The sequence below is a fragment of the Monodon monoceros genome, unplaced genomic scaffold (genome assembly GCF_005190385.1).
Source record: "Monodon monoceros isolate NGI ecotype Baffin Bay Population unplaced genomic scaffold, NGI_Narwhal_1 Super_Scaffold_4, whole genome shotgun sequence".
In the NCBI taxonomy this organism is placed as follows: domain Eukaryota; kingdom Metazoa; phylum Chordata; class Mammalia; order Artiodactyla; family Monodontidae; genus Monodon; species Monodon monoceros.
This window is the reverse complement of record NW_021703781.1, coordinates 3833231-3905319: the sequence shown is the minus strand read 5'-3', so window position 1 is coordinate 3905319 and position 72089 is coordinate 3833231. Positions and strand designations below refer to the sequence as shown.

Genomic DNA, 72089 nt, shown 5'->3' with positions numbered 1-72089 from the left:
CTATATTCACTTGTTTAAGAAATATTTCCTGGTGGGAACGTAAATTGATACAGCCACTATGGGAACAGTGCGAAGGTTCCTTAAAAAACTAAAAACAGAACTACCATATGGCCCAGCAATCCCACTACTGGGCATATACCCTGAGAAAACCATAATTCAAAAAGACATATGCACCCCAGTGTTCATTGCAGCTCTATTTACAATAGTCAGGACATGGAAGCAACCTAAGTGCCCACTGACAGATGAATGGATAAAGAAGATGTGGCACATACATACAATGGAATATTACTCAACCGTAAAAAGAAACAAAATTGAATTATTTGTAGTGAGGTGGATGGACCTAGAGTCTGTCCTACAGAGTGAAGTAAGTCAGAAAGAGAAAAACAAATACCGTATGCTAACACATATATATGGAATCTAAAGAAAAAAAATGGTTTTGAAGAACCTAGGGGCAGGACAGGAATAAAGACGCAGACATAGAGAATGGACTTGAGGACATGGGGAGGGGGAAGGGTAAGCTGGGACGAAGTGAGAGAGTGGCATGGACATATATACACTACCAAACGTAAAATAGATGGCTAGTGGGAAGCAGCCGCATAGCACAGGGAGATCAGCTCGGTGCTTTGTGACCACCTAGAGGGGTGGGATAGGGAGGGTGGGAGGGAGGGAGACGCAAGAGTGGGGAGATATGGGGGTATATGTATACATATAGCTGATTCACTTTGTTATAAAACAGAAACTAACACACCATTGTAAAGCAATTATACTCTAATAAAGGTGTTAAAAAAAAAAAGAAAAAAGATAAAGCAAAAAAAAAAAAGAAATATTTCCTGAGAGCATCCAACATGCTGATGTTGTTTTAGGTTCTAGAGACACAACAGTAAATGAGAGGAACCAAACTATGACATTATATACACATCAATTTATTCCATAAATACTTATCAAATACCTACCATATGTCAAAAACTCTGCTAGTCGCTGGAGACACCAGAGTGCGCAAAACTCTGACCTCATCACGTTGACAGCTCAGCAGACTAATGAAAGGACAACAGTGATAATGTAAGAGTGCTCTGGAAACACCAAAGAGATAGATAATAGAGAGAAATGTACCTCTACCATCATCTGGTCAAAACATGAGTTAATCAATATACTTTGAAGTTACAAATATGAAACGATCTCTTTGCTTGTTTAGTCAAGTAGAGGATTCCACCACTTATCTGGCTACTTTTAGAACATAAACTTAGGTAAATAGTAATATCTATAGCATCTCCACCTGTATATCTTCATTTTTCTCCCTCTTCCGTTATAAATGAAATCACTTTTGTTCTCAATACTATTCACCTCCTTTTGTGAGAAAGCCCTGATACACTCATTGTTCAAGGCCCATTCTTCAAGATATTGGATTCCAAACAGCCTTGGGTCCTCATCAACACAGCTTACCATGAATTCTCCATAGGCAGCAAGGTCATGAACAGAGCAACATTCTTCTTGATTCAGCTTGGTTTGAAACTACTGGAAAGTCATCATCCCACTTTACACTCTCTTCAGGGACCCTCAGTCCCTGGCTACAATGATGGATCAGATCTGGGAAGTGAGTGAAAGCTTTGCAGAAAAGTGAATCCTTAAGCTGGCTCTTGAGGGATGTGTAGGAGTTCATCAGGCGGACAAGGTGTACTTTGGTAGCAGGAGAGGGAGGAGACTGAGGCCGGGGTTGGAGGGAAAGTAGGAAAGACAGTCCAGGCAGAGGTAAGAGGCTGCATGATGGCCAGAGCCACGTAACCACAGAGCAGGTTGGGGGAGACACGTGTCCCTGAGTTCTGGGAGTGAGAGAGACGTGGAGACATGCTCAAAGCAGCAGCAGCTGGTACTGAAGAAGCCCCTGCTGCTAAGGGAACATCTACCAAATTCTGGACCTCAGGGGAGTCACTGAGATTTTGAACCAAAGATTTTAAACAGGATAACATCATGTTTTAGGAAGGTTCACTGTATCACTAGAGCAGTATTAACATTTCGTTGCACGTGTATACGGCAGTTCATTGTTCTAGCTGTCCAGACCTGCTCTGTCTTCCCGTTGATTAATTTCCCTTTGGCAGTAACTTCTCCAACTCCCAACCCCGCTAAACCGGAGTGGCCTCTGTTTTCCTCTCAAGTGGTAAACACCTTTAAGGGAAGCCGGAACAAAAGAGCGAATTTCACTATTGAAAATAACTCTGAGGCTTAATGTTTTTGTAAGGCAAAGAGCCACCCACGTGATTTTTATCCATCTTATGAATTTTGATTTTTGCGGGGATGTGAACTAAAAAACAGTGAAGGCGTGTTTTCTGGTTTCAAAAGGAAATTATACATGTAAAATCAGTGCTTCTGCCCTAAACCACTGAGCAGACTTACTGTACTGCGTGCTTTTAGTGAATAGACATAATCTTTATCTTAAGTGGTATAACTTGAAGGATCTCTTTTGGATAAAGGTATTAGTCCAGATTGATAAATGAAATTGTTCAGTCTGTCTCACTCTGGTGGGTTTAGTTTCTAAGATACTGAAACTTAGGCTGGGTCATGCCTATTTACTACATTTGTTTTTCTTTCAAAAGCTCAGTGATTCCCAAATAAGTGGATCTTGGCAACTAATAATACGTGCCTTACTTATCCAGATTTCAGGCAATTTTAAATGATCTGATAAAAGATTTTGCAGACATCTGGGGAGATTGTGCTCAGCACTGACAAACAAGGGCCATTCTCATTTCAGAAGGAGCCCTCATGAGCCTGTGCCTAGTAGATGCTCATTGGTGCTCGCTGAGAGCACAGTTTGCCAGGAATCAGTATTTGGGTTGAGAGTCTTTAGGCTGGTGAAAGAATGTACTATAATTAGGTAATTAGAGAAAGGAAATACTGCAAAACAAGTCAAGGAAGTACCATACTGCCTCAGTTCTCAGCTAAAATTTGTCTTGATATACTATCGAGCATGAGAAGACTCCTACCCCAAAGTATTCCTAGACGATGAAATTCCATAGATAGCCCTGGTATACAAAGCACACTCTAAACATTTGGAATTTACCAACAGATTAACAAGAGCACCGACTGCCCTTCCCCTTTCCCTCCCTCTGTGCTTTCTTGGTCAATTCCATCCTTCTTTTCAAGTTCTTCCTCTGCATTCCTTTGAGGAGAGTGTTTCTCACTTGGCTTTCTTCTACTTCATCTTTTTCATCTTCTCTAACAGTGGCATCATTTGTGACAGCACCATGGTGGGTGTTATGGAATTCTAAGTGTCTCATTAAATAGTGCTTCTGGTATAAGAAAATCAAGTTTGAGACAAAGCCAGGCTTTTTGGTATTTTATTTTGATAAATATTCTGTATTAATCAAGCAATTGAGAAGCCAACATGATGCCAACTTTTATACTCAGCTCCAAGGGTGACTGAGGTAGTACCTTTAATATCACAGTGATAAAAATAAATTAAATTTAAATTATTGGAATAAATATAATACCCCAATAACTGAGTTTTTTCTAATATAAGAGGACTTTTTTTTTAAAAGAGGGAAAGTTATGTCACAAATCCATCTTTTACATGTAGCTGTTCAGTTTTCCTTGCACCATTTATTGAAGAGACTGTCTTTTCTCCATTATATATTCTTTACTCCTTTGTCATAGACTAATTGACCATAAGTGTGTGGGCTTATTTCTGGGCTTTCTATTCTGTTCTGTTGATCTATGTTTTTGTGCCAGTACCATGCTGTTTTGATTACTGTAGCTTTGTAGCATAATCTGAAATCAGGGCGTGTAATACCTCCAGCTCTGTTCTTTTTTCTCAAGATTGCTTTGGCAATTCAGGGTCTTTTGTGGGTCCATATACATTTTAGGATTACCTATTCTAGTTCTCTGAAAAATTTCATAGATATTTTTATAGGGATTGCATTAAATCTGTAGATTACTTTGGGCAGTATGAACATTTTAACAATATTAATTCTTCTAATCCATGAATACGGGATATCATTCCATTTCTTTGTATCATCTTCAATTTCCTTCATCGATGTTTTATAGTTTTCAGAATATAGGTCTTTCACCTCCTTGGTAAGTTTATTCATAGGGTTTTGTTTTGTTTTTGGTGTGATTTTAAACAGGATTGTTTTCTAGGTTTTGGATAGTTCATTATTAGTGTATGGAAAAGCAACAGATTTCTGTATATTAATCTTGTATCCTGAAACTTTGCTGAATTCATTTATTAGTTGTAATAGTTTTTTGGTGGGGACTTTAGGGTTTTATATATACATTGTCATGCCATCTGCAAATAGTGATGGTTTTACTTCTTCTCTTCCAATTTGGATGCCTTTTATTTCTTTTTCTTGCCTGATTTCTGTGGCTAGGACTTCCAAAACTATGTTGGATAAAAGTGGTGAGAGTGGGCATGCTTGCCTTATTCGTAATTTTAGAGGAAAGGTTTTCAGCTTTTCACCACTGAGTATGTCAGCAGTGGGTTTATCATAAATGGCCTTTATTATTTTGAGATATACCAACATATACCCTCTCTACCAACTTTGATGAGAGTTTTTATCATGAATGGATATTGAATTTTGTCAAATACACTTTTCTGCATCTACTGAGATGATCATGTGATTTTTATTCCTTCTTTTGTTAATGTGGGGTATCACATTGAGTGATTTGTGAATACTGAACTATCCTTGCATCCCTGGAATAAATCCCACTTGATCATGGTGTATGATACTTTTTATATTTTGTTGAATTCAGTTTGCTAATATTTTGTTGAGAAGTTTTGCATCTATATTCATCAGAGATATTGGCTTTTAATTTTCCTTTTCTGTATTGACCTTGTCTTGTTTTGATATCAGGTGGCCTCACAGAATGAAGTTGAGAGTGTTCCCAGCTCTTCAATTTTGGGGAATAGTTTGAGAAGGATAGCTATTAGCTTTTTTCTTCATATGTTTGGTAGAATTCCCCTATGAAACCATCAGGCTCTGGACTTTTGCTTGCTGGGATTTTTTTTTTTTTAATTACAAATTCAATTTCACTACTCGTGATAGGTCCATTCAGATTGTCTATTTCTTCCTGATTCAGTCTTGGAAGGTTGTAATGTTTCTAGAAATTTGTCCATTTCTTCTAGGTTGTCCAATTTGTTGGCATATAACTGTTTGGAGTAGTTTCTTAAGACTTTTTGCTTTTATGTGATATCAGTTGTTATTTCTCTTCTTTTACTTCTTATTTTATTTGGGTCCTTTCTCTTTTATTCTTGATGAGCCTGGCTAGATGTTTATCAGTCTTGTTTACTTTTTCAAAAAAGCCAGCTCTTGGTTTCACTGATCTTTTCTATTATATTTTTTGGTCTCTATTTTATTTATTTCCTCTCTGATATTTATCATTTCCTTCCTTCTGTTGATGTTGAGCTTTATTTATTTATTTTTTTCTAATTCCTTTGTTAGAAAGGAATTTCGTTAAGTTGTTTTTTGAAATTTTTCTTGTTTCTTGAGGTAGGTCTCTATTGCTATAAACTTCCCTTTTAGAACTGCTTTTGCTGCATCTTATAGATTTTGGAAAGTTGTGTTTCCATTTTCATCTGTCTTGAGGCATTTTCTGATTTCCTCTTTGATTTCTTCACTGACCCATTGTTTTTTCAGCAGCATGTTGTTTTGTGTCCATGTGTTTGTTTCCTATTTTTCTTTCTGTAACTGATTTCTAGTTTCATACCACTGTGGCTGGGGAAAAATGCTTGATACAGTTTCTATCCTCTTAAATTTGTCAAGAGTTATTTTGTGGCCCAGCATGTGATCTACCCTGGAGAATGTTCCATGTGCACTTGAAAAAATGTGTATTCTGTTGTTGCTTTTAGATGGAATGTCTCTCTCTCTATATATATATATACACACACACACATTTGGTCTAATGTGTTACTTAAGACCAAATTTTCCTTCTGAATTTTCTGTCTGGATGATCTGTCCATTGTAAATGGAAATTTCTAAGTACCTAGAGGTATCCAGTAATATAGAAATTTGTTTTAGTAGCAACAGTCTTGTGGATTATTGCTCTCATTAGCCTCTGCTAACTCTTTAAATTGCCTATGTTAAACACCATAGGCAATACAGACAAGAGTATAGAGACCAGGGTTATACTAATCAAGGACTCTGCACACTTGAAGGCTTTCAGGAGTTCTTACATCTTCTTTGAGGAAAAGAAGTCTTTTCCCATTTAAAAATATTATGTTCTCTCTCTCTCTTCCTTTCTGTATTTAAATTGGAGTAAATCTTCATTCTGAAACTATTTTGTGAATTCTATCCCATCACTTGAGCCAATTGGAGCCTAGGGAAAGATAAATCCCAACTTGACATTTCTTTGTGTGAGTGATCTTCTTGTATCTCTCAACCTTGCATATGATTATCTTCCCCAGCCTCCTCAATAGGCTCTTCATTGCCAGCAAAGACACAACCAGATTGTCTAACATTATGGGTAATAGCCTGATAAACACCCAGAGATGGTTCTTCCACAAATGACAGCACCCAATGAGGCTCTGGCAAGAGATATTTTTGGTGATGCTGTTTTAAGGAAATGCTAGGAAAATGCCTCCTGTGGTAACTTACTAGTATGAAAAAGATCAACAGAAAGCTTTCATACGTCATGGCAATTTTCAGATGACTAATTAGATTTTGAAATTTAAAGAAAAATAACCACTTTTGTTCATGCCTTTAACTACATGCTTAAAGCAATTTCAAAACGCCTTCAACTAAAGATCTAATTGTAGTTGTGCACAATTAGTCATCACTAGAGAACTTTTCCATTATTATTCTTTTCTCCAGGTAATTGATTTGAACTACTTGAGTTCGTATGCTTGAATAGTGTCGTGAATGGATAGAAGCTTGGGAAAATTTTTGGCCCAAGAGTCAAGGAGCAGGAAAGACTGGGAAATATACTGTTTGAGCAATTCAGTAAACAAAACAGTTGAGAAAGAATTCTGTGTTGGATATTATCTGTTGCAGCCAGCAGCATTCCCACTCCTTCCTATAGTCTCTCCTGTCTTATAGCAGCTGGATGCCTGGGAATTGTATTCTCTAGGCTTCTTGATAGGAAGGTTTTAAATATAATTTTACCAATGAGATTGACTCATGATAGCTTTAGGAATTAGAAGGGAGTTAGAACCCATTCCACTTTGTCCATCAGACGCTGTGGAAATACGGGTTCTGCGTAAGATCAGTGTCTTTGAGATACCTGATCAACACTGTCTCTTGGACATGGGCAGAGGCTTTCTGCAGATTTCTGACCGAAAGGTGACAGAAGCTATGCCCTGGCTGTAACCAAGCCTGCAATGGTGGACCTGAAAGATTGTGTAGATCCCCAACTTTTACTTCTCCTGTCCTTCCAACAGTTTTGTAAGAACCTAATTCCCTTAAATCCCTTTCTACTTGAAACACTTATAGTCGTTTATGTTCCTCCCTCATCCTGCAAGAGATCTTATTTAAATTATTTTCAAGGGTCAAATGTTAGCACCTCTTTTAAAGATTATTTATCATACATTATTGGGACTTCCCTGGTGGTGCGGTGGTTAAGAATCTGCCTGCCAATGCAGGGGACACGGGTTTGAGCCCTGGTCCGGGAAGATCCCACATGCTGTGGAGCAATTAAGCCCGTGTGCCACAACTACTGAGCCCACATGCCACAACTACTGAAGCGCACGTGCCTAGGGTCCGTGCTCCACAACAAGAGAAGCCACCGCAGTGAGAAGCCCATGCACCACAATGAAGAGTAGACCCCACTCACCGCAGCTAGAGAAAGCCTGCGTGCTGCAACGAAGACCCAACACAGCCAATAATAAATAAATTTATTTTAAAAATTAAAAAAAAGAATATTTGTCATACATTATTAAAAGACAATCTAAATTGTTTGGAAATAATTTCATGCTGTTTGCTCTTATAAACCAGACGTTTTACTTACAAAAATTAAGCCCTTTTCTATCATTTTACTTTAACTTTGTGGTTCATTACAGAATTAAATTCTCCAAGAATTCCTTCCTGACTGGTCGGATCCCTATTTGCTAAGGATGATTAAGTTTAAAGCAGTGATTCCCAAAAGGGGAAGGGAGATTTTGTCACCGCCCCCACTCTGCCCCACCCCACCAGGAGACACCTGGAGACATTTTTGGTTGTCAAATTGTGGGAGAGTGTGCTATTGGCATTTAACCGTACTGCTAAACATCCTACAATGCACAGGACGACCCCCAGCAAAGACTTATCAGACCCAGAATTTCAATTGTACTGAAGCTGAAAAATCCTAGTTTAAACAAAGGACAATTTCCTGCAATTTCACGCCTATTGATTCTAAGCTAGGACTCTTCCATTGATTTTTTACTGTACCCTGCAAATGACTCATTTCCTTCTTGCTTTGCATCGGATAAAACTCAGCACTTTGGCTCCCTCTGATTCCCACAAAGTCTGTTCCTTATCCACTTAGCCTTTCCTCTTGTGGAGACCTAGTTCCCACCAGGTATTCCATGGCCCGTGACTGCATGTTTCGTTGAGACATGCTTATTGGGCGTGGGCAGCTGTCGTGGTAATCCACGTGGACAAGACAGAAGGAGAACTTCTTCATTCATTTCTGTGTACAGGATCATGGAATTACAGGAGGGAATCCTAGAGAATGTCTAAACATACATTCCCCCTAGGTATGAGGAAACTGAAGCCCAGAGAGGGAAATGTACTCCCCCAGAGCTATCTATTTCAAGATTGCTAAAATTCTATCTGATAGCATTCGCAGGACTTATAAAAGCTCTCATCTATTCCAAGACAGAATGTTCCTCAATAGAAGACTTAACCAAAGACGGAAGAAATATTCTACTCAATGCCAAGTCCACTTGGGACCTCCCAAGATCATTTATGCTCCCAACACATCTCAACTCAGGATTAATCCAGCTTTGAGAGGGAGGTTCTCCATACTCTTTGGGTTAAAGACACCTCTCACCTCAGGACAGAATGATGGAGAACGTGTGTTAGTTCTGAAAGCTCACCATGCCCAATTCAGACCTTGCTGTTCCTTCTCCAAGGAAATCTGTAAGAACTCATTAGTTAACATTGCTCCTGCTTGAGTTTCAGTCTTCTTGACTATATATATATATATTTAATGGAAACAACTTAAACACCTAAGAGTGGGAAAGAGATAAAAATAAGTTTTTTGTTTGTTTGTTTTGTTTGCGGTACGCGGGCCTCTCACTGTTGTGGCCTCTCCCGTTGCGGAGCACAGGCTCCGGACGCGCAGGCTCAGCGGCCATGGCTCACGGGCCCAGCCGCTCTGCGGCATGTGGGATCTTCCCGGACCGGGACACGAACCCGTGTCCCCTGCATTGGCAGGTGGACTCTCAACCACTGTGCCACCAGGGAAGCCCCAAAATAAGTTTTACTATATCAATATGATGAGCAGATTCGCTGGCATGAAAAAAATTATTGCAGAAGAATATTTATTGGCATGGAGAAATATCCATAATATATGCAACGTAAAAGGAAAACAGATGTTCAAAGGACATGTAGTATGACCCCAAATTTGATCTCAAACAGTATGTATACTATGGGAAAAAAATACAGGAAGAAGATGAACCAAAAACACCAACAAGGAGTTATCTCTGAGTATTGTGATTACAGGTGAGGTTTTTCTGCCTCTGCACTTTTCAGAACTTTTCAAATTTCCTGAAAGGAAACTTTTGCAATTTTAAAGGAACCTTTTATTGGCCATGTTAGCACAGAAGAGGCCAAAAGAATAAGGACTGAAAAGGGATACAGACCTTTGCAATCCAGAGGTCACGGATTTCCTTCAAGGCTACAGTTTGTGTGGAGAGGGGAGAAGCCAGGTTTGTAAGGGATCCAAAAGCCAGCAATTAAGAAGTGGGAGAGCGACCACAGACCACAGATACCTAAGAGAGAAGTTGAAATGGGGAAAAGGAAGATGACTGCCAGAGATGGTGTTGGGGTCCAGTAAGATGACAAATTTTATTTTATCTTTCTAAGAGGCAACAAGATTCACTCATTTTTCTTTTCTTTTTCTTTCTTTTTCTTGTTTTTTAAGATAGAGAAGGATCCTTTATTAGTCAAGATTCTTCAGAGAAACAGAGCCAGCAGAATATATATGTATATATTCTATCTATCTATCTGTCTATCTATCTATCTATCCATCTATCTATCATCTATCATCTATTGAGAGAAACACCCAGGATAATGTTTGACCAAATATCTGGGCACTTTGTGACCCAATCAGGCTGATGCATATAACATTAACCATTGCAGACTCAACAGATAGAAAGAAACTAAATGTGAAAAGGAAGGACCTGACTGATGGAACAAAGTCCTGAGAGGGAAGGGGAATCACAGGGTGAGAAGTGAGGGTGAGACTGTTCAGAGGAGGTCTTCACAGAGATAAACAAGCACAGAGAGGCAAGCTAGGGCACCTTCAAGGAAAATAAGGAGTTTTCAAGCTTCAGAATGAAAAACGTCCTTATTATTATTTTTTAAAATAAATTTATTTATTTTTGGCCACATTGGGTCTTCGTTGCGCACGGGCTTTCTCTAGTTGAGGCAAGCGGGGGCTACTCTTTGTTGCGGTGTGCGGGCTTCTCATTGCGGTGGCTTCTCTTGCTGCAGAACACAGGCTCTAGGCACACGGGCTTCAGCAGTTGCAGCGTGCAGGCTCAGTAGTTGTGGCTCATGGGCTCTAGAGCGCAGGCTCAGTAGTTGTGGTGCACAGGCTTAGTTGCTCTGTGGCATGTGGGATCTTCCTGGACCAGATCTTCCCGGACCAGATCTTCCTGGACCAGGGCTCAGACCCGTGTCCCCTGCGTTGGCAGGTGGATTCTTAACCACTGCACCACCAGGGCAGTCCCAAAAAGTGTCCTTATTTTTAGGGATGTGAACTCACTAAATTCATATCTATTAAGTATGAAAGAAATGATTTTTTTAACGATTCATTTGCAAATCGGCTATCACCACCACAAAAATTAACTGTTACATTTCTGAACTGTATTCAGTCTCTGAAAATGCTAAAGAAGAAGAAATGAATTATCTGTTTCCTTGAGGCTGTCTTAGATTGTCGTTTTCATTAAATTTTATTTTAATTCAATGTATTTATCTAATTAAATATCATTTAAAGAAGCCTGAGTGTTCTGTTGAAATTCATCTCTAGAGCAGACCCAGAGTTCACAAATTATGACTCCAGCTTCGTGACTATTGCTACCACGGGGAAAGTTAATACCTACAAAGAATCTTCAAAGATGAGAAAATCCTTTATTTGGGCGGAGTAAATCTGAAGCATTCCTATGCAAGAGAGAAAGTTCATCAGCAAGATGATCTTATAGAATTCCATCAAATTATCCACATAGAATATAGCTGAGCATTTTGTGCCAAACCTGCAGAATCTCTTTAGCAATTCGTCTTACTATCTACTAGCCTATAAGTATCTAGAATCACTTTAAGACTCCTGCTGCAGCTAATGGGATATCCTGAGCATCTATTTTTCTGAAGAGAATAATTTTGTCACATTTGAACACTTGACCCAAGTTATAAACATAAGCGTAACTCACTCCTGCATGTGTATGTTGACTGTTTACTCTGTCCAGTTTGTTCTCTGTTCATCCCAGTGCATCAGATATAGCCTTGCAAATGTGCTTGCGGTTGCCAGAGTAAAACACACTCAAGCTGGCTTAAGTGAAAAGGGAACACATTGGATCACACAACTGAAAGTTCTTGCTGTAGGGCTAACTTCGGACGTGGATAGATTCAGACCTCCAACGACATAGGACTGTGTTATGTTGATACCTTGGCTCTGCTTCCACTGAGTGCAGAATTCTGTTTTCAGTGTCTAATGATGGTGGGACACCTACTACTCGAGATACGTGATTCAATCCTGCCTATGCTGGAGATACACATTTGGAGATTTGACCTAGCTTACAGCTCTGAAGCTCCTTGCTCGTCTCCCTCTTTGGAACAGATGTATAAAAAAAGATCACTTTATAAAGATCATCCTTGTATAGCACAGGGAGCTATAGTCAATGTCCTGTGACAAACCATAATGGAAAAGAATATGAAAAAATATATAATATAGATATAATAATATATATGTATAACTGAGTCACTTTGCTCTACAGAAGAAATTAACATAACGTTGTAAATCAACTGCACTTCAATAAAATAAAAAAAAGTGAAGATCATCTTCTTGTTTCTCTGTAACTGTTGCTGGAAAATCATTTTCCTCCCCTCTCCTCATCTTTCTAATACTTTCTCAAATCACATCCATTATTTTTCCTTTTTCTCCTAAGGGTATAAATTTGGCTGTAATTCTTCAAATAACCAAGCTAGGTTGGTGGTCCTTGTCTTGTGAAATAATATGTATATAGTACCATCTAGTGTCCAGAAAGCAGAAAGCCCAAAGCAAGCAAGGCAAACAGGATGCTTCAATTTCTGAAACAGCTGAGTTTGGGCAAAATACAGATTGGAGGAAAAATTATGACCAACTCCATTGATTTGACTCATGTTTATACCTCTAGAAATAATGACCTGTTCCAGAGAAAAAGGCCTGGTTTATTGAAAAATTCAATACTTATTAAACCAGAAAATGTAGAGATTTTTCTAGTTTTAGAGCTGTCCCACAACCAAGTCCCATGATCAAACTTACTTAAAAAAAATGTATTCTTGTAGGGTAATCTGTTTTTCTTTTTTCTTTTCTTTTATTTATTTTTGGCTGCATTGGGTCTTCGTTGCTGCGCGAGGGCTTTCTCTATTTGTGGTGAGCGGGGGCTACTCTTCTTTGCGGTGCCCGGGCTTCTCATTGCAGTGACTTCTCTTATTACGGAGCACGGGCTCCAGGTGTGCGGGCTTCCGTAGTTGTGGCACACGGGCTCAGTAGTTGTGGCTTACGGGCTTAGTTGCTCCGTGGCATGTGGGATCCTCCTGCACCAGGGCTCGAACCCACGTCCCCTGCATTGGCAGGTGGATTCTTAACCACTGCGCCACCAGGGAAGCCCTCTTTTTCAAATAACATGTTTTCCTACAGACTTATGTAATAACATTGGATATGTATTTCCTGTGGAAAACATTCCTTAATAGACTAAGTTAAAACTTCCTGGAGAGACAGTGCTCCAGAAGGAGAAAACTACCTCCTAGGTACATGTCCTCATGAGCGGTCTGTTTCTGGCTATCTCTACAGATGTGCCCTGGGGCTTTCTCCTGCTACTAAACAAACAGTGCCAGGATGAACTGACACCAGGAGGGAAATGACATTGCAGACACGGGTCCACACGCCACTGGTAAGGGAGTGGCAAGAGGCTAGATGGCCACTGAGGTTAGAAAATTAACCAGAATGTCTAAGATCAGATAATGGCAAAATATAATATTAGTTCCCTGTCCTCTGGTTTTAGGCATATGCAGAACCATGTCTGATTTGTGCCTTTATGCTGTATCTTCCTTCACACTGTAGCAAAGCACAGAAAGGAGGAAGAGTAATGAGTAGGGGCGTGCTCTAGGTCATGGTCATGCTCATTCCTTTGACTCCTTTGGTGCCCTTGGGATTTCCCAGGGAGGCGGAACTCAATAGGGCTGCTCCTTTGAATAAAATTGTTGAGCATCCACTTCCAGTTAGGAGGGAAAGAAGTGCTGATAGCTCTAGGGAATGGAGTAATTCTGAGACAATATTAGCCTAAAAAGTTTAGCTTTATGTTCTTAAAAAAGTTTTTAGTATTTAGTTCTTTAAAAGTTGTTATTGGGCTTCCCTGGTGGTGCAGTGGTTAAGAATCCACCTGCCAACGCAGGGGACGTGGGTTCGAGCCCTGGTCCAGGAGGATCCCACATGCCGTGGAGCAACTAAACCCGTGTGCCACAACTACTGAGCCTGCGTGCCACAATTACTGAGCCTGTGTGCCACAACTACTGAAGCCCGCGCACCAAGAGCCCATGCTCCGCAACAAGAGAAGCCACCACAATGAGAAGCCCACGCACCACAAAGAAGAGTAATCTTTGCTCGCCGCAACTAGAGAAAGCCCACGCACAGCAACGAAGACCCAACATAGCCAAACATAAATAAATTAAATAAATAAATTTAAAAAAATTGTTATGGATTAAGGGAAGATATTTGGGGAGTTTATGTTATCTTCCATTGCCTTGTAATCTTCTGGGTGTTTCTTATCTAGGTGAGCCATCCGTCCTCTTTCCATCACCTTCTGCATTTCTCACTCTTTCCCGGAGAGCCTTCTTCAGGTTTCTTCTCTTTGCCTTCCTCATCTGACCCATCCAGCATCTTTAACTATCACCAGAATTTGAATGACCACAGAATCTCTGTCCAACTCCAACCTCTGCCTCACATTTCACCTCCACCCGACTGCTGAATGTCTCTAGAATTTTCCATCACTCAGAACTGCAAACTTTGCCTCCCCGCCCCCGCCACCAAACCCTCATGTTATCTAAGCACCAATTTTCCTCTCAGTGTTTTATTTCTGATTGACCCACAGCTTCCCAATCGGATAACTCTTCTGTCCTAACTGACCTCTAGCTCTTTTTTGCCAGTTGTCCCTGATTTGGAGATTGTAATCTTCATTTCTTGGGCTTCCTTTCCTCATTATTCTTTCTGTAAGACCTGATAACATCAGTGCCTCTAGTCCCCTATTTTACACATCACCGTCATATTCAATATTTGGAAGCATTTTCCAGTCTGTTATGGAACAAATTGCGTTGCCGCCACCCCCCACCTAGATCTGTATGTTGGAGGCCATATGATCAGGCCCCCAAGATGGCTGTACTCTTGGTATCTGTCCATCTCCTGCGCGACCAGTCCCTGCCTAACCCACACCTACACATCGGACTGACCTTCCCTCTTCATCACAGAGCCTGATCGGTGAATGCCTACACACCTGCCTGCTGCTATCATTAGGTAATGATAGTTTATCAAAGGGAAGTCATCTGCCCCATGAAGGTTGTTAGCCCGAGGGGCGATGAGGGGCGTGCCCCCTGCTGGTTTCCCTGGTAACCGATGAACCAAGCTGACGTCAACTCCCCCTGTAACTGGCAATCTCCCCCTCCCCCCCGGGGGGGGCAAGACTGCTGCAGTGTCCTGCCCGCCAGCTGCTGCACATGCTGTGGCATCGCTCCAGGACCTTTCTTCAGATGTGTAAGATGCCCCACATCCATTAAGCCACGGATGTCTCTGTCTCTGACTTCCGGGCTCTTCCTTCAGTCTCGAGGCTGGGCAAGTACAGGCTTGCAGGCCAACGGGTGCAGAAGCCTAATAGCCAGTATCTCAGAATGTGACTGTGTTTGGAGACAGTCCTTCCAGAGGTAATCCAGTTAACCTGAGTCATTGGAGTGGGCTCTAATCCAATGATGGTGTCCTTACTAGAAGAGGAAATTGGGAAAACAGACATGTACACAGGGAAGGCTACAGGAAGACACAGGAAGAGCTACAAGCCAAGGGGTGAGGCCTCAGAAGAGACCGACCCTGCCAACACCTGGGTCTCAGGATTCTGCCTCTAGACAGCCTTCAGCTGCAGCATCAACTCCTCCCTGGGTCTCCAGCCTGCCAGCCCACCCTGCAGAATTAGAACTTGTCAGCCCCTATGGTCGTGTGAAACAATTCCTTAAAATCAACACCCCTCTCTCTAAAATACGTGTACGCACATCCTATTTGTTTTGGTCCTCTGGAGAACATTGACTAGTACACACTACAAACTAAAACCTATAATTGTTTTTCTTAATGCCAGGTTCAGTGCCAGATCTTTAGACTAGTAATCCAAGTTCTTCACAATAATATCCCCAAAGTCCCATTCCAACTATAGTTTATGTTACTTTCTTTCAATTTTCCTTTGATCAACATGCTAACAATAACATTGATTGAAAAACCAACTATTTAACATTTAAGAAACATTTTTTCCTGTGGTCTAAATGCATAGACTGGACTCAGACTGGATTCAAATCCAGCGATTTACTTGATTTCTCTAAGGTTCAGTTTCTTTATCTGTAAAACGGGAATAACTCATCCGATTATTCTGTAACTAGTTATTGAACAACTACGGGTGACACAAATGCATTCATGATGTTGCTACTTTTTTTTTAAAACTATTTTTAAAAATTATTTATTTAAAAAAATATTTATTTTTGGCTGCGTTGGGTCTTTGTTGCTGCGTGCGGGTTTTTCTCTAGTTGTGACAAGCGGGGGCTACTCTTTGTTGCAGCGCATAGGCTTCTCATTGCGGTGGCTTCTCTTGCTGTAGAGCACGGGCTCTAGGCACATGGGCTTCAGTAGTTGTGGTGCGCAGGCTCAGCAGTTGTGGCTGGCAGGCTCTGTAGTTGTGGCACACGGGCTCAGTTGCTCTGTGGCATGTGGAATCTTCCCGGACCAGGACTTGAACCTGTGTCCCCTGCATTGGCAGGTGGACTCTTAACCACTGCACCACCAGGGAATCCTCCATGATGCTGCTACTTTAAAGACTAGTCAGCGGACACGTCCACCTCCCAGGTGCTGGTGCTGTTTACTAAGAAGAGGACTAGAGAAGAGCAAATTTAGGGAAGGAGATGAATCACGAGTTTTATTTGGACTGTGTTCAGGATGAAATCCCTCTTAAATATCCAAGAGGAGATGATAAGTAAGCAGCAGGATATGTACAAATGGAGCTCTAAGATTGGAACGGGGCTAGAGATGGAAAATTGAGAGTGATTTGCCTTGGAATGCATTTAGAGCCATGAGATAAACAACATGAATTTAGATGAGCCAACAGGAGAAAATGCTTCAGGAGTTAGTCAGCAGCTTTGCAAAATATTAAAGAGGTTCCATTATGGGATGGCTGCTTGAGGAGCTCTGAGGACCCACTCTGCAAGGAAACAAGCACAACTGCTGAAAGCTATCTTAAAATTTTTTTTCTTTTTAAGTCTCTGGAAATTGTCTTAAGGGCATACAGCAAATAACAAAATATTTGTTCAAAAAGAATACACTAGGGCTTCCCTGGTGGCGCAGTGGTTGAGAGTCCGCCTGCCGATGCAGGGGACACGGGTTCGTGCCCCGGTCCGGGAAGATCCCACGTGCCGCGGAGCGGCTGGGCCCATGAGCCATGGCCGCTGAGCCCGCGCGTCCAGAGCCTGTGCTCCACAACGGGAGAGGCTGCAACAGTGAGAGGCCCACATACTGGGAAAAAACAAAAAACAAAAAACACTAAATCTTGCTAAGAACAGTTGAACCTGGCATCTGGGCTATGACCTGCTCCCTCCCGCCTACTCTTCCACCCTGACCGAGCTCAGCTTGACAGAAGCTCCATTCCAATCAGGTTTGGCTAGAAACATAGGACTCCCCCCCTCCCCCCTGCCCCCCAATCAGCTCCCAATCAAGGGAAAAGCTATTTCACTGGCAGGCACAGGACAGCAGCATTTCTCATCCCCTCCAACTCTATATTTAAGAGGCTAAATTCCTGGGAGTGTGCCTAAGAGGTCAAGGGCTCCTTTCTCCATCTAGCCACCCCACACAGGGTGGAGGCTCTCCACCAGTGAGAATGCTGGCTTCTTACACGCCCTCACACCAGTGCACCTGGAGAGCAGAGGTTCTATCTACTCTGTGAGAAGCAAGCCAAGGAGACTACAAGTTACCACTCCACCCAGGGCCCAGAGCATGGCCCAGATATACTGCCCAGAGCCAGACGCATTACACAAGAACAGAACTACCAAGCTTTCATCAAAGCAACTGACTTTATCTGAAACAGAGTGTGGGGAAGTTCAAGCCTAAGGGAACTCTCAAAAAAACCCCACACCTCTTAATTAAGAGCAACAAGCTAAATCATAGTCTAGCTAGTTCACCAGATAGAATCAGGCAAAGAGCCAGCTAAAAAGAGCCCACCTGGGGTCAGAACAAGCCTTAAAGACCGACCCCCAAACTGCCCCTGCTTGAAATTAATTGGAATAGGCTGTGGAGGAATTTGTGTCCCAGGGAATAATAAAAAAATAGAGTAATCAGCCAGCAATTATGGAAGCCTAACAGCTTGCTGTAATACCAAGTGAAGCCAGACAGCTTCACAGAGAGATCACAGGAAGAGACAGTCCAAGAGAGCTGTGCTAAAATTGTGTCATCCCAAGGTAGCTGTGTGCACGTCAAGGCTGAATCTTCTGAGGAGTGACACCAAAGACTTCATACTGTGGGGGAAGAGATTTCACTGAAATAGTCCAGGCAAATCACTAAACAAACAAGCAAACAACAACAAAAACAAGACCTGGAGAGAAGGTGAGGGGAATCATGATACACAGTTGCCACAATGTATTACCTAAAATGACCACTTTTCAACAAAAAGTGAGACATACAAAGAGACAGGGAAGTGTGACCCATACACTGGGAAAAACGGAGGCAACAGAGATGGCCTGTGACAGGGTACGGATCTCAGATTTAATAACTTGAAAGCTGCCACTGTACCTTAGTTCAATGAACTAGAGAAAAATGCTTGAAGGAGGAACGTATGATGACAATGTTTGGTCAAAAAGAAAATATCAATAAAGAGATAAAAGTTTGAAAAAAGAATGAAATGGAAATTATGGAGTTGAAAATACAATAACTAAAATGAAAAATGTCACTAGAGGGGCTTGACAGTAGATTGGAACTGAAGAAAGATAAGGGAACCTGAAGAGAAATCAATATAGCATATGTAATCTGAAAAAAAAAAAAAAAAGAGAAAAGAATGAATAAAAATGAACGGAGCCTCAGAGAAATGTGGGGCACTACTGAGTACAGCAATATACGTGTAATGAGAGTCCCAGGAGAGAGGAAAAGCAGCAGAAAAAACACTTGAAGAAATAACGGCTGAAAAGCCTACCTTTGCTGGAAAACATCTACACATCCAAGAAATTAAACAAACTCCAAGTACGATATATGCAGAGATCCGCACCAACACAGACCATGGTAAAAATGCTGAAAGGCAAAGAGGAAATCTGGTAAGTTCCAACAGAAACAAGTCACAAGCTAGTGACTCTGCAGGGAGCACTTCTCACCCAGCAGAGGTCCTGACTTCCTCCAGCTGCCTCCTCTGAACCCCCCAGGTTAGATCTGCTCTGCCAGTGCTACCAGAACAGCAACTACTTCACCTTTTATAACCCGCATTTCACTTGTAGTCAAGCTTGGCCACAGAATTTGTAGGGCCCAGTGCAAAATAAAAATGAGGGGTTCCGGTCCAAAATTTCTTAAGGATTTCAAGACAGTGTTAGCAAAGCATTAAAATCAAGCTCAGGGACATCCTGAGTGTGAAGCCCAATCCGAACCCATGAAGCTGGCTCCGCTTAGCTTCTCAATGTCTTTCTTACTAGATCTTAAGAACCATGCAGCCAAGTACCCAGGTGGTGTCTCTCTTGCTCATCACTGAATTCCTTTAGTCTTTCCCAGTGGCTATCACAGTAGGCACTTAATGAGTTTGCAGCATATTCAACTTACTTATTTCTTGCTAAACAACAAGAACAGTTAGTTTTTGCTCCACTGTATGTGGCACTTATTACATTGTTTCATTCATAAGCGCCTCATCTTTCACTGCGTTTTAGCATGTTGACCTTTTCAGAAGTAAAGAGTACATACAGCTTAAGCCCAATTATTTTATATTTACATTGCAGTTCTTAAATAATTTCATCATATTTATAAACCCACTGAAGAGGACACTGCTTTTCCTCTGAGTTGATCTGTTGGATATGCAGGTTTTAGTACTTTCTATTTCATTTCACAATTACTTAGGAAGTATCCCACCGTATTAACCACTGTTAGCTTTGTTTTTAAGTAAGTACTCAGCCATTCTAGAATTTTGAGCTTTCTGATGTGTGAAACACTACCTTAGCTTTGGATTCCATAGAAGCCTCCATCTTCTATACTATATGTATGGTTACAGCAGGTGTGAACAGGTAAATGGTGGTGAGTCTTTGGAACTTTATCAAACTTCTCTGTGCCCGTTTCACATCTAATGAAATAGGGATACTACTACCTACCTCACAAACTTCACTAAAGAGAATTATAGGAAGTGCCTTATATGGGCACCTAGGAGAGTCCTTAACACTCAGCAGATATACAACAGACATTAAATTTTTCTCCCTCTTATACGATAGGGTGTTGCCTGGATCTGCACGAAATGCTACCATCTACTTCTCTAATTCACCGAAGTTTTTATTGCTTACCAAGAATCACCAGATGTTAGGTGGGTTTTGAAATTCTTCTGATTTAAACACGCTAATAATCAACATGTCTCGTTCATCACAGTGCTCTAGCATCAACTGAGATTTACTTCATACATTAACTCACTCTGCCAAAAGGTGCGTTCTGAAAAGCTGGAGTTGCAAAATTCTCACGATGAAGTGCAACGTTTCAACGTAACCAAACAACATTTTAAATAAAGTATTTCATTGAATCCCGTGATTCATATCATGATCCTTCAGTTTAATGAATTCAGCAGGTTAATACCTGACTTACTAATAATCTTTATTAACACATTTTCCTTATTGAATACAAAATGAACCATTACAAACTACAGCCACAGTCATCAGGAGATCAAAGCCACTGAGCAAGCAGACGAGCTATAAAAAAAACTTTATTAAAAAAAATAGACAACATATGTAAACATCTTTTTCAGTCACAAAGCTTCATAATACAGCGTATCAGGCCCAGGCCTCAAATCTCTGCAGTGGGAGCACCTTAACTGTTGACTAATAGTAATCAGCTTAATTTATCTTTCAGTGAGCTATGAAGTCTATGTGAAAATAAATAACCAGATTCCGCTAAGTATACCTATACACACAGAAAATCGCAAATGTACAACAGATCTCAGCAAAAAATGACTACCTGCAGTAACGTGTGAGATCGAGTCCTTATATGACGATTATCTTTTTAATGTAACTTCATTTCTAAAGTCATCATAATGGAGAGTTGACTAAAATAAAGCTAAACAGGAACAGAGTAGAGGGACCACACAGACGGACAGCCATCACTCCCCTACCCTCACACAAAGTGCCACACACACACACACACACACACACACACACGATGTTTTGGTAGAAGCAAAACTGAAAACACAGTTTCTGTATTTCGTGTTTCATGTATTACCGTAGGCATGTATTTCGTTTACTTTTAGCTGGAAGTTACATGCCCTCGTATGACTGAGTATGAAGTAGTTTCAAATGTGATACAACCACAGTTTCAAATGTGATACAATTTTGAGGAAACCAAATCTCTGTTATGTAATTCAACGACCACCCAAAAGTGAAGCCAAATCATAGAATGGACCATAACACCACAAAATGTAATTAAGGACCTGAGATTGTGCTTCAAGAATTTCCTTAAGGCAAAATGCGCTTATATTAAAATAATCCTTTCATGCCCTGTTCATCATTTGCAGTGGCATACTTGTTAGATGACTAAGAGGTTCTAAAATGGCCAAATAATATAATTTTCCTCCTTTTTTTTCCTACTATAGGTAGATACTTTATCACACCTGATTAAATCACTGACCTTCCAGTTATTCAGTAAACCTTAACCAAGGTAAAATTTTAAATGAAATATCAAGTAATGTTTGCAATTAAAGTTTTTCACTGTAGGGAAAATTTTAAATGCTTATTGTGTGTCATCTGAATAACCATATTCTACGGAGAGAAGCATAATAGATTTAACAAAAGAACCCAGGCAAGTTTACCAAGCTCCTGGATAGCCATTTCAGTAGCTTAGTAACTCAGTAGTTTATCTGTATCATAACTCTATGATTTATAAAAGTGACTCATAAAATAATTTAAAATCAACCTGATCTGCTATCCAAAGATTCGCTTTATAAACCCACATCTGAAAATAACTTAAATTCCTCCATTCTATCACATCAGCCTGTCCCACCCAACAGATATCTAACATGTATCTACAATTAAGTGAGTAACTACTATTCTAAAACACTTAAATTCTAACCGTACTGCTGTTTCTCGACTTTGCAGTGTTTCTAACTGTATTTGAGATTATGCATTTCAATAGAGAAAAATAATATTAAATGACATGAATTTTCTTCGGCACATAACGCACGCATCGATTGATTTTTAAAAACTCTACGACAAAAGGAAAAGCTTTACGCTTCTGGATACCAAATCAATGGCTACTGATGAAGGAAGAAGGAAGATCCTTTCTACAGGGAGAACACACAGGGTAGCGCCTCTCAACTGTATACAGTATATGGTCTGAGTCAAATGTCAATGACTGGCTTTTTGAAAAATCTACTTCAATAGAGAAAAATAATATTAAATGACATGAATTTTCTTCGGCACATAACGCACGCATCGATTGATTTTTAAGAACTCTACGACAAAAGGAAAAGCTTTACGCTTCTGGATACCAAATCAATGGCTACTGATGAAGGAAGAAGGAAGATCCTTTCTACAGGGAGAACACACAGGGTAGCGCCTCCCAACTGTATACAGTATATGGTCTGAGTCAAATGTCAATGACTGGCTTTTTGAAAAACCTACTTTGGAGTTCTAATGGATAAAATTTTTAGAAGTTACATTCATTAAAACTTTTACAAGTTACATTCAGTCAAATTTTCTCAAAGAGAGAAAGAGTGCATATTTTAGGTGAGATTTGGACATACTTATACATTATAAGCCTACTGCTGAGTTTGTTAGGTAGTTCAAATAGGACTCTCCATCTGTTCTAGTCATCAAATTTTTTTTACATAAACATCTTTACTTGCTAACATCACATTACTCTTGGCTTCTTGTTGCACAAATAACAAAAAAAAGGAAAGAAATGGAAAAAGGTAAAGGAAAATAGAAAACAAAAGGAAGGAAACAGGAAGGAAGGAAACAAAAATGGCGCACTCATTACAATTTCTGTGTGTACTAATAGACAAGGATATAAATGGGAGCAAACAAAGCATTTAAAATTGTGCTTAAACACAGATTTACATTGTTGCACACTTGTTTTACACGTGTGTAGTGTTTCAAGTTGCTAGGTAAGAATCCAGTGGAATAACAATACAGTCAGCCAACCGCAATCACGTATATTTTTGGAGAAGTTAGACATCCATTACTATCTTAGTAACATGGCCACAGCTTTGAAAACACGGCAGCATACAACAATTCAAAGGTAGACACACTGTTTTCATTTGTTCACCTTAAAAAAAAAAATGCTTGAACAATATAAGGCACTTAAGACAGAAATTCTTTCTCCAGTTCGTACAGGGATGGTCGGCTCATTCTGCTTCTTAGCCTGCACAGAGGCACCGTGCAGTCCCTGCTCTGGCCTTCCACGTCGGCATCCAGTAAGGAAGGCACGTGGGGCCTAGTTCTCTCCTTGGCACCGAGGGGACAGTCAGGGGCTGGTCCTGGACCGCCCACCACAGGGCAGGCCTGTGCGGGCTGAGACTCTGTTCTCTGCGGGAAGGCCTTCGGGGCACCTACCTGGCTTCTTAGGTGGGGAGGACGGGGCAGAGGCACCATATGGACAGCTCTCTGTTTTTCGGGCGGGACCTCACTTGGCAGGTCACTATGGGGTCCAGGCGGCGAGGGGGGCGTCCCCCAAACCCACTCAGGGGGCAGCTGAGAGGCTCCGGGGGCTGAGATGAGAGCTGCACCAGCTGGTTGAGGAGGCAAAGACAGTGTGTGATTAGAAAGACAGTGATGTCGAAATCAATGGATAGCAAGGAAAATAACCAGGATGACTTCCCTTAGGTGACCACCTTAAAGTGAGCTTTCACAAAAGAACCTGAACACAAACCTTACCTTTAAAACTGTTAGGAGAGAATGTTTGTTTTTACGGAAAAGTACTACAAGGTTGGAAAGACTGCTTGAACCTATGGAAACGACACCTGTAAAGAGCTAAGTCATCATCATACCCTTAGGACAATGATTATTAGAAGTGTTTTATTAACAGGATAGATTTCACAATGGGTTAGACTGGACTAAAGTTAAGACTTAAAAATGACGGTGAATATGACTGAATTCGCTCTCAGATGATGATTTGAAAAAATTAATGAAAATAAGAAAGCAGATGCACTTTGACATGTTACACCCTCCCTTTTTTGTTCTGAAGAACTGACTTACTACCACTGTAGCAAATAATCATTGGCTTCAAACTAAGAAAAAAAGCATGTTTTTTTATGGGATTCTTGTGCTAGGGTTTCACCATGTGCAATTATAAATTACTAATACTTTATTGCATCATAAAAGGGCAATAAACCAATTTATCTAAAGACAATGAACAATAATATGAAAAAAAATCTTGTCTAGGCGTAGCACTTAAAGAGATAAACGAAAAGGTAACGCAAATGAAAGCAGTTTCAGTTTTAATATACTTTATAACCGATCCTAGCATAACATTTTACAAACTAAAAAGCATTTTTCATATACATTATCTCACTTAATCCTCATGATCTATATCTGAGGTAGTTGTAATTATCTTTATATACAAAAGGAATAATAGTCATTCCCCACACAGCACCTACTGTCCATTTGACTTTTACACCCCCTAAACTCAATCTCAACATAAACCTGGGCAGCAAAGCCAGGTGACACTGTGTCAAACGACTAGTTTTACTGCCAACTCTCCCACTAATTATTTGGTTCAGATTTTGGCAAATGACTCTCCTTCCTACCACAAGGGGCTTGGGGCAGTTATTCTCCATGTGCTTTTTCTGTTTTTGTTTTTTTTGCGGTACGCGGGCCTCTCACTGCTGTGGCCTCTCCCGTTGCGGAGCACAGGCTCCAGATGCGCAGGCTCAGCGGCCATGGCTCACGGGCCCAGCCGCTCTGCGGCACGTGGGATCTTCCCGGACCGGGGCACGAACCTGCGTCCCCTGCATCGGCAGGCAGACTGTCAACCACTGCGCCACCAGGGAAGCCCCTCTTTCTGTTTTAATATGCTGTTATGTATTTAAGTTACTGAAACTTAATTATACTCCTCCAAGGATCCAAATGATAAAGTCAAACAAAAGAGTAGGGTAAAATTCAAAGATTTATGTGAAAACAAATTTGTAAATGTAATCGCTTGGAGAAGATAAAATCAGAGAGCCATACAGTTTTACAGTCTATCCTCTAGAGTGGTGTTTGGTACTTTCACCCACGAATGCAGCCTACCTGGGGGCTGAGAAGCACTTCCATCAGACATGGTCCGTCGGTGATGTGCTGCTCTTTCTTTTGAAGAAGCAGCGTAAGATGCGTCCACACGTGCTGGAACTGTGAAGGGAGGAGACAGGTTTCCCCACACACCACGATGGGTCTCCAGTCCTGGCACGGGGGTTGACTCCTGATCCCTCCTTCCAAAGGCAGGGCAAGGATCTGGAATGGGCACCTTGGGGTCACAAGGGACGTGTGTGCTGCTCTCGAAGGAATCTTCGCCATCAGTCTGCAGCAGGCACTTGGTGGAGAGAGAAGGCATGGACAGGAGGTTCGCGGCGCTGGACGGAGGGAGCGGGGATGGGCTGCTGGTCCCCTCGCCTGCGGCTGGCAGCCTAGTGGCGGAGCTGGCACTGGTCCGGGACTTAGGCGCCCGCTGGAAGATGCCCTCGCGTTTCTTCCTTTCTTCCTTGGGCAACGGGTCTTCAGCAGCCTGTGCTTTCGCGAGCTCTCTGATGTCCAGGCCCAGAGCCACCGACGCCAGCAGCACGGTGCAGCCATACAGAGCAGACTCCGTCTTCTTCCTCTGGGGGGATCTGCTCAGACTGTTCGGAGGGGTCCCCTGAGGAATGCTGGTGGCAGGGCTCACCGGGGTTCTCTCCTCCCAGCTTTCGGGTTCCACCAGATTCTCTCTCTGGCCATCTTTCCAAAGAGGGAGATCGATGTAGGCTTGACTCGGTGATTTTATCTGCTTTGGTTTTCTGTGTTCCAATCCATCTGGGGCAAGTTGTGGCTCTTCACATGCCCCTACAGAGAAGTATAAATACACACAGGCTAGGACCATTTTACCGTAAAAACCATGCAAGCTATACTGTAAAACAAGGCTGAAATCTAATAAATACATATTCTAAATCAAAACACATGGAGTCCTTTGCAGTTCAGCAAATGGTTCGTCCAGGAGGACCCTAAGGAAGGGGCGTCCAGGGTGCAATGACTCAGCTCCCTGCACAGGAACAGGCGAGCAAGTCCTCTGCTGTTTCCTGTCCTTCAGGAAGTGGATCTTCACTGGCATAGAAAACAGAAACTTCTATAGAAACAAAGTCATCAAGATACAGAAATGCACATGCACAGACAGCAGCAGGAGGACACGTCAGACAAAAGGTGCCCTTGCGCGTGACCTAGATAACTGGGCCACGCCCTGTTGCTACAGGAACCATCCTGCGTAGAGCAGTGAATTCTTGGCACACTTCAGACTATGGTGGTGCCCAGCAGCCTGTTTCAACAAGCTACCATTAAAGTGTAGGAGCCCCGCAACAGGAGAAGATTCTCCAGAGGTCAGAGCCCCAAAGGGTAACATATTCTGCTACTGGAGAGGAAGCTATAATTCTTATCACTTAGGGCTTAACCATGAATGACTGAAACGACGAACTCCCTCACCTGGTGTCCAGATCATCCCCGACAGAGACACCCATGATTTCTGCAGCCTTGTGTCCACTGCACCTAAAATGTGCTCGGTTCGCTAGACCAGCCGGATGCCAGCTTTTCTCCCAACAAGCCCAGTATTTTCCTCTGCTATCTTTCTCCCCGTGTCCTCCTCCCACTGTCCCATTTCCCTCAGACAATTCTATCTCAAAATCCTGCCTGGCCCTAAGAAGGCCTGACACTGCCCTTCTTCCCACATGTGATCTTGGCTTCCGCTGAAGCCTCTCTGGTGTCGTTCGGTTTCCTCTGTTTTCTACTTTCAGGTCACAGCGGCTGTGAGCATCCCTGCAGGTTTCATCTTGTGAGGGGTCTTCCCCAAATAGTGCCTTCATCAAGTAGGCACGAACTGTGCTTTGATGGGTTGAATGCACGGTACATGTAACGAATAACAAATTATTAAGCCATCATTTTTTTAAAAAAGAGGGTAAATGCTGTTGACAAGTAAAAGCCATAGGTTTCGAAGCATACTGAGCACTTCCTTCCCCACACTTTCCTCCTGAGCTGTCATGAATCTACATGGATCCATCACAATCTTTCCCAGTCTTTCTATGACTGATGGCATGCATTCGCAGGCCCCAAACCAAGGTGAATATAATCAATATCTACATCAGATCCAACTGTCCTTTTAGGATTCACTTAGGCATTCAGGAGATACTGAAGACTTGCTATGCACCAGGCCCTGGGAGTAGGGTGGTGAACAAACCAGATAAAATCTTTGCCTTCGAGGAGCTGACATTCTAATTTGGGGTGACAGAGAACACACACATTACTGGTGCCCATGCAGACCAATAAGGATTTCAGGGAAGAGCGATGCATAAGTAAAACTGGGTACTAAGATACAGGGATGGGGTGAGACACCACTGCAGCTAAGGCGGTCAGGGGACGTTTTCAGGAAACGCTTGGGCTGAGACAGAAACACTTAGAAGGATGAGGCCCCACAGATGGAAGGAGGGGGACCTTCAAGCAGGACAGACTGTGTAAACCTTTTGCTCAGTGATCCTTCCAATGAACTACAGGGTTAACTTAATGGAGACCCAGCTGAGTCAGCCAAATACATCCTTTTATTTCCTCCAACTGTCCTGTGGAAGAGTTATTCATGGGATCAAAATATTCTAAGAAAGAATAAAAAAAAATTCAGGGAAAAAAAGCAAGAAGACTTTTTTTCAACAGTCACAAATAATGAAACTTGTACTACAGAATTAACAGTTTTATTACTGTTAATTGTTCTTCATTAGTCCTCAAACGCCATCTGACGATGAATCGTAGTGTATAGTGAGAGACCCTCATGCCTTTACAGGCGAGAAAGAGTCAGAATACAGTAATGAATCTGACATCAGAAAGCATCTACCCAGGGATTACACAGCACCCGCCTTGTGTTTACCTGAAAGTATTTATGGAGATATTTATGCTGAAACCACACGCTTGTGATGAACACAGAAGAAGAAAACTGAACATGGGCAGTAGGTGATAAGGTGCTTGTAAAACTGAGCATAGCACCGATCATAAGTTCAAGAAGTTTATCCCGTGTTTTGCTAAGACATCTCTAATTTGACCACAGTACCAAAGGGCTGCCTTAAATTGTCAAGGATAAAGACCAATTTGCTTTTCTTCAGAGTTAACCCATCATTGAAACTCTCCAGCAACTTCCAAATCTCTTCAACCTTTTAATATCTGAATATTGAATAGGAATACTGAACACTGAAAGTGATGATGGTTCATTTAAACTAGAGATTCCAGTGTAATACTCTCCAGCAGTAGTTTCCCACAACTAACCCGCCTGACAATATTTCATCAGGTCGTGGGGTGGGAATATAATCTCAGCAGAATTTCAGGGCGCCTACATTTTCATATTTACTATTTCCTATACTACAGTAATGTGGTTCTATATAATAAATTATACTAATTTTTCTGGTGAAGAATAAGAGTTACAAATTCCTAATAAACAATGTGGAGCCTGATTACTTTTCGCCACGAAGACTGACAGGACAGAAGATAACTTTTGAGCTTAGTGTAGCCACTGCGACTCAGTATATGTGATGCTGCTAACCTTTCCCATGTCACTTCTAGAACTCTCAGAGGCTCAGTCTAACTCAAGCAAATTCTATTTCCTGAAGCACATTTACCTGACTGGTCCACAAATAATGAAGCCAGCGGCATGGTTTTCTGATTTTTTATTAAGATGGTTGACCAAGGACTGTTGCCATCTGAGAGAGGTCTTATTCTACAAGAGAAAAATGTTTATTTTGATATAATAGAACCATATGACACACAAATTAGGTTTTGGTGGATACACGCTAACAATATTTTTAGGTAGTAAAGAGAACATATTGGCCTCTATGTTTTAAAGAGCTAACAAAGTACAGATAAAACCTTAACAAGAGACAGAGAATCTTTTTAATTGCTTAACTAAATAATAATTGATTTAGTAGGATAAACCCATCCTAGAAATGAAATTATATTCAGGTATCTCTGTATTACTCTAATTGCTTTTTAAAAGTTAGGTCTGGCCTGGGCTTCCCTGGTGGCGCAGTGGTTGAGAGTCCGCCTGCCGATGCAGGGGACACGGGTTCGTGCCCTGGTCTGGGAGGATCCCGCATGCCGCAGAGCGGCTGGGCCCGTGAGCCGTGGCCATTAAGCCTGCGCGTCCAGAGCCTGTGCTCCGCAACGGGAGAGGCCACAACAGTGAGAGGCCCACATACCGCAAAAAATAAATAAATTAATTAAAAATAAATAAATAAAAGTTAGGTCTGGCCAGTGCAATATTTAAAACGCACTGCTATTTATCACAGTACACACTGAAATGCCACCAGATGTCACACAAGTACCTTTCTTTGCAGTCAGTTCTTTCTTTCATTTGAATGGAATTTGGACCCCAGGTACAACCCTTTTTCTTGAAATTCCTTTTTACATCTTCAAATTCTTCTTGTCGACAGACCGTGTTCCTGCCCCAAGTTTTATTGCTTTCATCTGAGGTCACTAAACAGAGAACATCATCACTCATTAACCAATTAAAAAATTGTTAAGTTAAAATGAATCAAATCAGTTGTAAAACTATCTTAGTCGAAACGTGTGAACAATTGAGAAACATGAAAACGACAAAGAAATTAATTTCTTTCACCCTGCCGCTGGCAAAGTTCTATCTCTGATAACAGCAAGAAAAGTGAACTAAATTAAAAGATACAAATTGGAGGTAAATTAGCCATAAAGAGTTATTTATTTATCTATGTATTTAACATTATGCAACAGTTAGGATTTCATTTTATTTGGGGGAAAAAAGGTCAAATTGAACAGTTAACTGAAAACAAACTTAATACTTAATTTTTTAACCAAATCAAAGTTTTGAACCTAAGGAACAAAGGTATATTTTAAAATTGTAATTTAAGCCAATTTTTCATTAGTCATCACAAGTGTTTGGCTGCAATTACCTTTAAAAATCTGAATGTATGTTAAGTTTCCCCACGTCTTGCCTTATTTCATCCCCTCTTGGGCGGTTTACACTCACGTCTAACACCCACATGTTGCTGACACACACATATGCCAACCCCCAGCCTCTCTGTGCACTGACAGTTGGCTTGGGAATCACTGGGAGAGTGGCTGTTATTACTACACACTTAGAAAACAACCCCGTCACACACCAGAGGTTCCCAAAACACAACTGAAAACATTATGACATACCTACACAGGGGGTAAAAATATCCCCTTTGGGTCTAATTGAAACTCTCACAGTGCGAGGATGCCAGATGAATTAGTATATTTATTTTTTCCACTAGGCTGAACACTCTAAAATCAAAATACTAAGTGGTATTTTGAAGGACAGATCTTCCCCGACTTACGATGGGGTTTCATCCAATAATCTATCCTAAGTTAAAAATATCATAAGGTGAAAACGTGTTTGATACACCTCACCTACGAAACATCATGGCTTAGCCCTGCCCACCTTGAATGTGCTCAGAACACTTACACTAGTCTACAGTTGGGCAAAATCATCTAATGCAAAGCCTATTTTATAATAAAGTCAAATGTCTCATGTGACTTACTGAATGCTGTACTGAAAGTGAAAAACAGACTGCTTATGTGGGTACAGAGTGGTTGTGAGTGTATGGGTTGTTCACCCTTGTGATGGTGCACTGCCCAGCATCACGAGAGAGGATGGTACCCAGTATCACTGCCCAGGAAAAGATCAAAATTCAAAATTCGAGGGCTTCCCTGGTGGCGCAGTGGTTGACAGTCCGCCTGCCGATGCAGGGGACACGGGTTTGTGCCCCGGTCCGGGAGGATCCCACATGCTGCAGAGCGGCTGGGCCCGTGAGCCATGGCCGCTGAGCCTGCGCGTCCGGAGCCTGTGCTCCGCAACGGGAGAGGCCACAGCAGTGAGAGGCCCGCGTATCGCCAAAAAAAAAAAAAAAAAAATTCAAAATTCGAAGTACGGTTTCCACTGAATGTGAATCACTCTGCACCATCATACAGTCAAAAAACCCTAAGTCGAACCACCCTAAGTGGAGGGCTGTTTGCATTAGTTGGTCAACACGGACCATATTCAAGCTAAATTTCAAAAAGCAAAATATTTTTTTCCTTACAAAACAATGAAACGAACGGAAGTAACCTTGAATTCCTGATTTCAGCTTTCAAAATATCCATAAAGAGGCTACTGATATAACTAGGTCATGCAAATGTTGCAGGCAGGCGTTTAACAAAATGTCTCACGATATTATTTCACTTTCTGCTCTGTGGCCTGGTCACATCACCGATTGCGTGGAATCTAAAAATCATTGATTGTGAGAACAAGAAAATGAGGCTAAGGAAGATAAGACCAAATCTTGCTTTCCAAATAGTTCTGACACCTCCTAAATATCACAGGGTTAGAACCGGCTATGAATGTCTGCTTCAGTTGGATCCCAGTCAGTTAGTGACAGAAAGCCGCCCAGAAGCCCCCCGTGGGGGAGAAAGCTCACGCTGTATTGCCCGGAGTCGGGGGATCACCGTGGGGCTGCTCGGTGTACTGAAGCTGCTGCTGTTCAGGCTCCTCCGTTTGTCCAAGTTGGGGGAGGCCTGCACGGTTATTTTGTGCTGGAAATCTGTCAGATATGGGGAAAAAAAAAAATGAGAACTGAGAGTCCATGGTTTTCGGTTATTCCCGTAGCCCCAGCTTTCGCACATGGCAATAAAAGCAGGAACGGCCAGACAGTAAGAATATGGTGTATCTCAGAGTCTGTTCCTAGTTTCTTACTTATCTTCCATTCAGGGCTCATGTCCGTAAACAATGACTCAGAGTCATGACACATGAGGCACGGTGAGAGACACATGCTCACAAGGAAAGAAACTATTACTGCGTATTGCAGAACTCACGGTTTTCCGGGCAGAAAGAGTTACCTTCGTGCAGTCTGATAGAGTTGAAAACAAAATCGAGATGGGAGACACCCTGGGTTTACATGAGTCCTGGTTCTGTCACTAACGGACTACAGACCCCAAACTAGTCAGGAGCCTCTCGGCGCTGGTCCCTGCGGTTGTTGGCTAGAACAGCAGACACCTCCCAGGGTTGCCGTGGTGATTAGAACGGAAAGCGGACGTTATGCGGGGCTCCGGACATGCTACCCCAACGTTTACTACTTAGCCTGTCACATTTCCACATGACCATCCACTCTTCATCAACCTTCCTCAACATTCAGGTCTGTTTCTTTGGGTCTTCCTTTCCTGATGCAGGTTCCCATGTCACAGAAACTTACATTAAGTACATTTTTATGCTGTTCCCCTGTGGATCGGGCTTGTGTCGGTTTAATTTTCAGACCCAGCCAGGGTCAAGAGAAACTCCCCCTTGCCTGCAGTTGAAAGCGTTTTGTGGTCACGCTACGTACATACGATGGTTACTATTACCTAACTGTAATATAGGGTAGCTCTCATGCCAGAGATGTGCCAAGAACTATGGGAACATACGGAAGAAAAGTCATATTACCAGAGGAAAGAGGAGGGTGTCTGGGAAAACTCTGTACGCTGCCAGAAAAATTATCAGAAACTTGGAAGCAGGTAAAAGAAATTACCGGATGTTCTTTCAGTGCAGTGCCGAGCTTAACCTCTGACTGATGTTCTATTGACTGGGCTATTTTTACAACTCAGTAGGAGCAGAGGTTAACTTGTAGATTTTGTCTGGTGATGATGCAAATAACTGCTGTCTGGTGTAAAAGAAAATCCCAAAGGTTATGATTTACAGCCATATTGGGTTTGTATTTAGCCTAGCAATCTAATCCTAACATTTCTTTACTAAATTGACCATAAACACTTAGGCCCTCAAATTCTCATGCGAGCCAGTTTTAACTGGTTCCCTCATTAATTAATAAGTTGAATAAAATCATTGACACATGTTCATTTCACATATGCAAGACAGCTATAATTTGCCTTTTTGAAAATTAAAGAACTTTAAAGAACCACCTGGTATTTGAAATGAGTTCGAATTTGGTAGGCAAGACATCTATCCAATTACTCATGCTAGGAATTTGAAACTTTTCTTGATATTGTGTTCTCCCTGACCCACCATATCCAGTCAAACACAAAATATCTTGTAAAACTCGTTATATATTCTTCTTAGAGTTATAGTTGAGAAATTTATATTCTAGGTTCTGGAATCAGCAAACTCCAGATGTGAATGAATCCCAGCTTATCACTTACTAGCCACATGAATTTTGGGAAAGTGACTTAATCTCTTTGAAGTCACAGCACCTTCATTGACAAAAATGGAAAAAATAATTATTCCTATTTCACAGGACAGTTAGGAAAAATTAAATACAAATAAATACAGAAAATACTTAAGTACAGGGCTCAGAACATAATAAATGCTCAACACACATGAGTGATGCTTTCTGTTCTCTCCATTTCCGCTGCCACCATCATTTCACGCCGAGGCTGCTACAATCCCTTGATTGATCTTTCAGCATCTCTGTTTGGCCCCTCTGGTCTACCTCACAGCAGGCAGATGTCTTTTTAAAAATGCATGGCTGACTATCGACTATCATTCCCCTGCTTAAAATCCCTCAAAGGCTTTTCATCATTCTTAAAGTTACAGGTCAAAATCATAACATCCTCTCCAGTCCCCTGCAAATCAGAGTCTGGGCTCCTCGTGCCACCCTAGCCTCACTGTGCCCTGCTCTCCCATCACTCGCCGTGGTCTACACCAGGGGTCAGCAAACTTTTCCTAAGCAGTGCCACACAGTAAATATTTTAGTTTCTATGAGCCATGTGGTCTGACGGAGCGAGAAAGCATTCCCACAAACACATAAAGGCGTGTGTTCCAATGTGACTCTATTATGGACGCTGCAGTTTACCTTTCCTGCAATGTTCATGTGTCAGAAAATCGTTTTTTCTAGTATTTAAATGTTCTTAGCTTGTGAGCTATACAAAACAGGCGGGAGGCTGGATTTGGCCCGGGGGCAGAGTCAAGCCACACTGGTCATTTTTCAATTCCTGGAAGAAACCAAGTTTCTTCGCAGGTGTTCCCTGCCTGTTCCCCTCGTGTTTGGTAAATTCCTACTTCGAGTCTCCATTTAAAGGTTTCTTTGTGAGGAAGCTGTCTGTGATCTCCTTAGACCAGGAGACATCTCTCTACTAATCACTGTCACAGGACTTTTCCTTCACAGTAGTTAATAATTACAGCAAAAAAAATAAGCATTTGTTTAATTATTAGCTTAAGGCTGTCCCCAATACAATGTCAGCTCTCTATGTTGGGGGGAAGGAGTCAGCTGCCATCACTGTGACCACCCCCAAATGTGCACAGGAAAGGTACGTAGCAAATCTTTGCAGAATCAATGTCTTCTCTGTTTAAGATTACAAGTAACACATATGCGTTAGTATACGGTATTTGTTTTTCTCTTTCTGACTTATTTCACTCTGTACGACAGACTCTAGGTCCCTCTACATCTCTACAAATCTCTGCAAATGACCCAATTTTGTTCCTTTTTATGGCTGAGTAATATTCCATTATATATACACGTGCCACATTTTCTTTATCCATTCCTCTGTTGAGAGACGCTTAGATTGTTTCCATGTCCTGGCTATTGTAAACAGTGCTGCTATGAACACTGGGGTGCATGTGTCTTTTTGAATTACCGTTTTCTCTGGGTATATGCCCATATATGTGGAATCTAAAAAAATGGTATAGGTGATCCTATTTGCAAAGCAGAAATAGAGACACAGACATAGAAAACAAATGTATGGATACCAAGGGGCAAGGGGTGGGATGAATTGAGAGATGGGGATTGACGTATATACACTATTGATACTATGTATAAAATAGATACCTAATGAGAACCTACTGCATAGCACAGGGAACTCTATTCAATGCTCTGCGGTGACCTAAATGGAAGGAAATCCAAAAAAGAGGGGATATGTGTGTACGTATAGCTGATTCACTTTGCTGTACAGTAGAAACTAACACAACATTGTAAAGCAACTGTACTCCAATTAAAAGAAAAGATTACAAGTAACACAGGGGCAGAGATCATGTTGTGAAGACAAAGCGAATGGAAATGACGTGCCAGATGGGAGGCTCTGTCCATCTACCATTTACGTGAGCAAGAAAGACTTGACTGGGCAGAGTAGTTAAGGAAAGAATGGATGCAAGAAAGCAGCTCATCAGGGCAGATGACGAACTGAACTGGGGGGAGGGGAAGCAGGTAGGAAAAGAAAGAAATATTCTTATCCAAAGATATGAAACAGTTTAGACTGAAGCGCGTTATAAAGGTTCAACTAGCCCCGTGGTTTGTCCGCACGCTGTGGATGAGCCTCCAGCCCAGAGCAGAAGGAGGGCTGCTCTTGCAGGCCTCCGCACTAGAACACAGAATCAGGCCACGGCATCTGAATGGCAAACCATGGGGAACAAATGATGGGAGGAGAGATGCCAGGCACAGGTCAGGGAAACAGCATGGAAGGCTTTAAGGCCAAGGGCGAGTTACAAAGGCACAAGACTGGACTTCCACAATCCCCAAGATCTGGAGTGTTTCCGGTCTTCTGAAAAAATCTAAAGACTTTCACTCAGGGGGAAAAAAAGGCGCTCTGTGCTTTAAACATAAATAAAATATTCTTTATGATAAACATCCTTGTCCCTATGAAATGGGGAAAGCTTGACTCTGTCCTAGTTACACATTTAGGAAAACTTGGGCTGAACTGTTAAGGGGCCCTGGCCAATGTCCAGTTTTTCTCTGGACCGCTTGCTAGACGTGTTCTCATGGCAGGTTATCGTGTGGGCCACAGGCTTTTGAGTAAACCTGTACTTGCATTTCCCCTGGCAATATTTATGTTTCATTAAGGACACTGACCCGGCTCAGTGGGAACCATCATTTTTACAGAAGTTGCAGTATTCTTTGAAGAGTCCTGGTGGAGCTTTTGCCTTCTCTCCCTATGGGTGTGCACACACTCACTCACACTCACGCATCCCAGGCAGGACTCGGGCACCTCTGAAATGGCTGAAGTGAGAATACCACGGCTTTAGAGACACGCCGACTTCTGAAAGCTTCAGAACCTCTTTGACCGGTTTTATATGTTCTAAAAACACAACTTTGGTTCAGAATAAACATAATACAGCAGGAGTGATACAAAGTGGTAACAATATAAAAATATCTACCATGAGCGTTCTTTTTCGTTCTACAAATTCCAAGGATGCACAAAATATCATTTACAAACTCTTAGATGATGCTGTCTCATTTTATAAGCATTTCTCTTCCTTATTCGCTAGCTATGCAGGATTGCCAGCAGGAATAATTACATTTGAGTTTTCTGGCAGTAAGTCACCATAGCTATAAGTAGCCATAAGATTCAAAGCTACCATCAGTGATTCTGAAGGACAAAATTACAACGCTTAGATAATTATTCACATTTAATAGCACATTTTTGAAAGATCCACAGGCATAAATATTAAGAACCAGTTTGTAGGAGTCTCAAATATGTTTCTGAGAAATTCTTTAAGCCAGTTACACATGGAAAAAACCCTGCAAAAGGGGTTCAAGTAATTTGGTATGCTGAAAGGAAAGTATCACCACCCTTCAATCTATCACCTATCAGCCGTTTCTTCCTTAAAAATGTACCATTAAATAGTACTAAAATCTGGTACCTCAAAGAACTTTCTAGCAGATACTAATATCAGAATCAGCTAACTCCCATGAACTTAATAAGGTACAAATAATTGCTTTCCCTACTCAGCAAGATTCCTGAAGGAGAAAAATAATTATTTTTATAGTTATCATTCTTTTCTTTGGATCTTTGGATGTGTGTCCTACTTTGGGATGTTGGGCAAGTAACCCCTGGGTGTGTATGTGTGTGTGTGTGTGTGTGTGTGTGTGTGTGGAGAGGGGAGTGTAGAGCTGGGGGATTCGAATGAGAAAAATAGTTTCCCTAGCGGTACCAGTGTCACAACAATGTAGCACCATCTTGTGGGCAGAAGAGGTAACTGCCATTCTAAATCATAGAAGCTGCATTTCATTCCTTCAAAATGGATCAGGATTAGTAGATTTTATGGGTTATGTTTTAACCAGAATCTTTTATTAAGCGGCAGAAGGTAAAGTAATGTGTAACTAAAAGGACCCCTCTATTCTCAGAAATAGAAAAGGCAAATAGTACAATCCAGGAATAATATAAATCTAGCAAAAACGGTAAAATATATTCAATTTGTGCTGAATAAATGCAAGGTATTAGGCCAAGCAACATTTGAGAAGAAGAACCTCGGGAATCCTGAGATATTTTATTTAATCACTCTCCCAGGAAGATTAAAGAATCACTGGAATGATTTCATTGTTTCCCCCAAGTTTATTTTCCATCAGTTTCTAATTAGCTCCCCCATCCAAAGTTTTGCAAGGCAATCAGTAAATATTAATTATGGTAACATAGTCACAGTGCAGATAGAAGAATGCTGATACAGCTCAGGACTGGAGAAGAAAACTCTCACTGAGTGCCTCTCTGAATTTTTCTATCGTCTATACTGAAAGCAGAAGCCTCGTCATACAGAAAATATTTTAAATTATGTCTGACATATCAGACCGTCCAGTGAATGGTCCTTCGAGTTACACTTTGGCTAAAAGCAAATATTAGAAAAGAACCTGGAAAAGTACCTTTTTTGCTCCCAGAGAGGGCAAAGGTAAAATGAATTAAGGACCCATTGCCTGTTCTCACCTCATCAAAACACATAATCGATAATGTATACTGTGTACTCCTGGCTACCCCATTCCAGCAATTTTCTGATCAGTTGAGGACTTCTGCCATAACCTAAAAGACCACAGTATGCTGCAAGGCCTCTAGGATTTTGCAGTAAGTATTTTTACAAGACAATTTATACATACTTTATATAAAACAAAACTGTTGTTACTGTTATTTAAGTCAAATTTCCACACCATTATCAAACATCTCAGGAAAACACTAGAATCCACGAGGAGCAATCTAAGATGTAATACATACAGAGAGAGACACAGAGAGAGGTAGTAACAGATATATAGACCTTACTGCACATTCTATACAGGTGCAGCCAGCTCCGAGTCCTGTCACCGTCCTTCCCTGTTAGAAAGAGCTGCAAAACACAGGCAGACATCTGGTGTCCCCTTAAGCAAAGTATAACACATAACATCAAAGAACTTGATTTCGTGAACTAACATATGTTTGCTCTTTTGTATTCTGTTTAGTTTCTCCTAACACGTATTCCTTCTATGTTATTGTCACAATGGTTTAGAAATATTTTTAAAAGTTTCCCTAGAATTACTGGTTCGTTCTCATACCTCAACGATATTGAACCCTCAGATGAAAGTGGGCGTGTAACCCAGGCACCAGATACACTTTGCTGAGGGTGTGAATAGCAACCTTAGTGCCCCAGATCACAGCCCCGCGATCCTTGTGGAAGCAATAGCTTAGTGACAAAACCTAAGTATGTTCAGATTTTAAAAGGTAATTGTAGCCAAACAGTTGTGATGACTAACGAAAAGTTGGCTTAAATTACAATTTTAAAATATACCTCTGTTCTTTACGTTCACAACTTTGATCTGGTTAAAAAATTAGGTACTAAGATTGTTTTAAATTAAATGTTCAATTGGACTTTTTTTCCCCCAAATAAAATGAAATCCTAACTGTTGTATAATGTTAAATACATAGATAAATAATCAGCTCTTTGCTGCTAATTGACCTTGCACTTGTACCTTTTAATTTATTCCACTTTTCTTGCTACTACGATTAGAGACAAGAAGTTTGCCATGGGTAGGGTGAAAGAAATCATTTCTTCACTGTTTTCATGTTTCTTAATTGTTTACACGTTTTGAGTAAGATAGTTCTGGGCTGGATTTTCACCATGCTGAGTGATGCCGGTTCAGTGCAATCAGCTAAAGAGGAATTAATTCTGCTTTGATTTCCAAAGGAGTAAATCAATGTCTCCACTAACAGGAGAGGATGCTTGGGGTGGGATTCGCAGCACCCAGTGGCCTGCGGTGCACTCCCTCCCTAGGCTGTTTCACCCGTGAAAACTCATTAGGTCGTTACTATGACCACGAACTGAAGCAAGAGATGAAGATCTCATTCGTTCGAAGCTTTAAAAGCTCACTCCCCCAGTTCTGATGAAACAAAGAAGCGCGCGGGAGGGATGACCACCCGGGTCTTAGGGAACATGGGGACAAGATCGTACCTGAAGGTAAACTTATCCGACGCCCGTCTTTGAGCTTCAGGCGGCTCCTCTTAAACTTGCCCTTCCTCTTCTTGACGTTGGGCCTCTCCTGGCTCAGCTGGAAGATGAGGATGTTGAGCTCGCGCTCCAGCACGTCGATCTCCCGCGCGGCCAGCTGCTGCTCCCGCCGCCTGAGCAGCTCCTCCTGTGACTTCTGCTGCAGGGCGGCCCGCGTCAGCTCTTCCTCCCGGGACCGCAGCTCCTGCCGCAGGGGACAGCGTCAGCGTCACCTCGGGCTGCCGCGTCCCGCGCAGCTCCGCCGCCCGCCCGCTGCAGGTCCCCCGGACCGCGCCCCCTGCAGCCAAAACGGGCCGCGCTGGACCTCAGCACATGAGGGACTCGCACGCGCACAAGGCTCCCTCTGGCCCTTCTAGGGTTTTTTTGTTTCATCGTTTGGGGGGTGTTTTTTAGGGGGGGTGGGCGGGGGGGGGCAGATTGGCTTATGTAATTGATGGTTCCTGCTTTATTAGGGGCCATGAGCATCATTAAGTGGCAGGTTTTGAGCCTTACAATGTGGTTTCTCAGATTTGCCCTTCTTCATGGAAGGCTCTTTACGAAATTTTTTGGGTTTTTTTTTTTTGCGGTACGCGGTCCTCTCACTGTTGTGGCCTCTTCCGTTGCGGAGCACAGGCTCCGGACGCGCAGGCTCAGCGGCCATGGCTCACGGGCCCAGCCGCTCCGCGGCATGTGGGATCCTCCCGAACCGGGGCACGAACCCGCGTCCCCTGCATCGGCAGGCGGACTCTCAAGCACTGCGCCACCAGGGAAGCCCATGGAAGGTTCTTTATGAAATTTTTACCCACCTTTTTCCAAGCCCAACTCAAAAGAAGGCAGATAAGCATCCCCTGAGGGTGAGGCACAGCGGGCTCATCCTGTGACCCAGGCAGGCTGCACCTCATCCACAGGGACGCACACAGGACACCTGGCCACAACGTCAGGTGTGAAGAGCGTCAAGCTGTGGGCCCCAGGTCCCATCTGTCTGTGGCCCTTCTGGTTTTATGGCCCGAAAAGAGTCATCACACTTTGTTATCGTCTCTGGCTTGTACAATCACCTGACACGTAAGACGTGCATCAACACACAGCGGCCAAGTACCGATGTGAAAGTCCCATTTAAAATGAAAGCCAAAAGGGAAAGCTTGACTAATTAAAGGATAGTTCTTCTTGTCGCAAAGACTGTGGCGGTTCCGATGTCTTTCCTTAGGGTATTTAAGAATCTGCTTAGGGAATTAACACACCGTGGTGGAGAGGTTAAGGGGAAAAACAAGGCGAACGTGACAGGGGTCAGGTGAAGGCCCATCAGAAATGAACACGCAACATCGCTAAAACGATAAGCTGCTGGAAAATACAGTCAGTACACAGAGAACTTATCAGGATCCCACGGATGGGTGGAAACCGTCACTTTATACACAGATATCATGAATTAGCTAACAAAAGTCCCTCTGTCGTGATACTGACTGATTAAAGTGTAACTTCCTCTCGGTTTTGGTTTTAGAATGATTGCACTTGTAAGAAATAGAAAATCTATGAAGAATACTTTTATTCCTATTAGAGAACATTTATTCAGTAGTAAAACTGAGAACTCTATTGTTTTTAATCTACATCCGCATTCTTATTTCATTTCTGTAAGGTGTTCCGTCCTGTACCAGAGACATAAATATTCCTTTCTGTGCTGAACTGCTTTCTCTTCCCGACTAGCCTGCCATAAATCAAGCACTCCCATAGAAAGCAAGGCATCTGCAAACTTTTAGTTCCACCGCTCCAGACAAAGCTAATCTTAGGATATCCTAATGCCAAAAGCTTTGTGAGAAACTCCGCCTTCTCAGGTGGAGCTCTGGGCTGTGAGCTTTGAGAGCTATGAGTATGGTGTGAACATGTCACACTCTATTACAAGCAGGCCGCTTTCCAGAGGCCACCTCAAAAGTACTGATGTGTGAAGAGACAGTGCAAGACAGAGGCTCACGGAAGGAACGAGAGCTGGGCCACGGGACTGGAGTCATAAAGGAAAATAAACGTGGAGGGCCATCCTCCCACAGACAAATATGATAATATCAAGAAGAAAAGGAGAGCCCTAAAAATAAAGGTTCTTTATTCAGATCAAACCAATTCTGAACTTACGGTAATTCTACCAAAGTGGACCGAAAGTCACCTCTGAAACATTCTTTATTTTTTCTAAACAACCTTCATAAACGACATGGCAGGAGAAATGATTTTCTTAAGACCAACTGATATCCAAATTACTTCTGCTAATAAACATCAGCTGGTGTTTATAGAACAGGATTTCTTCATTACATTGTGCCAGATATAAATGACTATTTATTACTTGAAAAGAAAAAAAGGAAAATGTTACCTGTTAAAAAAAATTCTGGAATCCATTATTTAACTGGTGGCTTTCTTCAACCAGTTTGTCCAAATTGGAGATTTTACTGTAGTGTATTTGGGGACAGAGGCTCATTTCCAGTCAGCTTCTAATTTCTAACTCATTACCGTCTGCCCTTTTGTTAAGATATTACTTTTCAGTCGTGTAGATAACAATCCAATTAGCTATTGTGAAATGAAATGGCATGAGGAAGAGATAAAGGCAGTAAATTCACTTAGGCTTTTTGTGTTACTGCTACAGTAACTGCATAAGAAACCATTTTAAATTCCAGGTCCCAAACCAAAATGTGAATCTCCTTGCAATGACTTTATAAATTAAAAAAAAAAAAAAAAAAAATCACTTGCCTAAGACTTCATAAGAGAAAAAAATATCATCAAAGAGAAAGCAGCCAAAGTACTCTTCCTTCTGAATGAATTTTAAAACATGCAAAAGTGTGTAAAAAAAAAAAAAAGTCTGGGGTGTTAGAAGCCCTTTGGATACTTTGAAATTATGAAGCACACAAAAACATTCTTTTGGTCGCTGAGATCACTCCTCAAGTACTACGTGTTTAATTGCTCGGCACAGGCCACTTAATAATGGAAAATCCAAATTCCTGGCAGTAGGTGTTAATCATTAACAGTGACAGGCCTTCGTACAGTGGTTCAAAGACAGGTGCATGCACCCAGTGCACAGAGACAGACACACAGAGATAAGAAGCCAGGAATCTGGGGAGGAACCGGTATCTATGGAGGCTACAGTTTACTGAATAACACAGAGCACGGCCAAGTCACTGACCATTAATTCCAAGTCTGACGCCTCCTACCTTAAGCAATCAGTGAACAAGAAAGGGAGATAGAGCACGTCTACTGTGCTTTTGACTCCATCAAAAAAGATGCAATTAGAGACCTTGGGGGAAAAAATAAAGGACTATATATTCTTTAATTGTAAATCAAAGGCTCACAAGATACCATAAATGCTGTACTTCAAAAAGCACTGCACAGAAATCACGTAAAAAGAAAAAGTAAAGATACCACTAGAACGAAAGTGAATCCAAAGAACAACAAAGAAACTACTTTTAAGACTTCAAAATGGAGAAAGAGGAGCCATCCATTCTTTTCTTTTTTTTTTTAACATCTTTATTGGAGTATAATTGCTTTACAATGGCGTGTTAGTTTCTGCTGTATAACAAAGTGAATCAGCTATACAGATACATATGTTCCCGAGTCATCCATTCTTGAAGCATTCTTTTTTTGATTTTTACACCACATATGATAAGAATGAACTCACTGAATGTGCCTCTATCCTACAGTTTCATAAATAATTATCAAGAATTAAAAATAAGAGTTTAAAATAATAATAGTTATTAATAACATTGCTTCCACACTTAAAATTCTGTGATTTCAAGTTTTATCCTTCCTCCAAGTCCTCTCCCATTCCCAAATGTTTTTACTTCGGTTATTAAACGTCTAATTTTAGAATTCCTGAAAACCATTTGGGGAGGTGTATAAAAAACAAAACAAAAAACAGACTCTTTCCTCTGTCATTTTAAGTCAACGAAATGTATTAAAGTATCTAAAAGACATATGAATAGTATCACTGATAGTAATCCTTCAAAGAACTGCAGGATTTAAAAAGTAACGTGCTCAGTCCTTTTCCAGTATGACTACGGCTCAGAGCCCCGTTTCCCAAACGCCTGGGCCGGGGATGGGGAGGGCGGTGCTGCTGGGAGCCTGCCCGGCTTCCAGCAAAGCCACAGCTTCCTCTGCTGTCAGGCTAGCACTGTTAGCGCCTGTGAAGTGGCACGCAGGCTCTGAGCCCCGGGGGGGCCTCATTCGTGCAAGCCCACACCACCCCGAGGGACTGAGACAGCACCTCTGTGACACTTCACTGTGGGACGCGCTGGCAGAACGGTCTTGGTCAGCAAGTGGCAGAGCCCCAAGCCCAACGAGACAGCCTGGCTGGAGCCCTCGGTCTGAACCACTTCTCTGGACTGCTGGAGATTCCGGCATTCCGCTAAAGACGTAATATAACGAGGGGGCAGGGCCGGCCATAGGTTTGTAGACGTCCATACAGTCACCCCTGCGGTCTGCCTGAATTCCTGGAGGGCAGGGAGCAGAAGAGCTGAAGCAGAGTCCACGGCGCTGTGGACCACCGGCTCAGCTCCAAGTGCTGGCAAGTTGTCGACTCAGAGACCAGATAGATCTGCATCCCTGGAGCCTTCAGCCGAGAGGTCCTCCTACTTCTGGTTCTTCTGAAAACAACCTGAAACACAGTTCCTCCCTCCAAGGTCCTTCCAGCACCGAGGACAGCCCTGCGCTCCCCGCCCCTTTCCTGTGTTCACTTCTCTTCTCTGTAGGCTCAGATGTGCAGGCTCCTCTCCCGCCTTCCTGGCCGTCCACCTGGGGAAGCTCTTTAAAACATGGTGCCTATAATCAAACGTGATGCTCAGGATAAGATCTGAAGAGACTCAAACGGGACTGACTATTTTTTATTATATGGGCTCTATGTACTTATCAGTGGGGTCAGGGTCTAAGGTTGCATTTGCCAGTTTTGAATTTTTAAACCCACAAAATACTGAAAAATCTAAGGAAGAGAGTGAATTACCTATAAGTCTGCTATTTGAAAAATATGGCTTACCAAAAAAAAAAAGAAAGAAAAAAAGGATTTTAGCAGCTCACAGATTTCTCCCTAACCTTTATTTTTAATTTTAACTTAATTAGTTAAAATTATGAAATATTTAAAATATACTACGATCAGAGAGAATAGCAAATACCCATGCACTTACTATCAACACCTAATAGATGCGAAATTTTTACCATATCTGTTTCAGGTCTGTTAAAGTCCTAGGCGCATCATATCTAATCCTATCCCCCTCCCTCTTCAGATCTGCTGTCCTTAAGTTGGTTTGTATCCTTCCCCTGTCTATACTTTCAGTCTTTTTGTACATTTGAATAATATTATTGTTTTTTTTAAAGTACTTGATCCATCACTACCATTTTCTTTTTGTTTTTAATTAATTAATTAATTAATTAATTAATTAATTTAGGCTGCGTTGGGTCTTCGTTGCTGTGCGTGGGCTTTCTCTAGTTGCGGCGAGCGGGGGCTACTCTTCGTTGTGGTGCGCGGGCTTCTCATTGCGGTGGCTTCTCTTGTTGCAGAGCATGGGCTCTAGGTGCACGGGCTTCAGCAATTGTGGCTCGCGGGATGTCATGGAGCACAGGCCTAGTTGCTCCGCGGCATGTGGGATCTTCCCGGACTAGGGCTCGAACCTGTGTCCCCTACGTTGGCAGGCGGCTTCTTTTTTTTTTTGCGGTACGCGGGCCTCTCACTGTCGTGGCCTCTCCCGTTGCGGAGCACAGGCTCCGGACGCGCAGGCTCAGCGGCCATGGCTCACGGGGCCCAGCCGCTCCGCGGCATGTGGGATCTTCCCGGACTCGGGCACGAACCCGTGTCCCCTGTATCGGCAGGCGGACTCTCAACCACTGCGCCACCAGGGAAGTCCCTGAATAGTATTGTTTTATGTGGTTTTATAAATTTACATAATGTGATTATCCTTCTGCAACTGCTTTTTCTGCCCAGTATTATGCCTGAGACTTACTCATGTTGAAACATACAGCTGGAGTTTATTCATGTTAAGTACTGTACGGATTTCCACTATATGAATATACAGTCGTTTAGGCACCTATTCCCCTATTAATGGATATTGGGGTTGTTTTCAGTTTTTCACTATTACAAACAATACTTCAGAGTGAATAACCTTAACCTCCTTGTGCATAACGTGTGGGAGTTTCTCAAGATTATATAACCAGAAGTTAAACAGCTGAGTCGTCTGCCTCTTTCATAGCATAAGATTCAAAGAAGGACTCATGGCATTTATCCACTTTTAAATTCCCCTTTCACTTAAAAATGTTCACTTAAAAATATGACAATAAAATAATAATTGCTAATATCTCTTACCTATTAAAATACATACTAGGAACATGTTAAGAAACTTTACTTAGGTATTTATTGTGTTTACTGAACGTCTACCATGGGCCAAGTACTTTGTTCAGTGCTGTGGATGAACACGACCAAGAATGAAACAGTATAGTTCCTGAACTTAACCAGCAGAAAAGGCAGACCAAGGACATTAAAGACGCAGATAATAATAAAGTATGACTCAGTGTGGGCATGATAAGGGAGGCGCAGGACACTGTGACACACTTTACGTGGTACGAGAGGATAAGGGAAGGGAGCTCTGGGAGCCTGAGAATGAAGAAGCAGCACCTGTGAGGAGGGGATAAAAGCCAGGGCGGGGACGGAGGAAAGAATATACACAAAGGCCGAAAGTCAGGAGCGTGGCGTTAAGGGAACTTGAAGGAATTCAGTCTGGCTGGAGAAAAAGTGAGGTTCAACGTGGAAGGACAAGGAAGTTAATGAGGAAAAGGAATTGGCCACTGAAGTGAGGCGGGTCTGATTTGCGTTTTAGAAGGCTCACACTGGTGGCGGCAAGGGGCTCAGTTAGGGGAGCGAGGCTGGATGCGAGGCACCCGGGTAGGATGCTGCTGCAGTACTGCAGGTGATGAGTGGGGACAACAGGGGTCAGGGGAGTGAATTACCACTGAAGGCCTCCGTCACAGAGAAGACCACATCTTCAAGACCTTTGAGGCTGGGCACCTAAGAGAACAGTAATCTCATTACTCCACAAAGGAAGCAGACGGAGGGAAGGCAGAGGTTGGTTGGAAAGTGTTGCCAAGACAGTACATCAAGCCCCCTTTTAAAACCCGTCAACAAGATCCAAATCCCGAGCCTGGCCGTCAAGGACCACGCAAGGATACACAGGCTGCCATGTCCATCTGCGTATCCCAGCGCTCTAACACTCTTCCCAGCACGCAGCAGACATTTAATACGTTTGCTGGAAGGAAATTCTAACGCTGAAACTCAGAAAAATGCCCCCAAAGACAAGCTCTTAAACTGTATTTTTTTTCCAGTGAACAATTTGCCCTTTGGGGAATACCTATGACATACATTGTATTCGTTCCCAATTCAGCCTGATAACAGAAGCAAGCTGCTCACGGATAGAATCTGGGCATATGATATCTTGGCTTCATGCACAGAAGTATATACACTAGCTCAAGAAATGTTTATACATATGTATTCAAACCACATCTTTTCATTCCCTCTTTTGCCCTTTCCTCTGCCCTTAGGTTGGCTACAGGCCTTCAGTATTACTGTCAATGTGAAAGTCTAGTGACATAAAGGAGAGCCATACTACATAAGTCAAGGTAATTTAACATGGGAGAAGGACTCAGCTATGTCATAATCCCATGTTTCCATGACGTACACTGGAATAAGCAAATGGACTCTTTATTTAGCAAAGCATTACTGCCTACTGAAAAAGAATTCTATTTTAGAATCACAAATATATGAGGTATAAAAGTTCCTTCCTGGACAATTACATGGCTTTGTAAAGGTTATCAATAACCTGCAATGTTGTATTTTAGCCCAGACATTTGTTGCCAAGTACAAGAATTTAACCTACTGAACAATTATACACCTCAGACAACCAAAATAAACCTTGAGTCATCAAATGCTCAAGTATTACAAACCTATCTTTTAAGAAGTAAATACTGCCTAATACTTACTTACTATGCGTGAAGCATAGTACCATGCCCTGACCCAGTGACTGCTGACAGTCAGTTGTCACCAGGAACTCACTTTACAACTGTCTGCCTTCCAATTAGGTGTGTTTCTGCTTCTCCTACTTCACACTTTGTATGTGGTTAATATATATGTAGCTTCAGCATATTTAACATTCAGGTTTATTGTCTTTCTTCTTCTTAAAATACATAAACCAACCAGAGCTTCACTCATCATATTAAGAAATTCAAAAATTACACAATTTCCCAGCTTCTCCAACAAAGCAATGCCTTGGAGATAAAAGGGCGGGGGGAAAGGAGGAGGGACTGGCATAAAAGAAGCTTTAAAAGACCTAACTAAAAACATGAAGCCCTCATTTAAATTCTCATTGGCACCAACCAACTGGAAGAAGACATCTTTGAGGCAAACTGTGACATTTAGGTATGGAGTACCACACGGTATTGAGGAATTACTTATTTTCTTAAGATAATAATGGCAAGAAAGATATTTTAAAAATTCCTACCAGTTACAGATGCATACTGAAGCATTTAAAGGTAAAATGACGAGAGTCTAGGTTTTAAGTTAAAATACTGCAGTTAAAGAAAATGATAATGGGAAAAAGAAATGAACAAAATGACAAAATACTGACAATTATTGAAGCTGGTTAATGCATAGTAAGTGTTTAGTATGCCACTCTCTCTCCCTTTTAAAAAATTTTTTTACGTTTGAAAATTCCTCTATTGTTTTCCAATTATATGTTTTGAGTACACTTCTGTTTCATTTTGTTTTGCCTGGAAGGAAAGAATCAACAAGTCCGAAAATATTTTAACATAATGCTGACAGTGGTTCTTGACTCAAGTTTTCCACAATCTCCGTAAGCGTGAGCACATTATGCAATTAATATGTATCACTCACCTTTTCCTTTGTTCTCAACTCATCAAACATCTGTTGAATTTCCAGCTTCCAGTCATCTTGCATGGAATGAAAAGATTCTTGAGGCATTTCAGTCATAACTGCCTTTTCAATTGCAGTCAATTGTTCAAGAATTAAGGCAAATGATGGACGAATATGAGGGTCCTGTTGCCAGCATTCTAAAATAAACAAGAATCACAGTAAGTCCACTTCTCAGCGCAGTTCAGATTATCAGCCCATGTTGACTGTGTCTGCTGAAGATTTTAAACGTCAATTGATAATGATTTTGCAAATTTTATTTTATACAGTGTCTGTGTCAGCAGCCTGTGTAATAATTACTATTAGACGAGGCTCTTGTATTCTGCATTATTTGACATTAGTATGTGGATGTGTGTTTTCTCTGCCTTACCATGTACCATGAACTCTGTCCACCTAAGCTGCCCTGGCCACATGACTTACAGCTACAGAGTTCTATAACTCAACCCAAGAAAACCAAAGTCTCTAAAATGTTACAGTCACAAGAGAGGTTCTAAGAAACAGTCTAATAAGGTAACCTGCTGCTTACAAAAAGAGTTACTTAACAATTTTTAAAAGATAAGATCAAAATAGATAAGGTCATGGCAAAACCATGCCAGTTAAGACTGTAAAACATTTCTGATCATTAGGTAGAATTAAAAATAGCACATATGGAGCCAATTCAATATTGTCTTTGAACTCTGCTAGTGTATTTGATGAAAAGTTTATTACCATTCAACTGAATTTTGTATAAATGAGTCACTAGATTGTTTTTAAGTTACTTAGTTCATCAAAACTTTATCTGACATCTTAGATCAAAGACATGGCTTCTAATTCTTAAAATAGTATAATCTAAAATCGACTGAAAATTAGAATCACAGAAGATACCTTTTTGGTTAAAAAAATATACAGATATTCTAATGAGCAATTCCCCTCACCCCCATAGACACACAAAAACAGAGATGCCCAAATACCTTTCATGAGCTTGGCAAACGGCTCAGGGCAGGTGGAAGGAATGGGCAAAGTGAGCTTATTGACTGCCACCCCGTAGGCCACAGCAAGACCGTCAATGCCACGATAGGGGACCTCTCCCGTGAGCAGTTCCCACAGCACCACTCCATAGCTGGAAAGCAGAGTTTTCATAAAGTTAAACGTGGTCTTTTCCTCATGACACAGTTGGTGGGAGAAACGTATCAGAGCCTTCATCCAGCCCCTAACGAGAATCTTCTCTTCCAACAAAGCCCATATGGACCCTTATCCCAACACGAGGGGCGGGTTCTTCCAGTGAACATTCCAGACACATGCAGATGCACTCCTTCCCGAAATCGGTTATGCCTTCATTACAGGAAATGAAACTACTTAACGGATAGGAAAGCTTAGGAGCAGTACATGGTTGAATTAAACAGGGGTCCAGAAGCAGGACACACTTGAAGAGCAATGTGGTTGTTCCGATGTTTGTCTTTCTGTCTCATGTTTTCCACACCTATTGAGGATCTTCAGGACACTGAAGATTCCAGCCCCATATGACTCACCACAGGACTGAAATCGAATCAGGCTACTTTTTTAAAAATATTTTTTTGATGTGGACCATTTTTAAAGTCTTTATTGAGTTTGTTACGGTATTGCTTCTGTTTTATGTTTTGGTTTTTTGGCCTCGAGGCATGTGGGAATCTTAGCTCCACAACCAGGGATCGAACCCGCACCTCCTGCATTGGAAGGCTGAGTCTTAACCACTGGACCGCCAGGGAAGTCCCATGCTAACTGTTTCAAAATAGGTTTTTGAAATTGTTTCTTTCTGCCCCTCCCTTTATATCTAGGAGATGTGTTACTAATGTTTCCACCTAATGCCTAATAGTAACGGACAAAGAAATCCTGTGGGTTTTCCTGAGCCTGCTGGGAGGACATAACAGGTCTTCTTTGAAATGGAGGAAGGTGAAGTGAAAGGAGAATAAACAAAGAACAACTGCAGCTGCCATGCTCTCCAAAGCATCAGCAGATGTGATGCAGGTTCACTGCTGCTTCAGTTTAAGGGCAAATGCGATTACACACAAGAACGAGAAAACACACAGCATAAAAGGATCTCTAAGTGAACTTTTAAAATGAAGCTAGAAGACCAAATTTCAGTATACACCTATACTAGACAGTCTCAGACACCCCAGTTCAAGGCAATACAGAGGAGCACAGAAATAAGCCTTGTACATCATATATGTTTATTCTCTTCTACAAAACCAGTCAGAACCTTGGCTTTCCTTTATCTTCTTCAAAACACAAAGTACACTCCAATTATCTTTTGACATAAAACATCGGTCACTCCTGACACTCACTTGATTTTAAATTAAAACACATAAGCATATAAGGAACAGTTATATTTGCTTTATTTTTAAGTTCTGTTAACATAACTAGTATGGTCCTATTTACTTTTCTGATCTTTTAAAACTTCATTCGCTTTAAGTTAAAAAAAGAGTTTGAAATTTAAAGAAGTAACTTAATTCTCATTTCATATGCCTAAGGAAAGGCAAAACAGCTCAGAATAACACCAAAAAACGCCCAAAAAACCCACATCATTTAAATTTGCTTTGGAACTGATTTCTGAGTCTCATTTGATTATCTCCCGATCTTAAGAGATGTGGGGATTCACAGCATCACAGATACAATAAGCCCTCCGTGAAGAAGACCTGGCCTGCAACAGGCGTCTCTGGAGCCCAGGTGGTCACCCTGGCCATCATCACTTCATTTTCAGACCTCTCCACTAGTGCCCAATGGACTCTGCACTACATACTGAAAACATTCATAAAAGGAAGGCAGAAACAACAGAACGTGCCCTGAATTCAAAGGGGCCTCAGGGATCCTCCCACTGATATTCCACGGCCCTAAAAGCAGGGGCGCTTCCATCCTGAGGCCCCTGAGCCTAGGGCTCCCTCTCCAGCAGGGGGCGCAGCAGGGCATCACTGAAAGACAACTGGACCTAGAAGCGGCACACCTGAGGCTGAGCTGTGGGACCACTACTACCTGTTGCCTATGTCTCCACTCACACGGCCCTGAAGCTGATCTTGAATCATTGATAAAGTATCAGTGACATTTCCTCTGCCATCTCAAAGCACTGTTTTATGTTTTGTTAAAAAAGGAATACATAATGCAGTACCTGTAAATTATATAATGCTATAACTATTAGCAATTAAGGTGCAACCAGGGTTTTTCAAAGGCTATCTGCTTAGTATCTTGAAAATTATCTATGGTATGGTGCATTAGCGAGACACATTCTTAATTTCAAGAGTAAGTAAACTGAACTCATAGATCAATCAACAAAACTCATCTCAGCGCAGGGACCAAAAATTATTAGAATAACTGAGAACTGAATGAGTTCAAAGAAGCTTCCTTGCTATTCTCCTTAGCAAATAACAAAATTAAAACCAACAATAACAACATAACTTTGCCTCTTGGAAGTTTCAGAGAGTGAATAATTCAGGATAGGTCATTTTTCCAGAGAGAGGTATTCTGGTAAAAACCAATGTGAAAAAAAAGGGAGCTATTCTGATGGGACAATTTTTAAAGTGTAATGCATATTTTTCTGCTCTCTGAAACTGGGTGCGATATAGTATAAAAAGACCTCTCCTGGGGACTTCCCTGGTGGCGCAGTGGTTAAGAATCCGCCTGCCAATTCAGGGGACACGGGTTCGAGCCCTGGTCCGGGAAGATCCCACATGCAACAGAGCAACTAAGCCTGCGTGCCACAACTACTGAGCCTGAGCTCTAGAGCCCATGAGCCATAACTACTGAAGTCCATATGCCTAGAGCCTGTGCTCCCCAACAAGAGAAGCCACCGCAATGAGAAGCCCGTGTACCACAACGAAGAGTAGCCCCCGCTTTGCCGCAACTAGAGAGAGCCTGTGTGCAGCAACGAAGACCCAACGCAGCCAAAAATAAATTAAAAAAAAAAAAAACAAAAAAACCCCTCTTCTAGGAATACAAGTAGTCTAATGATTAAGGGCTGTGGTAGCAGGAACACAGCTCTTAGGCCAGGGACCAGAGTCTGCTACTCACTCACTAGTTTTACAACCCTGAGGAAATTTCTAAACCTCTCAGTGCCTTGGGTATGTACTCTGTGAAACTGGGGTAATCACGGGAGACACTGCAAAAGTTCAATGACAGCATCTGTCAAAGTTACCTCGTAGGGTAGTAACTGGTAAGGAGGAAGTGGGGCGAGAGAGGATGATCACTAAATACACCAGTATATATAGCAGCCCCCAGCACCACAGACCAGAGCCATGCTTCTTGAATGCAATTATTTCTATGGGAATATTATGAAGGAGGTTCTAAAGCAAAGGTCTGTGCAGTTCAGAGGGACGACCTTCCCTGCCTTCTGCATCCTGACATCTAGGACTCTGCTGGGCTTTAATATATCCACGCGTTCTGGAGATGTGTGTGGACGTCTGGCTCCACAACCAGGTGGTTCTGGAAGCCAGCAGATTCCAGTCCTTTTCATAGCGTTTCATGCTTTCGTTTGCTCCTAGCGCTCACTCTGTTCTCAGCTGCCTTTCTTTTTTTTTTTTTTTTTACCAGCTTGGCACCCCTATCCCCTCTTCTGCTTAGAGGCTTCTACTGAAAATCAGATAACCGAGCTCATGTAATTGAGAAATAGAAATGAACAGATTTTGAGGGAAGACCTCTCTCCATGAGTGTCTGGACTTCAAGACCCATATTTTGGCTCATTTTAGAAATCTGTCTTTTCTTACTTTTGGTTCTATGTTTACAGTAGGTGAGGTCGCTCTAAAGCATTTATATAGATTGTACAGCGTTCGTATAGCTTATAGTTACATAGTTTATTTTAAAAGGCACACATAGTAAAATGGTTACAGTCTTAATTATTCCAAATGTAAAATTGATTTATATTTTATTAGTTTTCAGGGTCTTGAAGTATAATTTCTTAAAATAATCACCTATTTCACTGAAGTATTTTGGCATTACATGGTCAGAAAATTATTGTGATTAAGTCAAGGAAAACACATGTAATATTTTATAAAGACATATGTGGCTCAGTCTCCACCAGCAGAGTGTAAGTCATTAAGTAAGGGGTGAGGCTCAAGCTTCTGTGTTTTTCAAAACGGCCCTAAGACACTATAGAACCCCTGGCACAGGTGAAAAATTTCTTAACAGTCATAAGTGGAACAATTAAATTAGAAGCCTGTATTTATACACTGCTGGTGGGAATGAGAACTGGTGGAAAACAGTCTGGCAGTTCCTCAAATGATTAACCATATAATTACCATGCGGCCCAGCAATTTCACTCCCCGGTGGAAACCCAAGAGAAATGAAAACTCATGTCCTCACAAAAACTTCTTCATAAATGTTCAGAGCAGCATTATTCAGAATTAGCCAAAATGTGGAAACAACCCACATGCCATCGACTGATAAACGAATAAGCAAAATGTGGTATTATCCACCCAATGGAATATTATTCCGCAATAAATAAGAATGAAATTCTGATACATTCTATGACATGAACCTTGAAAATATGCTAATTGAAAAGCCAGTTGCAGAGGACCGCATATTACTTGATTCCATTTATAGGAAATGTCCAGAATAAGCAAATCTAAAGGTACAAAATGTAGATTAGTGACTGCCTTGGCTGGGAGGGATGGAGTGTTGGGGTGATGGCTAAGGGGTATATGGTTTCTTCTTTGGATTACGAAAATGTTCTAAACTGACTGTGCTGATGAAGGTAAAAGCCATGGAATTGTAGAGTTTAAATGGGTGAACTGTATGATGTGTGAATTGTATCTCAATAAAGCCGTTAAAAAAACAACAGAAAAATCCTGGAATTTTAATACTAGTCACACAGCATTTTATGAGCATTAAATGAAGGCAAGTAAGCTCCTGGTGCATTGTAACTATAAACAGAGTGACTTTTCTCTGTTGTTCTGGTATGGATGGTGTCTTTACCCCCTAATGAGACACAGCCGAATGGAAAATCCAGCTAACCTGGGATTCCATTTTGGTTCAGCTCTCCATCCTCAAACCTGAAGCTTTAATCTTTAGATAATGCAATCCATAAAATGAAGGAGGTTATCTAAATTTTTTTCTCAAACTCCTTCCATGCTAATATTCTGTCTGTGAGTCATGAGGAATCAAAATTTTTGCTTAAAGTGAAATGTATGTTTATTTACCAACAGGCCTTACAAAAACAGCATTACTGTTTACTCAAGTTATAACCAGTTTTAATCAAACCTCAGATTTAACAAGTTTCTCTTATCAAATGGAAGTCATAGGACAATCAAAATCTCAAGTTACCCATTCTGTTGTGATTACAACAATCTTGATCCAAACCACAAAACCTTCTTCAAAAAGGCCCATACAGATCTTCCTCAACTTACAATGGGGTTCCGTCTGGATAAATCCTTCGTAAGTTGAAAATATCATAAGCTGAAAACGCATCTGATGCACCTAAACTACTTGAACCTTAGCCTGGTCTTTCTTAAAGGTGCTCAGAACACTTACATTAGCCTACAGTTGGGCAAAATCATCTAACACAAAGCCTATTTTATAATAAAGTGTTGAATATCTCATGGAATTGATTGCATACGATACCAAAAGTGAAAAACAGAATGGCTGTCTGGGTCCAAAATGGTTGTAAGCGTATCAGTTGTTTCCCCTAGTGATGGCGGGGCTGACCGGGAGCTGCAGCTCACTGCCTCTGCCCAGCCTCACGAGAGAGGACTGGACCACGTATCACTAGCCTGGGAAAGATCCCAATGCCAAATCCCAAGCACGGTTTCTAGAGAATGCACATTGCTTTTGTGCCATTGTAATGTCAAAAAAACCTGTTAAGTCAAACCACTGCAGACTGGGGACTATCTGTATGGTTATGCTCAGAATTACTGAGTATTTGGGGACTCATGTAAAGGACGTGTAGCAACCAGCTTCTGCAGACACCTGCAAAAACAAAATGTGTGGTGCTTACTCACCTCCAGATGTCGCTTCCCTTGGAGAACAAAGAGGACTTGATGACTTCCGGGGCCATCCAGGCATAGGTGCCTGCTGCGCTCATCCTGGTGGTCCTGTGCCACTCTCTCGCTAACCCAAAATCTGTAATCTTCAACGTCTTATTGCAGACGTCATCATGCTCTATCTTCTCCAGCAGCAATACTGAAGAAGAAAATCAAAGGTGGAATACTTTCATATTTTTATAATTTTTCAGTTACAATTTTTCTTTGGCTTTTAAAACACAATCTTCACTGCAGTTGGCAGAGTACTGAGAATGAATCTGCATTTTACCATTTTATCTTACTTACATCTTGTTTTTCATAACCTTTAGTGGGTCGTTTGTGCCTAAAGTTACAAGTTTAAAAAAAATCCACAGGGCTTCCCTGGTGGCGCAGTGGCTGAGAGTCCGCCTGGCGATGCAGGGGACGCAGGTTCGTGCCCCGGTCTGGGAAGATCCCACATGCCGCGGAGAGGCTGGGCCCGTGAGCCATGGCCGCTGAGCCTGCGTGTCCGGAGCCTGTGCTCTGCAGCGGGAGAGGCCGCAGCAGTGAGAGGCCCGCGTACCACAAAAAAAAAAAAAAAAAAAAAAAAAAATCCACAGACACAGTACAGCTTTAGCACTCTTTATGAGAAAGTAAATGATTTCTAGGGGCAAGAAACATTTACTGAGATATCACAGGTAGAATCAGAAGTCTGTGAAAGTTTACCTGATAGGAAGAAAATATTTACATTGTTTTTCTTCCAAGAAATTAGGTCCTGATCTAAATGCAGTCTTTTCTACTGAATGTTTCCGAGAGTACTGCAAATAGACGGCATATTACCATAAATCATTATTATTGAAGATTATCTTATATTAAATTTGCAAATTGCTCATAGATATGTTAACTCATGAAGGTATTTTATGAGATATGATTGCTTTACCAAAGATTGAAATGCAGCAAAAAGTAAAAACTTCAGAGAAACATTATCCAGTTGCTGGTTTCCCCAGCCCCCAGCCTCCTGACAAAATACAGAACGCACAAGAGCAGCTTTCAGGAACCGAGCTGATGCCGGGACTGCCCTGAGCTCTCTGTGCAGCAGGAGCTAAAACAACGGAGCTTCCCGTCACTGCCCACCTGCACCCGCCTGCCCCGCCCTTCCCGGGGCCTTGGGTTCCTCTCTCCCCTGGTTGACTTCTCTGCCTATAACGAAGCAGAAATGTCTCCCCGGTTTTCCACGAGGCTCTAATGCAGCTCCATATCCACGCTACTCCTTCCCATTTGCTACAGAAGGAATGGTTTAAACCTACTGTTTTTTTTTAACTTATCTCCTCACTCCTTCCTTAAAACCCAGCCTTCCAACCTGCAGCGCAGTTGTTCTAGTTCAACCGAATGCCCCGCAGATGGCCCGTCTCCACTTCCCTGCCACCATGTGACTTCTGGCTTCACTGTCCCAAACCTGAATTCCAATCGTTCTCACTGGACTGGGTGCTGTCCCTCTCTCCTCTCTCGCCCACATGCCACCCCGAGCAGATTCATCTTCCTATAGTGTCGTGGCATCCTTTTATTTTTTTAAACCTCTCATGAATAAACTACCGATACATGTCACAACAGGGATGAATCTGAAAACCATTCCGCTAAGAGAAAGAAGCCACACATGAAAGGTTATGTACTATGATCCCGTATGACATCCTGGAAGAGGGACAGAAATCAGACCAGCGGTTTCTGGAGGCTGAGGGGAAAGGTCTGACGGCAGCGCTACACGGGAGAGTTTTTCCGGGTGATGCAAATTCTCTCTTGGTGGTGGTGGTTACAGGATTATATACATTTGTCAAAGCTCATCAAACTGAACGCCCTCGGGGGGGGGGTGAATTTTTATATAAATTATACCTCAATAAACCTGCATTAAAAAAAAAATTCCATGGTTCCCCATAACTCAGGGAGAAGGTTCACACACTCCAAAACCTGGGCAATCACAGCCCCTAGATTCGCACAGCAACCTGCACTTCAAACTATGCCCCGTGCCTCTACGGACGAGCTTGCTCTGCTCAAGGCAGGCCGGCTGCTCGTCCAGCCCAAATGATACCTGCTCAGCGACACCTTCCAAATACCCCCAAGCCGGGAACCATCACCTCCTCCACCCTCCCGTGAGCTCTGTGTTTCTGTGACAGTTCTACGAGGCACCAGGTACCAGACTGTGTGCTTTCATCAGACTCCTCCACTGCTGTTAGCTCTGAGACAGTGAGTATGTTAAGTGTGAAACAGGGGGCGTACAAGTGAGGGAGAGAGAGTGTGTGTGTGTAGGCGGTGAGACGGCAGGGAGAGGAAGACAATGGTGAGAGACTCGTGCAATTCACGCTCACCCGCGCGCATCCACTCTGTGTCGTGTCTGATTCAGTGCAGGTGCTTAGTGTTTGCAGGTGAAATTAACAAAAGGGGCCCATTCTTATGTTTGTCCTTTGCCCATGCCACTTCCTACCTAATAGAAATAAGAACCAAGTCCTAAGAGTCACTAGCCATCGTCAGTATTCACTGTATTCCTTGTACTTTACAAGTGCTATTTCATTCAAGCCTCACAAAAACCCCAAGAGACAGGTCTTCATTATCAGAGGATAATTCGTACTGAAAAAAATTCAGCAACACTGAATCCAATTGAACAGTAATCCAAACTTCACAGTTAACAGAATATATGTCTGTGGCGCGGGGGAGAGTTGTTATTCAGGTTTCACCTTGAAAAATAACATAAAAATCAGTTTATTTTATTCTTTATTTAACAACATTTTTGTCATCGTTGCAACTATGCACTAACTCTTAGAAGGACAAAAACGAACAAGTGTGGGAGGTTTCTTAGACTAAATTATCCAGACAAAATTGGAGACTAGCATAAGACACTTCATGTTTGATCTGTGGCATGTGATCTTAAGGGGGACCGCTTGCCCAAATGTTATAGGAATAATGAGCGCTGACTGAGCACATTCTGTCTGTCAGGTACACTTACAGGTATTTTAATCCCCACCACAATGCTGTATAGGTGGATATTATTAATTATCTGTACTTGACAGATGAGGAAACTGAGACACAGAGATGTTGAGTAATCCATCCAAGGTCACGCAGCTGAGGCGCAGTGCCACTCAAGCAGTCTGACCCCTGGGTCCGTGGTCCTAACTACTGCCTGCATTGCTCAGGTGACAGCTTTTATCAATTTTTCACAAGCGATTTCTTTATCCTTTGGAAAGCACTCTGTATGCAGGTGCCCATTCTCTTCCTTTCTGATTTCCTGCCACTGGATTGTTATCATCTGATCTAAGTGGAGGCGCTGTGGCATAGTGATGGAAGCATGCACTCCAGGGCCAGACTGCTCGGTTTGGGCTCTGTGCTTCTGCTTCCTTGCCTGTCATGGGAATCATGACAGGACATACATCATAACGTTGTAGAGAGGAGGAAATGAATACATGTAAAGTGCTCAGAACAAGGTCTGAGACGCAGTAAGCATTTTGTAAGGATGACACATACGTATACCTACACACACCCTTTACTGATGGGCTTGAAAGTGTGTTTAGCAAACCTTCAAAATCACTTTCACGGATGTCAGGAAATCCTATCACTTTGCAAGGCCTGAAATTTCACTTTGCAATAGATTCACATTCGTATCATCCATTTAGACAGTCACAGAAGTCACAGAGTTAATGCAACTGGAGAGAACCAACATGAGACAGCTGAGTGGGGACTTATTATAAGTCGCCAATACTGAATAAATACTGCTGTGTTGTGATGTTCCTTTCCCCAAGCGATCTTCTAACTGTAAGATTTGGAGAGCAAGCACCTCCTTCTATCCCCCCAATCACCTAACGCAGTACCTTCTACATCAAATGGCCAATGGAATAGTTTCTATTAATGATAATTATCACCAGTTCTAATAAGATTATTGCCTACCATTTATTAATCCTCTTCTATGTAGAGCTGTTTCCACTCACATAATATCTCATTGGATCCTCATGCCATTCTATGAAATGGAAATTACAGTCTCCAGTTCACAGTTCAGAAATGTTATCCCAGATCATACGGCTACAATACAGGGCCACGCTTCAGATCCCACCTGCATGACTATCTTTCCAGTCTTCTGTGCTACATATAAAGCTATCAGTTATGAAAAGGGGGCAGAACAACCAGAAATTTCATTTTGTTAATTTTTGAATTTTTCTTCCTTCCATTCAGTTTAAGGAATATTTATTTCTCAGTCCTGATGCCTCATGAATATCAAGAAAAATAAATATCTAATCCTTTAAAACCCTATATACTTAAGCCACAGAAACAAAAAATAACAGATAGATTAGCTACTTCATCAGCTGTATTACATTTTCCCCCCTTATAATACATACTAATTTCACTTTTAAACAATGATATCCTTACCACCAAAAAAGACTCCAAATTAATGATCAAGATGGCTTGCCGTTCTATAAAACTTTGTTTTCCAAGACACTTTCACATACATGATCTCCTCCTTCTGAAAAACACCCAAATTAGGAAGGCATGAGGAAGCACTGATTAAAATGGGCATTAAAACCACGCTGTGTCCCCAGGCCCCAAGTAAGGCCTGGCAGCCCTTAAGGAACAAAAAGCTCAGAAAGGCAACGCTAAAATAAATACAAACGCAACTCCAAGCGAGAACTAAAAGCTAAATATTTTAAATTGATCGCATTTCTCAAGCAATGCCGTGGCAGAATGCAGTATTAGCAGCCTTTGCGTCGCAGTCTTTAAAACACCTGCCCTCACCCGGAGTCCAAAGTTTCCACGGGAGCTTTCAACTAACAGAAAACAAGTTAAAATAACACTCTGAACGTCAAAAGTTTAGAGTTCCATGAAAGGCCCATTGTTCTGGATTCTATTTCAGAGGTGTTCAGCAGAATTCCTCAAATTCCTTATCTTTGGGGCAAAGTGACCGAAACCAGAAATAGCCAGTGTCCCGACAGGTCACGTGACCGGGCACCTGGCCAGGTTTCAGCCGAGGACAGGCTGGCGGTGCTTCCGCCTCCTGACCTCACCAGGAAGAGGACCTCCGGGAATGACCATGCTCAGAGGGGCACATCCACCTTCTGGGCCACAGAAATGGTCAATTCTCGTTAGCGACCTAGCGACCAGTGTTTCAGCCCCCCCCCCCCCCGCTTGTGCCACGTCCGTAAAGATTTTTGACCCCCGTTAGCCCCATTCTGTAACAATCAGCCTCTAAAACTTGTGTTTTGTCTACTTATTCAACCATGAGGCACTCGATTTTTCCGGCTCCTTTGAAGTTTCACTGTGGAATTTTCCGAATTATAGTATACAATGTATATTTTTAAAAGCAATTACAATGTGTCCATTCTATTTCCTCAACATTTATGGGAGTGCTGGTCCAAATTCCATTTGAGTCAAATAGGTTCATTTTAATTAACCTTTAACTAGGAATATGTTATCAAAAAAAAAAGGTCATAAGAAAGAAATCAGTTGAGAAGAGCAACAATGTGAAAGAATATACTAAGAAAACACCTGTGTCTCAGTCTAAGACAGGAAGGTTACCCTGTGAATTTGAACTCTGAAAACAATCAACCATTCATTTACAGGGGAAAAAAATGATAACTTTCTAAGTTTAGCAAATAGCACCGATTTTCCTCACATTTCTTCCGTCTCCACTCATCTGCTCACCAGTCTCTGGAGGCCTTCATCCTGATCTTCAAGTCCCTTCTCAACCTCGGTCTCCATGATCTTTTCAGCTCTTCCTGGACTCTCCGAAAAAAACCCTACACTCTACGATTCTGTGTATTAAAAGCCACTTCTAAGAAACACAGCATTGCGTCAGTGTCTCTGAGCTCCTGGTGCCTGCTGCATGGACTGCCTTCCCCTTGCATCCTCCGCAAAACCATACCTGGCCTCCATTTCCCACGGAAGCAACCGGGCACCAGCCCTGGATTCGCTGTACTGCAGCACTAACTGTGAGACTGCCTTCAAGTCCATTGGCCTTTGGAATCTCATTTTCTCCTTCTAGTAAAAACAAAACAACAAACAACAGAAAACAAAATGTGCAGCTTTGTCACTGTCTCCCTGTTCCAATATTATATGAGCCTGTAGATATCAACACCATGTACCCCTGGGTGCCTTCCTCATAACCTCACTAGAAGTTCTCTGCATTTCTAACGCACTTAAAGCTGTGCCACTCCCATTACTACACTTAAACACTGCCTTATCTCACTTGTGGGTCTCACCTCTCTAACTAAATTGTAAGCAACTGGAGGAAAGAATTTGCACCCGATTAATATTTGTTTAATATTGGTTTATTTCTACTGCACAGCATCTACCTTTTGTTTTTGTTTTTGCGGTACGCAGGCCTCTCACTGTTGTGGCCTCTCCCGTTGCGGAGCACAGGCTCCGGACGCGCAGGCTCAGCGGCCATGACTCACGGGCCCAGCCGCTCCGCGGCATGTGGGATCTTCCCGGACCGGGGCACGAACCCGCGTCCCCTGCATCGGCAGGCGGGCTCTCAACCACTGCGCCACCAGGGCAGCCCCATCTACCATTTTTATACACTCAATAAATAGTTGTTACATGAGTGAGTGACTACTGGAAGGGGAAGAATGAGCAGGAAGAAGATGAATTAGTATAAGCCTTTCCATGTCAAGTCAGCTACTGATCATAGAAAACCGACTCACCTGTGCCCTCAACAGTACAGACTGTTTTAGAAATAATGACAACAAAGCAGTTATTTGGATATTGATCCATCAGCAGTGACTGACACAGCTGATCATTCTTCCCGGGATCACATCCTTCTCTGGCTCCCCAGCATCACAACATTCCCCCGTTTTCACTCCTTTTCTAGCTGCTCCTTCTTCTGGTTCCTTCCTGTCTCCGGGGCCTCTAATTGATGGTGACCCTCCAGGACTCAGTCCCTGACCTCTGGTCTTTCCTATGAGCACTCAGTCCCCAGATAATCTCAGCCAATCTCAGGGCTTTCATGCCACAGACATGCTGCCAACTCCCAAGTGATCGCCTCCACCCTGGTTCTCCGTCTGTTCTCAAAACTGCAGCCGTGTGATCTGCTACAATGGCACTCAGAGCCTGGGCCTCAGCCCAAATCTCTCAAGTGGCTGACGAGACCCTGTGTGGTCTGACCCCCTTCTGACTCCCTGGTGCCCTGTGATTCCCTTTCATGATTCTCCTGTCACACCAGCCTCCTGCTCTGGGGAGCAATTTCCATTCCCTCTACGAAGGTTTGTCTCCCCAGATGACCCACTTTCCCACTTCTTCAGGTGTTGCCTCCTTTTCCGGAAGGCCTTCCTTGGCCATACACTCTAAGCCGTCAACGCCTCACCCCAACATTTTCACCCTCCTTTCAACTTTTAGTTTTTCTACTGAGCACTCACCACCCTCCACCATACTACATCTTTCACCATTTACCCTTTAATGCCCATGTTGCCCACTGGCATGTAAATTCCACGAGGGGAGGAATTTGCTTCTGCTTTGCTCACCACTGACCACCCAGAGCCTGTAGCGTCCCTGGCACGTCGTAGTACACAGTCACCAAATAACTGTGATGTGAATGAATGAGTCAGCTAGCTAAACACACGGAGAGAGACTTCTGCAAAGTCCAGGGAGACGCGGTCAGCTAAAACACAGCTTCACATCGCTCTTAACACCAAAGGCAAACGCCGTGGTACAAAGCTTTTCATGGACACACACAACACACGGTTTTAATGAGAAAACTTCCTACATTTCATTGTGTGAAAATCTAGCTCTCCACTTCTGTCAGCGGAGCATTTTCAATATTTTGTCAAGGTATGGAACAAGGTAAACCGATGAGGAAGGAATCTTCCCTAACATGCTCATTAACATATTAGTAAACGGAAAGTAATATAGTTGATGTTAGAGTCAGTATTTGCAGAAAACCTGAAACAAAATAACTCCTGAAAGTCAATTAAGCCAACAATCACTCAAACAACCTATATGCAATCAAGATACTTCCCCCAAACGGCAAGTGATTAGCTCTTTTTCAAAGAGCGTAAAAAAATGTCCTAGTAGTGAACTCTGGTAGTGAAACAGTTACAACTGGTAACTCAGTACCTCCTGCCTTCTCCCTGACCCTCAATTTATCAACCCAAGTTACAAGTAGACCTGCCAAAGCGTGCAGATGGCAGTACTCCCTAAAGGAACAAAGCTCAGGCCTGTTTCCTTGTACCACTGGCTGGCCTGGATCAAGTGAGCCAGATGAACTAAAAGACCCTCACACCCAACCAAGATGAATAGATGTATGCCCACGTGGCACTATATTTTGCAGAATGAATAATAATAAAGTCCTTGGGTTACAAAGAATTGTAGAAAACTTTAAGGTACCAAGGAGTTCACACACACACAAATTAGGAAACATTTAAAGCCCTCAGAGAGCTTCCAAACCATATGTAAAAATGAGTATAGTCACCAGCTTACATTTAGGTTGCATCTTACAGTTTATTAAATACTTTGACAAATACCAGGGGTCAGCAAACTGTATCTTATGGGCCAAACAGGAGACTTAAAGAGTTGCAAAAGAGACTAGATGGTCTGCAAAGCAATCATATTTATCATTTATCATCTGGACCTGCAGGGGAAAGTGTGGTGATGCCAGGCATATACTCTCTCACTGATCCTCACATCACCCTATTCAGAAAGTCGGGGCCCATGAGCCTATGGCTGGAGAGTAGTGGAGTCAGAGCCCAAATCTTAGATGCCACAATAGCACCATTTGTCCCCCCAGGTCAGTGGGACAAATGCTTGGATAATCCTTTCCCCAGAGACACAAGCCCCGAATAAGCCACCCGTACCCTCACTTAGTGCCTTCTGTGACCCAGCCATCCAATGTCACCAGACAGTTCACTGGATGTGGGATACAGTCTGTGGCCATGGTGGAATTTCTATACCAACCCAGAGAACCACGAGAACGGACCCACACATCTGGTCCCTTGGACAGCAGCTTCCAAACTTGGCTCTGCACCTGAATCACCCAAAGGCTTTTTAAAAAAATATCTTGCTGCTTCCCAAGCTCAGGATGGATTGATGGAAGCATAGGGTGAGGTTTGTATTAAAGCAACTTAGTACAACATTAATGGTAGAATCTAGGTGGTGAGTACACAAGTGTTTACTTAAAAGCTCCTTCAACTCTGTATAGTCCAAGATTTTGAAAATAAAATGTTAGAAAAAAATTCATTGCTTGTTCCCAACTAAGGCAACCAAATCAGAATATCCAAAAGTGAGACAGAGAATTTTATTTTTAGAAGTTTATGGGGAGCTTTTGATGCTACATTAGGTGTGGGAGCAACTACTCTGGGGTGCCATTCTCCATCAGCAGAACGGGCCATCTGGCCTAGGGGTTCTCAAAGTATGGTCCCGGGACCCGGAGCAGCCCTAAGGTGGCGACAGATTAAGTGTAGAAGCAGATGTGAATGTTCATCTGTCTTCCTTTATGTCATCAAAGTGAGCTTCAAAAGAGTAAAGCAATGCCACTCTCCTCACTAAATTTGTTTTGGAAAATAAGGGTTTCCCCCTACATTAACATGTAACGGATCTATTGTTACTTTTATATTAAATATCTTTAGATTTATCATTTAAAATTTCTAATATGGTAAATATCAATAGCTAGAACCCACATCAACAAAAGCTCTTTGGGGTTCTGATAACAAGCATCTGAGAACTGGTAACCAAGTTCTGGGATTAGAGGCCCTGGATTCAATTCTCTGACAAGTGGAGTGACCCTGATCAAGTCAATTAATCCCTGGCCTCAGTTTCTTCATCTGTAAAATGGGGATACTTAAAGTACCTACCTCAAAAGGTCGCTGTGAGGAATAAATGAGGATAAAGTTTGGACAATACCCAGCATCTAGTAAGCATTAAATAAATGTCAGCCATTGTTTCTGGTACTACTATTATTTACTTAAAGATAAAGCAATACTTGAAGAAGATGAATTTTTAAAAATAACTAAATTCATACTGATTCAGAGTCAGTTGTACAAATTTGTTTCAGTCTCCAAAATAAAACCAGCACAGTTGGCCCAGCCTCACCAGGAACCCTTCTTCTGGCCCCTAAAACTCCTTCATTCCACCTTTTGGGAGCCCTTCAAGTACCACAGAGGGTTTGGAGACAGTCACACTGAAATTTGGAGTTAATAGTAAATCTGGTCATTATCTTCTAACTCTGGTGCCCTAAATTCGTTCATTAAACAAACAGTGATTACAAAAACTAGGCTCTGGTCATAAATGAGAAATAATTTATGCCAAACCAATGTCCAAGTATTTTATTTTCTATTTCTGCCCTGATAACCTATGATAGATACAGTCATAAAGCAAATTATCCCAAGCTTATATGTTTTTCTTTGTAGATGTTTGTCTTACAGCAGATCAGAGCACTTTCCTCCTCAGAACTGTCAATGGCTCGCTTTTGCTGTGAGACAGTCCACACCTCTCAGTGTGGCATTCAAGGCCATGTTGTCTGGCCACTTGTTAAATGCCTGTCTCCTTCCCAACAAAAGCCCGTCTTGCTTTCTTTCTAGCCACACCTGACTCCTAACTGTCCCCTAAAAAAGCCGCCTACTTTCATGCGGAATCTACCCAATTGCCTAGGAAGGGATAAAAAAATATTAAACAGATTTTCCCTACAGTATCAGAAGTCAAGACTTTCAGGCTCAAGGAGGTTGTATCACTTGCCCAAGGTCACACAGCTTGTAGAGGAAGACACCAATATTCAAACCCAGGTCTGACTTCAAAGCCAAGGCTCCTTCCGGTGCTGCACTATTCTGGAAAAGTTCAACCCTCACAGGCTAGTGTGGGAAAGCAGGAATTACAGACGGCCTTCTGAAATGATGGAGATTTCCCCTCTCCTCTTTCCATTCCCATACTTTAATGCACTTGACAGTGACTACAAAGTGATCAGAGATGCACAGTGAAAAGTGAGCATAACCCAGCACTAAATTACTGCCCCTCCTTTCAACTATAAGAAATGAAAAGTGGACTATTTATTTTTTAATATGCAAGCATAAAAATGGTAGGGGAAGATGCGGTGACCTGCTCTGCTTGCTCTTCTTTCAAGAATACATCTTTAGCCAATTCTGTTTCACAAGCTGATTAGCTCTCTGTCACCACTGGGCTCTCTGGACTGATCTCCCTGGACCCTTGGAATAGGAAGAGGCTGTGGTATGAAGCTGCACAGACAGGAGAAGGGAAAAGACGCATTTCTCTTAACTGACAGTAGCGTAATTAATAGCTCCTCCGGATCACTCTTATGAGCTTTTTAAGCACCTTATCTGGAGATCACGTTGGCTATAATTTTCTCAAATAGTTCCTTTATTAACACTGCCCTAATGAGAGAAGCTAAAACAGAATTTAGATTCCTTTTGTAGTTTGTTCTAGCAAAAGCTCTAAATTGCATTTCATAATAACTGTCTATTTATAGACTGTAGATGTCCTTGTAGATAATTATATAGATAATAATTACTCTCAGAGGGCTAAAAAAAAAAATTGGGATAAAAAGATGCTTAATCACAAATAAAAAGTACACAAATAAGCAGCTACCAAAGTCTCTGGCTCAGTTTGTCATGGAACGTTTATTTTCTGCTTTAAAAAAAAAAAAAGGTAGAACACAGTAAGCAACATTAGTAAGAAAGGAACCATAAATCATGCCATGCAATTTTCTTTCAGTCCTGAACTACACCAGAATAAACAAAACACTTAGGACTAAATTCTAATAATTCAAACCCCCTCAGCAATTCACATACTGTACCATTTTCTTTTCACTCCATCCTGGTAACTTCCCTGAAAACCACTTCCATTGCTACTGCCCTCAGTCAAGTCAGTGTCTTCTCTGGCCTGGAGAACCTCCCCAGCCTTCACTCAGGCCAATTACTAGTCCATTCACCAGAGCGGCCAGGGTAATCTTGGAGACACAGACATCACCCTTCTCCCCTTCGCTCTCCACCCGTCACCATGCTTTCTTTTCTCTACAGCACTTCCTGATATTTTCATGACTGCCATCTAGCTTCCCTATCAGACTAAGCCCTGTGCTGGAGGGGACACTGTTTGCCATCTGCTTTGCCACTTGTGTCCCGGGGCCCAGAAGTGCCTGGTACAGGGTGGGCCCTCAAAATCTGTTGAATAAATGAGTTCCAGATCATGATAATTTTTCTCTGCTCTGAGTGCATATAAAACTGGCCCTTTTCACAGTAACTCAAGGTTGCTCTGTCTGGCTCTCTAGTTGTGGTATACAGGTTTGGCAAAGCGTTTTCTATTTACTTTGCATCTGGGAGTGACAGGGCCTAGCATATTTAAACGACATAAATGATGCTTAAAACTTGCTAATGTGGCTCAACTTTCAATCTTTTGCTGTTAGAAAAGGGACAAAGTTGTTTGTACCATCACAAGATCAGCTTTTATTTCAACATAAACACTGTCTCAGACTATATGACAGAAAAAAAAAGACCAACGAGAAAAGATAAAAGAAAACATATTGAGAGCCATATCTTACTTTGATAACTTTAAACATTTGCTTTAAACAATAATTTCTACTAGCTCGGGTCCAAGTAGTCCTATACTGGCTCTTTGTTACAGGAGTAGACTAAAGAATAAAACTAAAATTCAATATTGATTTTTAAAACCTTGTTTACATTATCATTAACTCACTACCACCATTAGCAAATAACCAATGAAGTCAAACAAAATACACTGTAATAGAGTCTCTGCTGTACTCAAACAGTCTGAACAAGAAGTTATGGCTTCAGGTCTTCCCTGGTGGCACCGTGGTTAATAATCCACCTGCCAATGCAGGGGACACGGGTTTGAGCCCTGGTCTGGGAAGATCCCACATGCCGCAGAGCATCTAAGCCCGTGTGCCACAACTACTCAGCCTGCGCTCTAGAGCCCGTGAGCCACAACTATTGAGCCCGCTGTGCCACAACTACTGAAGCCCCCACGCCTAGAGCCTGTGCTCCACAACAAGAGAAGCCACCGCAATCAGAAGCCCGCGCACCGCAACGAAGAGTGGCTCTTGCTCGCTGTAACTAGAGAAAGCCCGCGCGCAGCAACGAAGACCCAACGCCAAAACTAACTAAATAAATTAATTAATTTTAAAAAATTAAAATAAAAGAAGTTATGGCTTCATATATCATAAGAGGATCCCAAAGTATCTGCATTTATTCATTGAATAAATAACGCCAGATCCAAGATAAGGCAATGTGCTAGATGCTGTGATCTGCACCTTTTAGGCCCCATTCAAAATGCTATGTTGTAGAAATCAAAAAACTATAAAAGTGGTCATATCGTAACAAACATTTGGCTAGGTGAGTGACCTAGCCCATTAAGTCTTTTTAAAAAGTACGATACTTCAAGTGCAAAGGCAACCCTGCCTGACAATTACAGAAATTAAAATGCTCCAGGAAGTTTGGCAACTTACTCTGAGGGTGAAAAGTCTTTCGAAAACGAAGTTGCAGCATATAATCACCTTCAGATTACATAATATCTCCCAGAGACACAGCAGTCTACTCGTTCCACCCTACAAGTTTTTCTGGTGTCAATAAAAACTATTTAACTACGTTATTATTCCACGGTCATATTATTTCTTTTCACTATTTAACAGTATTAGTCCTTTTAAAGTTTTTCACTTCTACGTTGGAACATGGATTAATCTAGCCTCCTTATGCTTTTACAAACACTAGCAAACTTGCTCTTCTTTGTGAACAGGTCACATGGACCTCAAGCATTACTATGAAACAGCCTAAGCATAATGCAAAAGTAATAGTTACAGACCCTTTAATTCTTCCATCTAAGGACGAGTCCAACCCAAAGAGTTTGCCTGTGTTGGTGATTTTTTTTGTTTTTGTTTTGGCTGCGCCCCAGGTCATGTGAGATCTTAGTTCCTGGACCAGGACCAGGGATTGAACCCGTGCCCCATGCAGTGGAAGCTTGGAGTCTTAACCACTACACCACCAGAGAAGTCCCTGTGTTGGTGATTCGATGTCCTGAAACAGAGTAGGTCTGTAAAAGGCCGGGTTCCATGTATATCACAGAACCGTGGCAACTGCGAACAACCAGAGCAAGCAGAATGCTCCTGCTGTCCTTAAAATACCCGGTTCTACAGGAAGCTTCCGGCAGACAAAGGCTCACAGGACTTCACTGGGGAGAGAGGCTTATGGGATCCATGGACAGGACACTCAGAATGTGAAGTGATCTGCAATACTGAAGAACAAACTTTAAGCAGCTAATGCTATTATATCTTTTATACGATGAAACTTAATAGGATTTGTGTTCAGTTCATTTGTCAGTTCCTTACTGACATCTGGAAAATGCACCCTGATTTATAAACAAAGTGAATGTAGGCCAGGTCTTCAGGATTTCAAGTACCTGCACAAGGACAATGAACTTGCTCTGAAATCCACCCCAAAGTGCATGATGGCACAAATGGTGTTTCTGGGTCTGAAGACTATTCACCAACACTCAAGCCACCGAACCAATAATGAAAACCTACTTCATGGACAGAGACATCTGAATGAAAACTCTTTGTTAACGTCAAAGGACACGAAGCCATATTTAAAGCGGGAAAGGAGAGACCTCAACACAGTGCTTGTAAAGCTGAAGCAAAGGGCAGTTTGATGTAGGCCACTAGGCACGACGGGGGGCCATGGGTTCCCGAGGACGGCCTCGGTTTGCAAAGTTCTATCCAAATGAACCACTTATTGTACGCAAAGGCCAAACAGCACCGTGAGGTTTCCAGAAAGCCCCGATATTTTACAACTGTGTCTTCGGCAAGCAAGTCTGATCTGCCTTTCTAAAAAAGGCACCTGAAAGAAACCCGGCAAGGTAAGTGTATCACCTGCCCCAAAGCAAGTAACCAGGGTCCAGATGGCCCTCTGAGCCCGGAAGGCCGGCTTAGGAGTGGCTGCCGGCGTCGGGAGGCCGAGCCCCGCCTCCTTCCCCCGAGCACCTGGCCCCGCGGAGCCCGCCCAGCGCCCGCACCGAGGTGGGCTGCGCTGGGCGCGGTTGCGGCCTCCGCTCCCCCCCACCCCACCCGCCCTTACTTACTGTTGCTGGACTTGAGGTCCCGGTGCAGGATGGGCACGACGGCCTCCTCGTGCAGGTAGAGCATGCCCCGCGCGATCTGCACCGCCCAGTTGACCAGCACGTGCGGGGGGATGCGGCGCGCGCGGCGCGGCCCGGGCGCGCGGGGGTCCGGGGCGGCGTTGGCGGCGGCCAGCGCGCGGTTGAGCGCTCCGCCGCGGGCGAACTCGAGCACCAGGCAGAGGTGCGGCTGCCGCAGGCACACGCCGCGCAGCTCGATGATATTGGGGTGCCGCAGCATGGCGAAGAGCCGGGCCTCGCGCCGCACGCTCTCGGCCGCCGCCGCCGCGTCCTGGTCCGGGTCCCGGCGCGCCGCCTTCACCGCCACCTCCTGGCCCTGCCAGGTGGCGCGGTACACCTGCCCAAAGCCCCCAGCGCCGATGAGCTCCTGGAGCTCCAGCCTCTCGAAGTCGACGTGCACAGGCGAGCCGGGCCGCGGCGGCGGCGGCCGGGCGGGCGGCGGCGCGGGGCGGGTGGCCGGGCGGCACGGCGCCACGTAGTTGGCGGGGAAGATGCCGAGGCGCCGCTGCACCTGGCCGGCCCACCAGCCCTCGTCGCCCGACACGGCGGCGTCCTGGGACAGCACCTCCACCAGCTGGCCGCGTCGCAGGCTCAGCTCGTCCTCGCCGCGCGCCTCGTAGTCGTACAGCGCGGCCCACAGCCCTGCTCCCGCCGAGGCCGAGGCCGAGGCCGAGCCGCCGGAGGAGGCGGACGACGACGACGCGGAGCCGGCGGGGGCGCCCGGCGCCGGCGACCCCGGCCTGTCAGCCGCGACCTCGGCGCCCGGCAAGGCCATGGAGGGCGACGGCGAGGGCGAGGGCCGAGCGCGGGGCGGCTGGCTCAGCCCCGGGGGCGGCCGGGGGCGCGCATCGTCCGGCAGGGTCACCGCCTGCGCCCGGGAAGGCAGGGAGGAGTCGGGGCTCGGGGACGGCGGGTGTTCACGGGCCCACTACCCGGAGGCCACGGCTTCAGCCCCCGTTCCTCCTCGGATGCCTCTGCTGCTGCAGCGGTCCCAGCGGCCGCCGGGGCTGTCGCTCCATGGTGGCGCGCTGGGCCTGCGGACGGCCTGCAGCACGCTCGGCCTAGCCGCCGCCTGAGCCCGCCCCCAGGGTCCGCCCCGGCCCCGCCCCCTGGGCCAGACACAGTCTGCGCCCGCCCCCTCCGGGTCCGCTCCGCCTCGCCCCTCCCCCTGGGCCCGCCCCGCCCCCTGGGCCAGACACCGCCTGCGCTCGCCCCCTCCGGGCCCGCCGCGCATCGCCCCTCCCCCAGGGGCCGCCCCGCCTCCAGGGACAGCCCACCTCACCTGGGCCCACTCCGCCCCCAGGGCCCGCCCACCGCACCCGGCCCGCCCCGCCCCCAGGGCTTCAGGCAGCCCTCGAGGCTCGCGCTATGCGGCTTTGGGTGTGCCGCGCCCTTGTGTCCCGGGAGGCGGAGTCAGCCCAGGGCTGCGAGAGGTTTCGGGGAAATTGAAATTAAGCCCAAGGTCAGGCTCGGAGACTACTATTCTCCACTCTTCTCTGGAAGCCGGTGGCAGCGTGTGAAGAGGATCTGGTGTCTTAGGCGGGACGGAGAGTGGGCTGAGCGTCGCGGTGCGCCCCGGGACAGGTCCAGAACAGATGGAGAGCGGCTGCGGACCGCTCACTGGGCGGCGTGCAGCCCAGGACTGAGGGGTGACCGAGCACCGGCCAGTGAGCCGCGGGTCGGCGGGGAGCTCATCCTTGGTGACAGATAATCCCGCGTTTGTCTTTACTGTCTGCTCAAAAGGGAAAGGACCTGTGATCCCATAGGTTCGGGTGTAGAAGGCATTGGCAACCACTGAGTGCTGGAGACCCTGGCCTTACATATTCCCTAGGGAAGGCGAATAAAGCAAGAGAGTCTGTTCACAGAAAGTTAAGTCCTCGCCGATGTGCTGACTCTTCGTTTACCGG

The 72089-nt window shown here is 43.0% G+C and overlaps 1 protein-coding gene across 2 annotated transcripts; it reads right to left on the bottom strand.

The window, feature by feature from the left end:
* Nucleotides 1–18749: 18749 nt before the first annotated feature.
* MAP3K21 (mitogen-activated protein kinase kinase kinase 21) lies at nt 18750–71219 on the bottom strand. 2 transcript variants are annotated; one of them, XM_029245375.1, is made up of 11 exons: nt 70126–71219; nt 55066–55246; nt 49078–49226; nt 48092–48267; nt 39163–39403; nt 31478–31600; nt 29351–29501; nt 28649–28746; nt 25065–25850; nt 23391–23566; nt 18750–18897 (listed from the first exon to the last, which is right to left on the bottom strand). In XM_029245375.1, the coding sequence occupies exons 1-11, from the start codon at nt 70955–70957 to the stop codon at nt 18835–18837; spliced, it is 2976 nt and encodes a 991-aa protein (XP_029101208.1). In that variant the 5' UTR covers nt 70958–71219; the 3' UTR covers nt 18750–18834. The 2 variants fall into 2 exon arrangements, with proteins under 2 accessions (XP_029101208.1, XP_029101207.1); XM_029245374.1 differs by lacking the exon at nt 18750–18897 and having other exon boundaries at nt 20397–23566.
* Nucleotides 71220–72089: the final 870 nt, after the last annotated feature.

Bases quoted from the DNA above. Each gene is read 5' to 3' on its own strand.
- MAP3K21 (XM_029245374.1), bottom strand. From the start codon at position 70,957: ATGGCCTTGCCGGGCGCCGAGGTCGCGGCTGACAGGCCGGGGTCGCCG. The intron at 39,404-48,091 runs GTGAGTGATACA...CCCCTGCGGCAG, and splicing joins AGTTGAGAACAAAGGAAAAG to GAGCTGCGGTCCCGGGAGGA. The intron at 25,851-28,648 runs GTAAATGTGCTT...ACTTCTCTGTAG, and splicing joins ATTATTTGTGGACCAGTCAG to GGGCATGTGAAGAGCCACAA.